Source organism: Henckelia pumila, chromosome 2, assembly GCF_033568475.1.
Source record: "Henckelia pumila isolate YLH828 chromosome 2, ASM3356847v2, whole genome shotgun sequence".
In the NCBI taxonomy this organism is placed as follows: Eukaryota; Viridiplantae; Streptophyta; class Magnoliopsida; order Lamiales; family Gesneriaceae; genus Henckelia; species Henckelia pumila.
The window spans coordinates 138,684,219-138,756,307 of record NC_133121.1 but is presented as its reverse complement, the minus strand read 5'-3'; the positions used below and the strand labels follow the sequence as shown (position 1 = coordinate 138,756,307).

Sequence of the window (72,089 nt, the reverse complement as noted above, 5' to 3'; positions counted from 1 at the left end):
AAAATTTTAACTAAGCTAACAGATACTCTTATATTTTAATAGAATTTTCGGACCATACCTTCATCTGTCGTTAGGTCGCTAATGTCCATAGTCTAGTTTCTAATCATACTATGATATTATTCCATAAGGAGCTCACTATTATCTTTGGGCCATCGATATGTAGACTGATTTATAGAGAAAAACATGTGAATTGTGATTTAAGAATTCAGTCTTGGACCCCTATATATAGGCCGAGTTCGGAAGCTCCGAACCCAAGTTCGGACATTCCGAACTCTCCATGTGTGACATGTTTTCGATCGTCGGAGTTCGGACATTTTGATCACATTTCGGAGGTTCCGAAGTCCCCATGCAATGGATGAGTCACCTATGCATGGACAGCTCATTGACAGCTGGCTTCGGAAGCTCCGATCGGACTTCGTACCTTCCGATCATCCATGTGGAATGCGTCCGATCGTGCAGTCATCGGCTTATTTGTCTTGGTATAGATCGAACGTTCTAATCATGGTTCGGACCTTCCAAAGTGACCCTATGGTTCCGAAGTCTAACTATACTTCCGAACACGTTCGAATCTTTCAAACTCAGTCCGGAACTTCCGAGCTGTCCTACTTCTGAACTTGTCAATGGTTCAGTTCGGTGCTTCCGAACTGTAATTTGGATCTTTCGAACTTTCATGTAGTTCCGAAGCATATAGTTTATACTTTAATCTCATTTAAGCCTTTGATTTTTTAATTAATAACTTTTAATCATGTTTAGCATTTGATTAACTTCAATCAAGATACGAGTTACTACAGATATGATGTAATATTATTTAATATATATGTATATATTTTGTGATGTGCGAAAATGGCATTAACATTCATGCCAGAAAAAAGAAAATAAAAAGGTAAAATTTTCAAAATTGAATATATATCAATGTTTTTTTTCTATTTCAAAAAGAGTTGATCTCGAAGGGGATCCTATTTTACATGAGTCAAAGACCTATTGGCTCATGCGGAGGTTAAATCGAGGGATGTGCAATAGCGGCAGGGACCTGAAAGAGGGAGAAACATGGCCAACTCCCAGAGCATAACCTCACAATATTTCAGCAGAAAATATGCTACACACGGGGATCAAACCCACAACGCTAGAAAATCTCTTCTCACATCACTACATGATAGAGTTACATATTGGAATATACATTACAATTAAAATTATCAAATTATTCTAAATATATTTTTGAAAGATTTTTTTCAAATTAAATTCAAGAGTTTTATCATAATTTCAAAAAAAATGTGTTAATCCAATATATAAAGTATTGTGTACATGTAACATTTTTTAATTAAATACAAATGTGGATGCGTTTAGGAAATTGTAAAAGTTGTATACAAGTACATAAAGTACACCTTTTTATTTTTATTTTTATTTTAATTTTTTTGCAATGTAGTACATGAAGTACATAGGGAGTGGAGTGTTGAAATTTCCATGTTTACTTGTAAAACCAATTTTTTTATTTTTTTTATCAACTAATTTTTGAAGAACGTCTCGAAAAAAAAAAGATGTTTTTTGAGTAAAAAAAAATTCAAAAGTATATATACATATAGATAGATAGATAGATAGATACAAACGCGTAGAGAGACAGAGGCCACCCATAGGGTAGTGTCCTGTGGGTGGCGTGACGGATTTTGATTGGTTAAAATTAGTGAAACCCATTGATTTTGACCAATCATGGGGTTACACGTTGCTCGCAGGATAGTACTCTGTGGGCGGCATGAACAAAACCGTGTGGGAGAAGGATAGGGTCATTATATATATGGTAAGAAAAATATGGGCTCGGACTTAAGATGAACATGTTAGGTAATTTGACATGCGAAAGTGTAATTATTACGTCGCCCGCTATTAGAAAATAATTGATTAAACCATCGATATTGACATTTTCAGCCGGCAGACAACAGATCGATACCGGCCGCTATATTGGCGGCGTTAGCATCCACTTGCGGCGGTTGTCGGCCACCACCAACGCCAAACACGCAACGGCTCAAATGTTATCCATGCATGATATTATTCGATCGTTAATTTGCTCCACCTAATTTTTATTGCCAATAATCAAGTATATCCGTGAAAATTATATTAGGATAATTACCCAGAATAAACTGAATTGTAAGATGTATAATTATTTATCCAGTGGGAAGTTGAAAATAATTTTTCGTGAGTAGGTGAAATTATCCAATATTAATGCAACAAAAACTTATGTGAGACGGTTTCAAAAGTCAATTTCGTGAAACGGATCTTCTATTTGAATTATACATAAAAAAATATTATTTTTATGTCACATCCGTGCTAAATATATATATATATATTCCTAAATTTTCTCAAACTTGACTAAAGTAATTAAAAACCATTAAAATAACACTGTACTGTAATAGAATGGTATTATATATATAAATAGAGTACGCTTAGAGTTATCCTAATTCCTAAACAATAAGGGTGCGTTTAGTTGGTATGATAGGATAACCGAGGGATATGATAAAGTGGTTGATAAAGAATGGATAGTTTTAAAAATATTGTATATTAAAATGTGTTTGGTAGAAATGATTATTAATGTGTATGGTGTTTGTTTTTTGTGATAAAGTGAAGTGATTGGGATATATTTTATTGTGATGCCTATAATGCCCTTATAGGCCCAAACCCAATAATTGATCCCCATCTGTTGTGAACACACGGCCATGAGAGCCCTTGATCTCGTCTTCTTCCTTTTTCGCACAATTGTGAACCAGGGAACAGTCTCAGGTATGTTTTTCTACTCGCATAATTTTCTTCTACCCTTCTGCAAATAAATGGACTGACGCACGATCTAGAGGATAAGTTCCAAAATTTTTAAACTTGGTTGAACGCAATTTAATTGGAGTCTCTGGTTGAAAAGCTTTGTAAAAAATATATGAATATGTGAATTACAAAGGGATTGCGTATTCACGTAATTAGAATGGAAATGTTTAATATTTCATTATGGTGTTATATATGTGTTACCTAAAATTGTGTTCTCTCCCAAATGATATAGTTTTGAAATTCGTTACACTTTCAGGTGACTTTTAATGACATATTGTTAGTTTGTTTTGATTTAGACGAAAAAAGAAGAGGATTACAGAGATCAAGCTGGATTGAAGTTGAGTAACACTCATATTAATTGTGAAGCTTAAAATTTCATAAAACCGAAGCACATCCATACCAGTAAGCTTCCTGCATTAAATCTCTTATTTTGAATCTCAATTGTCCATGTTACTAAAACTAAATTTGTTGATCTTTATGCTATATCAATTTAATTGTCTTGGTATTGATCTGTTTGCAACCATAATCCATATCTTTCAAACAGATCCAAGATATTTGTGGTCCCAGAGTTGAAGATTATCACCTATTCCGATCTCGAATGGTGAAGTCGTATACTTTTATTCCGAATTGTTTAAATAAGCAATTTTCAAATGTATGTTGAAGCCTAAATAAGTTGACTAAAATTGTTTTTACTTTTCAGGGAAAAACATATGTTGTATTCAAAGGCCGTAACCCCGGCCTTTACAATACTTGGGAAGAAGCAGAAAATGAAGTAATAGGCTTTAGCTGTGCATTGCACAGCTCTTACCCTACACGAGACGCAGCATTGACAGCCTACAAAAAGCACTTGGAGAAAACTCAACGTAAATTCACTGGAAGTTCCATGGGAAGTGATGGATCGAGCACATCGGCGGAGTCAAGTACTAGGCAACACTCTGATTCCAGAAAGATGCGTGAACTCATAGATGTTCAGTTACAGATAGCACATGAGCAGCGCCAACATGCTCTAAAGGTTGCAGAGATGTACGAGGACCTTGAGAAAAAGTTAAGATCGATTCGCTTGAGTGATGATGCAAAGTAAAAATTGTTTTGTACCTAGTAATGGATGATTACAATAGTTATGGGTCTTGTTATGAGTTTGTAAACAATGGTTTTAATTGTATGTTAATATTTTCCATATTTGTCTCTATAAGACTTGTGTTATCATTTCTAAAATATTTTCGTAGCATAAAATCATTATGCATATGTTAAAGTGTTGTCCACTTATTTAATATATATTACATAATCTATAGATTTATTTTTACGTGTTGACAAGATTGTGCACATATTTGTGGTCGGTTCTAACTATACTTATTACAACAATTGATGGTGGTGAGATATAAATGACAGAACTGGTGCATGCTGCAAATCTTGATGAAGTGATGCACAACCCCCAAATTGATTATTTGCCTTCTAATGTCACGCCTCATATATGGCATTATTATACCTGAATTAAATCTGGTGGTTGAGAGGCCATTAAGTCCTCTTCTTCACCTGCCCATGCATATATATATTTATATATATTCCTCTGTGTGTGTTTCGATCCCATGTCTTGAACAAATCTCCTAGTTCTACAGAAGTTCACACGTTGTTGCACACTTTTTTTAAGACAGAGTCCAAAGATGTCTGATGGAATCAGCTCCTCTTCCTCTAATTCTGTACCAGTTGAAGACTTGAAGAAGGATGTGCCAGTTGAGATATTTATTTTGTCAAGTGATTCATCCGATGCTGAAGATTTTGCAGATGATGAAAACTTTGCAGCTGATGAGAACGTCGAACTGGTTCTGATTTCTTCAGATGACGAAGCCGAAGATATGAACGATATGCAAGATGCTAGTGATGGAAAAGACGACTCAAAGAATACCAGTTCTCAAGCAGCAAAGATCGAACTTGAGAGTGCAACATCAGAAGAGCACTCTTTTGACAGCCAAGAGTATGCTTCAAGCCCTGAACCCACTGTCATAATCATTGAAGATACCAGCTCTGAATCTATGCATCCCGACAGCTCCGCCTCATCGTCGTCACTTTGATGAGGTGCATGGTTTAATATGTAGCCGTATATATCTACGTTTTGTATGTAAGCAGTGGAATGAATATGAAGTTGTTGTGTAATTGTGTTGCTGGAAAAAACAGTATGTATTTTGGCTCCCTTCCATGAATTGGTGCACTGGTTTTTTGGGAAAGTCTAAAGATGTTTTAGGGAATGGTGCACTTATTTCTTGGCTTGGTTTGAAGCTACTGATTATGTAATGATCTACTGTGAACTTTCCAAAGTTTCAAGTTGTGGTTAATGCATGATGTGTTTATATTTTGTTGCATTTAAACCTGTACGGTTTTTTGAACTTCAAAGATGAAATTTGAAGTGATATTTGGATCAAATTAAAAGAATGCAGCATCTATTTAACTATCATGTAGTAATAGTCAGTTTATGTTTAAGTTCATGATATGAGCCATAATATATATATGAATTTGGTAACATAATATATTGTCTCGACATAGAATTGGATACAAGTGCAGCTTCAAAAAAAAAGGTTGGCCAAAAACATGTAATTTGGAAACAAGACTTGACTTCATCAAATATGAAGAGGATGGCCAGAAACATGGAATTGGAGACAAGATTTGACTCCATACAAAGAATGGTTTCTAGTGTTTCTTAACCTGCAAGCCGAATAGTGATAAACTAATTACACACCAACAAGATTGTAACAAAATAACTATGATCCAAGTGGAGATTCCATACATTGTTGCATAAAAACAAGAACATGTAGAAATTCGTAGCTACAATTAGGTACATATAAAACTTCATCACATAATTCCAGTAGCTACACTAACAATCCAGTAATTACATCCAAACAATTACACACATAATATAAGTTCATTTACAACCAACATCGTGGGACCATTGGGTGTACATGCCATCAAAAACAGCTTGGATGATAATACTAGGCAACAAAATCCCGGTTCAGGTGGTACACTAACAAAACTAGTAATTACTTCCAAACAATTCAACACATAATATGGGTTCATTAACAACCAACATGTACATCCGTTGGATGTTTATGCCATCAAAAATAGCTTGGAGGATGATACTAGCCAAAAAATTATGGTACAATAACCACTACTGATCAAGCAACAACTTGGTCACAAATGATATTCTTCCTTCATCAGAAAGTCGTTGGAAGAGTGCTAAGTCATTGTGATTGTTGAATAACAACTTTGCAGCCATAACTTTCTGGAAAGATGTGAATTCACTTATCCTTTCCAATGCCTCAAAAACCTTGTCTTGAATAACTGAAATCTTCTCAGCAGCGAGTTCCTTCACCAATTCGCCTAACGTATCCTTCGTGATATGAGCCAAGTTGTTAATTGCTTCCACTACTGAGTCATCAACATCGGCTGGCTGCTTTCGTTTCTTCAACTTTGAAGTGGCACATTCTGTTGGTTTTGATGCAGGAGATTCAGTTTCAGAAACTGAATCGTCAAAACCAGTTGGAATGGTTGAAGTTGGAATGGAAAGATCGACCACATCAGTCTTTTCCAATTGCAAAACCTCCTGCAACACACGATGATAGCCAGCTGAGTGATCACCAGCTGCTCGTTCGTACCCAAAGATGTCACACCAGTCATCATAAAGCGTCCACTGCTTGTGCCTTAGTGTCTTCAATGTCGGATCTGCCTGTTGCAATTGTTGTATATGTTAGTTTATATTTCACATAGGCCGACTAACAGGTGTTTAGAGAATACCTTAACGATTGACTCCCAGGTTTTGTCAGTAGCATCAATTGTGTGATTCGTGTCATTCCAACCTACTCCACTTCGACTTAAGATAGTCACCAATGAACTGTAGGTTTTCTTCCATACATGGATTTTCGAGTTGATATGTGGACTACCACGTAATGTACAACCAGGAAGCGCCTTTTGCATTGATTGTTCGAGTAGAGATAAGTAACCTGCTCTGAACCCATTCTCACTTCTCCAACCCTTTGTGACTAGCTCCTTTAGAGATTGAATCAAACATTCTTCTTCACGTGGACTCCAGCTTCGTCTTGTCTTTTCTGCTTTCTTCGGCAATCCGATCCCACTTGCTGAGCTCACCCTACTGTCCATGTTGACCTGCTTTTAAATTTGTCAAAAGAGACATGAATGTGTTAAGCAAGTCAAATGAGTTTAGACACTAGTGACCGACGTCAAATAATTATGGGAAAACCTTAAAAAATTGGCAAATAACGGAATTAATTCTAGTCATGTCATATGACATGAAAACTAAAAGAAGGTTTCATTCACAAAAACAAGGTAATAAAATTACAAACGTCACACAAAGTAACTTTAACAATCAGATATACAAGGAAATCTTAATTATTAGTGTTCCACATTGATAGTGCGAGTTGCTCTCTCCAATCGTCCCACAGCTCAGAAGATTGCACTGTACTTATAAAACCGGGTTGGGATTCGTCGGTCACACTCACAAGTTCTTCATCAAGTTCTTCTATTGGGTCATCTGGCATTTGCGAACGGATAAAATTATGCAATAAAATACATGCAAGAATGATCTGGTTTTGCACTGCCAAAGGGTAGAAAGAAGGACTGCGTAGTATGGCCCATCTTTTCTTCAACAAACCAAAAGCTCTTTCGATTACATTCCTAGCCTGGGAGTGTCTCCAATTAAATAACTCCTTATAATTTTCTGGTCCACAGCCACGGTGCCCCCAAGCGTCCCTGTGATACCTTACTCGTCTATAAGGAGTTAAAAATCCCTCCACGTTTGCATATCCATTATCGCAAAGGTAGTAACAACCTAGATCATTATTAAGAAACAACTTATAAGTATTTTTATTACCTTCGTTGTCACCAAAATTTTCAGTTGCTAAAATTGTTCCAAATATAGAATGGATAAAGAAACAAGCTATATTACCTACTGGAACCTTTAACGAATCAACCTCTCGCGTCAATGCATTTCGAAGAACTCGAGCATCTGCCGCGGAGCCCTCCCACCCAGTCAAAGCATAAATGAAGTTCATATTGTAATCGCATACTCCAAGGACGTTGACCGCTAATATTCCTTTTCTAGTCCTATATTTCGCTTTCTCTCGTGTAGGGACATGAACGGGAATATGTGTTCCATCCAAGGCGCCAAGACACCCCTACAATGGAAGAAGTAATACAAGTAATACCAAAATGCAGTAGACATAAATATGCATGAACAAGGTTTATGTTAAAAAAAATTAAACTAAAATGAAGTACTACCTTGAACCATTTCCAGTTATCGTTTGCGCAGTTTTCATCAACCGCACTTGGCTTCATAAGAAGAATTAAATGTAACTTCAGAACGGCGCGAAGCACTTCATGGAAATAAGCACTGATGGTTTGACCACTACGTCTATAATCATGTCCAGCAACACGGTTTTTTTTATGATGTGCCAAAATGGACAAGAACATCGATATTTTCTCCTCAATTGTCACATATCTCGAATCAGCTACTCCACCTATGTTACTTACAAGGTAACAAAGTCTTCCAAATGCGTTGCGATTCATTCTTAAATTTAGTACACATTGAACATCGCCAACATCAATAATCCTCCGCAGATGACTTATTTGACCAGGGATCCTATTAACCATAGTGTAAGACAGAGATTCTTGACGAGTGCCACGACGTCTTTTACGGGACATTCTCGATCGTTGGCGTATTAGAAGGCATACCAACAACATATTCCGACAAAGGAGTAGGTGTACGACGAGAAATAGTAGAATTTTCTTACGCATACTCTCCATCATGGGACAAATCTCAATAACCCAAACATAATTCAAGTGAATACATTGCTTCGTTCTAATGAAATACTAAACTAAAGAACAGGAAAGTAGTTTAACAAAATTAACACACATAGATAAACACCAAAGGCAGTATATTGACAAGAATCATGCCACAAATCTCAATAACTTTCTTACTTAACAAAATTAAATTGTAATCAACCGAAAAACTTGTAAATCTCGAGATCCAAAATGACGAAGAAATAACCAAAATCACACAAATTAAAACTAGTATTCATACGCATCATATATTTGTAATGGTGGGAGTGGAAGGCTTTGACAGATGGTCAGCTGTAGAAGAAAGTGAAGATGATTAACTACATGAAATCTCGACATATATATATCTAAGAACTTTGTTGCTTAACAAAATCGAAAATTGCAAGCTATTTCAGAACTTGGATATCTCGTCATCGAAAACGAGTACAGAGCTCACAATCGAAGCAAGAATGAAGATGATTAACTACATGAAACGCCAAAAAACTAATTACAATCTAATGGGGAATTGAACACAGCCAATAATCAAAACCGTCAATCTATTTTCATTGATTTAAGAAAGTTGAAGCTTTGTATAAAACATAAAATCCTCTTTAATTTTTTTTTACCTTCGAAGCGATTCCAAAATGGAAGAGAACTAGCGGCAGAGAGAAAGAAAGCGTAGGGCAAAGGGTACTAAGGTAAAAAAAATCCTTAGTCCAAGACACTGTGCAACATGAGCTTAACAATACCACAGAAAAAGCATGGACAGTAATACTTCATTTTCCGCGCGCTACAGTGGTTTATTACCGGGCCCTCAACATAAGCGTTATTGGTTAAAAATGCTATCAAACGTGTGACAGAAGCGTTATCCTCAACTAATCTACACTACCAAACACTGCCTAATAGATCATGAAAAGTGAAAACAGAACTAACTAGTCTAGATCGCTCAAACTTCAATACATTATTTAAAAGGGTTGATCCCGAAGGAACATAATCCCACATGAGTCAGAGACTCATTGGCTCATACGAATGTTAAATCGACGGATATGCACGAGTAGGCATTCAATACATTATTAGGATAATACTATGTGAAATAGAGTTTTACATAGAGGGTTACACGTCATATAAATTAGAAAAAAAATATCAAAATTATTTTAAAAATCAAGGATTACAAGGAGTTGGTCTCGGCTGCCTCCGTCTTGCTCAACAAAACTCTCAACGATAATGCCCCAATGGGGTGTTCAAGTTGGTGGAGCAGGTGAACTATTGGCCAGAGGTCAGAAGTTCGATTCCCCCTGCCAACACTTTCTTGGGCTAGCCTGTCACACAGGGTTTGCCCAGTGTGATTTACCTGACTAGCGTAGTTTGGAGGCTATTGCGTTAGTCCGGTGGTTTACCCAGAGCGCACCTAAGGGTAGCGGCTGCGGGTTCCCACGTCACAAAAAAAAAAAAACTCTCAACGATAATATTATTATTTTTTATTTTATTATTTATTATGCAGTTTTAGAGATGTCAAAATTGAACCCGACCCGAGTTGACCAGAAAATTATTGAATTAAGGTTGAGATTTTGGGGTTCGGGTATGACCCGAAATATTTGTTTTTTTATTTTTTAACAAAATAATTAAATACACATAATAATAATCAATTTATTTTGATTTAAATACATAATATAAAATCTCACTTATATAGTTCTATATAATTTAAATTTAAAAGTTTAATTGTACGAAATTTAAAATATACTTACTACACAAAATAAAAATTATTTTTAAAAATCAATGTCTGACAAAATAATTATTACATGTTGAAAATATATGATTAAATATGCAATATATTTTTTTCAAACATACAATATATAAAAATATAGTAAATATTTCTTAATTCTATAAATAAGTACAAAAACTTTTAAAAATTTCTCAAACCAAACCCGAATAAATCAATAGTGACCGATCCAAACTCGATTAACCCGATCAACCCAAAACTACATGATGTAATTTTTTATTTTTTTTTTTTAAACAAAATATTAATTATTACACATAATAATAATAATAATAATAATAATAATAATAATAATAATAAATATTTTAATCTATATACTTAATAATAAAATCTCGTTTATATATGATTAAAATTTGAAAGTTTAATTTGAAAATTTTTAAAATATATTTACTATAAAAAAATAAACAATTATTATTTTTGTTGAACTCAGTAAAAAAATATATATTTTCATAATTCTTTTTCAAATTTATAAAATAATGATTTTTGTTGAAATCGATAAAATTAATTCTACAAGTAATAAAATAAAAAAAATTAGTGAAAGTTTTTTGAGCAATACAAAGAATTGTAGATTGAAAAGAAAAAAATTTTAAAAGAATATTGTGATACTTTTCTAAATTAATATGACGTGTAACCCTCTATATAAGACTCTATATACACATAGCATTATCCTACATATTATAGCATATAGATATCTAAGAATCGGTATATAGTAAAGATTCATATTTTACAATTAAATTTTCCAAATTAATTTTTTTTAAAAAAATTGTGAGTACACTTCTCAAATAAATAGGTCTAGATAATATAATTTTGTTACTGAATTAAAGTTCAGGAACTCTAATCATACTAACGACTTTCATTTTAAGTAATTAAAATATCTAAGCATGTTTAAAGTATAAAAAATGATTAAGAAGTTTTTATTTCAGAAAAATAAATAGAGAATCAGGAGGATCCAATGACCCGAGTATATACAAGCATGACAAGTTCGGAGGATTTGAACTTTTCAGAAGGAGGAATTGAGTTCGAAAGCAAAGGGTACACTTCGTAAGATCCAAAAGTGAGACCGGAACGTTTGAAGAGTTGGTTCATGCCCACCAATTAGGTGTCAAATGAGTTTGGACACGTGAAAATTCATGCAAGATCGGAACGTCTGAAGAAGGGATCAGACCTTCTGAAGATGTTCGGACCTACCAAACTCGAGATCGGAACTTCCGAATAGAGGTGTTCATAGACGTGGCATGCATGTAGGTTCGGAGCTGCCGAACGTAGGATCAGAGCTTCCAATCGTTCTCTATAAATAGAGCTCGGATAGCTCATAGTTGGTATGTGTTTGAGTATGTGGGTTTTCAAATCAGTGTATATTTTAGGGTCCCTAGTCGTATATATTCTCAAGGGTTGGGCGATAACGAGGCTCTAAGGGACTTGTAGCGAAGTTGTGCTTATGTCAGGGCCTACAACATCAACGGCAGACGACAGACGCGAGTATAATTTTAGACTCTTAGTAGTTATTAAGAGTTGCTATATATTATAGTCTAGTTAAGGATTTTAGATAAGTTATAGTGATATGAATTCACTTGAATTCTAGGCTTGACCTGCAGATAATTGTACTGTTAAACCAGTGAATTGAGGTACGTAAGTACAGACTGAGATAGTTAGCCGAGTATATATGTTTAAATATTGCATTGTTGTTTGTCATATGATGCATGATATTACTGCTCATGATTTGTATGCGTCATTAACATACCATGTTGAGTTTGTTGTCCTTTTGAGATAGTCTGTTATTTTTAAGGTTGCTCATCCCTAGTGTTTTCTTTGTACGACCGGGTACTGTTAGACACCTACTAAACTAACAGGACAACGTGTGGGGTTTACATTGGACGGTGATAGTCCAAGATCGAGTTCAGTATGTATAACACCCACTGAATCTTCGAAGCATCATGCGCATAATGGAGACACCTACGTTCTAAGCATGATATTTCCAGATCTTGATCTAAGTGTACCCGAGCATTAGAATTTCGTGTTGCATGTATCATATAGACTTGTGTACTCATACTTTCATACTAGTCGTTGACGCTCACGTCTCTGCTTTTATATCCAATACTTCATTCGACGGGGAAGGTTTAATGGTTGACCAGGAACTGGATCAGTTTCAATCGGTGACAAGAATTTGGGAGCAAGGTTTGTCGGTAGTCTAGTATAAGTTGATTTATGGTATCTTCATTCATTCAATTGGGTTATATATGATTTGTCTTGGGTTTTCAATTATTTACCTGTTGTATTTTGTCGAATTAGCATTTGGTTTAAGTTTTCGTGTTTACTCTGATTTTTCTGTTTAAATTTAATTTCATGCTTAAGTTTATAATTAATATGTGATTCGAAACGGGTCACTACACTAATTTGGAAATCAACTCATTTGAGAATTTAATGTCATTTATTTAAGAAATTATCATATAAAATCTAAGAAACTTTTCATGTAGTCATTTTTCAAAATTGTAGACTTTGGAGCAAATTTTGAATGTCAAAATTAGCATATTTTCTTCATGCTGGAGACGAAAAAAATACCGCAATTTAATATATATGTATATATATCATCAAATTTTCATATATATATTACCATTATAAAGCGAGAGAATCATATAAAAACTATTTTGATAATTTTAAGTGATTTTCCATTTTTACCCTTTAAAATGCAAGAGAAAAACTAACTTCCATTTATATGTTAAAACCACCAAAAACTTCCTATGTTTTTCTGAAAAAAATCTTACTTCCACAATAAAATCATAAAATTATGTTTGATAATCAAAATCATTTCCGTTAATAATAGATTATATTGTCAGAACCATTGCATGTCTAATCATTAATATATATATATATATATATATATAATATTAAATAAAGGCAAGTAAAATGTCCGGTGAGACGACAAAATCAGCATCATAATTAAGTTTCAATCAAATCGATTGTAAAAAAGCTGTCCAAAATAAGTATGCTTCACAAGATTTCACTATATAATAACAATATCACTCCGCATTAAGTCAACACACTCATATACTGTCGTTTCCACTTAACAAATTTACGTGACCAAATGTTGAAGTAATTTTTAAACGTTTTTTTCGTAAGTGATTTGGAATAATTACATGCAGAATTCGCTGGGGTGAGCTTTAGCCCAACAAGCCCACATACTAGTGTGCATGTATACATATATTAAATAATATTTTATTAAATACGAAGTCTCTTGAGAAAAATATAGTAAAGACTAAAATAATTTGATTGAATGTATAATGTATTATATACTACTTTCTAACATGTTGTTTGATACATTAAATTCTTAGTAACGAATTTTAAAAATAAAATTTATATTTTGCATCTAGTTTAGTCCACCGTAATTTAAAATATGACTACGCCCCTGTATATACTAGTATTTGAACTTACAATGTGTAACATAAAACTTATTTCTATTTCAAATATAATTAGTTATCTATTCCCCTTTATAATAGGTCTGGAAGTTTTAAATTAAAGATTATTTTAATAAATTAAAATTAGTTTGGTGTTACACAGTCATACCAATTCTAGCTTAAAAAAATAGTATAGTATATAATAATCATATACAAAAATTCTTATAAGACGATTTTTTCAGCCAATTTTATGATATGATTGAAAGAGTGGGTGCCCGGTTAGCCAACTTGTGACTAAGATTTTATGACTCTATGTAAAACAATCTTTTGTTTAATATAATTTACACTTTTATAATGGCATTGACTTTATCTTTCTTCATATTGTTATATTATGATATACTATTGTTGTTTTGATAAAGACCTTGAATATACTATAGTGTATGTAAGATGTGGTAGCACATGGGGATGGCTATCATGAAACACATCTTATAGTCACTGTATATTCTAAACTGTTCATAGTCAATTGAGCCGTCCGCAAATAAGGAAAAGGATCGCTCGAGATTGAGACTAGCATTTGTGATGCCGAGTACCACGTTTCATTGGTATGGAACATAGAGATGTTCAAAGCATGCAAATGGATATTCATATGATGAATGATCGAACTACCCTATTCGGACTTTCCAAGTGGTTATCACTTATCGAGTGGATAAAGTCCGCGGTTTTGGTTGTACACCATTAGCCCTTATTACTTGAAACATCATTGAGACTCTATATGCTAGTACTGTACTTTGACTCGTTTACCGACTCTATTGGGGTCATCAGGTATCGGGATTGGGTACAGTTACGACACATATAGGAGTCGATGTTTTGTTGTCAAGGATTCACCACATACTTGCGAGTGTGGATATCCTATGCAATCTGAGGAGATATTAGTGTGACGAATCTCTGGCCAGAGTACATGATGTGTTTTAGGTTAATGGGTTTTCCTAGTAACACATGCGATGTCACTAATAGATCTCCAAGATGTTATGCATAGTTATCGAATCTCGAACAACTCTCGATATACCAATGGTTGTTTTTCGATCGGGATATATGGATGAAAGGACCGTACTGTATGCTAACCAAAATTTACTGGTTCTTGCAGGCACTATCATTAATACCTAGGGAATCATGGGGCGATGTTGCTAGGCGCTCTTACCATGATTCGATGGGTAAGTCGGAAATTGTTTGTAACACCCGGTATTTTAAATACGTAAATCCGCATGCATAATTAGGATATTTAATTATTTAAATTTGTGATTTATGGGTTAAATAATTATGTGAATTATTTGTGCATGATTTAATTTATTTTTAAGCATTTAACCCATAATTAGTGATTTTTATGATTTTTAGTATTTTAAAATTATTTCATCGCGTAGACGGGACCGTGGACGGACAAGATGACAACTTTCTAGCCAATTAATTTCATGAGCCTTTTTAGAGCCCAAAAATATTATTTTGAGTTTTATTGCCTCAGAATTTTTAGTATTTAATTTTATATAATTTTAGGAGTCCATTTTTATCCAAATTTAGCCATTTTAATGACTTTTATTTATTTTTAAAATTCCCTAAATTTGTAATTTCGGGATTTTTATATTTTTTTAACTTAAATTATCAGATTTTAACTTTTAATGGGAGTTTTTAAATTTTACATTTTATATTTAAAACTTTTAATTATCCTAAAACCTATATTAATTAAAATAAAACCCCAAAACCTAATCGACCCAAACCCTTAGCCGATCACTCACCTCCATCAGCCGCCACCCCCACTATTCATCATCTCCTTCGACCGAGACACCTCCAAGAACACCATAGCCACGTTTTTGAAGGTCCAAAGCAAGTCGTCGTCGTCCCGTCGTCCCGAAATCGTCATCTACTTTTATTTCTCTTCAACCGACGGTGAAAGGCATGATTATTCTTATTTTTTTTCGTACTATATCAGTGTTTATATGTGTGTGTGTGCGTGAGCATCATAATTTTTAAGAATTTTTCAGAAAAGAATCGAACTTGGATGGATGTATGCGCTTTGTTCATGCATTTGGGTATCATGCTCACGTTTTGGTTGCCATGGGCGTGTTCAGCTGCTGGCCAGGGGTTCTAGGCTAGGTGAGGGTGGCTTGGACTCGGGTGGCTCGAGTGGTCCGAGCCAAACGAGCCCAGGATAGGGCTGGTGCGAGATCGGCCTTGTAGTGCGCAGGATTAGGGTTCGATGGAAGGATGGGCTGGGTTCTGTGCGTGGGAAGCATGGGGTCAGGGCTAGGGTCAGGTTTGGACCGCCCAGACGTGGGCTACGTCTGGGCGGTGGCGCTCCGGCCAGGGGCGGCCGGAGCAGGCCGGCAGCAGCCACGAAGTGGCTGCTGCTCACGGCCGCAGCCGAGTAGAGGATAGGGCGTCGGGTTCTAGGGTTTTCTGTTGGGTCCGGGTCGGGTCAGTAGGGTAGTGGGTCGGGTTAAGTTGGTCCGGGTCCGGGTTGGTGGGCCGGGCTCGAGTCTTTTTATTTTTAAAGTATTTTATGAATTAATTGGTTTTTTGGGCCAATTAATTAGAAATAAAATTATTTGGACTCCCAAATAATTTTATTTGGGCTTTTAAAATTTTAATTAAGTTAGTCCATTAATTTTATGGGCTTTTGAGCCCATGAAATTTATTGGGTCAGTCTTTGGGCTTTTGGGCCCATTGGGCCAGTTTAAGTGGTTATTGGGCCTAGAATGTTTTATGGGCTTTAAATTATTTTAATTGGGCTTCGAAAAATTTTATTGAGCTTAAGTATGTTATTGGGCCAGATTTAAGTAATTGGGTTTGAGTGTTAGGGCCAGCAGTCCAGTACAATCCATGAGAAATTTGCATGTGTCCTGATTATATATTTAATTATTTTTATGCATTGAAGTTATTTTAATATTTATATGTTAGTAAGAAATTAAATTAAATATATATGAAGGACACACATTTTTATTTAAGTACATGCATTCATGAAATAATTTTATGCATAATTAAATGTTTAAGGTTGAGCAATAATAAAATATTTTATGTTGGAAGTTGAAGTAGTGTGACAATTTAAGGGGGATTCCTCCCCATATGTGAACTATTGAAGGGCAGTTTACTGCCAATTTAAGAGGTAATTCGTCACCACCACGTACGTTGGTTTTCACGCTGATCAGTATTTAATGTATGATTTAAGGTTATACTACGGATACAACCATGCGATGTTAGAAATTTAACTGCTCAAAAATGTTTATGTATTATGTTATTTAAGTTAATTTAAGTTATGTTTATGCCATGATATTTTTAAGCATGTTTATTCATGTATATGTTATGTATTAATAATTAATTATTTTAAATTATTTTAAACCCTTGTTATGTTAGCATGTTGGGCCTCTAGGCTCACTACACTGGTATGGTGCAGGTGAGTTCGTAGAGGAGGATGTAGCTCCTACCGGCGGCGAGGACATATGAGCGGACATGCAGTGACCCCGTGACCGTGATAGATGTCTGAGTCACATTGCATGTTTTAATTATGTCAGCATGTTACACTTTTTAATTATTTTTCAGTGGTTGTGGTTTTGAATATTTTCAGTGCATGCAAATTTTACATCATTTTCCTTATGCAGTATTTTAGTTAAATGTTTGACTCAGATATTTAATTTATTTGAAGAATGCAATTTTTATTTTAGTTATTTATTTATTTATTTATTTATTTATTTTAAATCTTTTATTCTGTGCATGTATGTATGGGCATATATGTGCATATTTTATTTAGTGAGTTTTAAAAAAAAAAAAATTACCGCATATTTATTTATTTAAATATTATAGAGTTAGGGTCGTTTCAGTTGGTATCAGAGCACGGTCCTTGGAGGGGTCATTACTGCTATGCGAGCTCAGAAATCCATGCTATCGGTCTGTAAGTTTTAAGTGTTTATAGCATGATTTAATTTTTAGAATTTAAGTTAGCATTAATTTTAAACAACTTAGTTATGCATGGCGATTTACGTAAAGAAATATGTGGTGGTGCAGAATTCCTCCTAGACCGATGAACAGACGTGGGGGATCTCCACCTACACCTCCACCTCCACCTCCGCAGAACCATCTAGCAGCATTGGAGCAGGCCAATGCGAATATGATGGCAGGGATTACTGCTCTGTTAGAGCAGCAGGCTACTCGTCCTAGGTTGTCCCATGATGAGGACGTTGCTGAGAGGTTCCAGAAGAAGGGACCCAAGGATTTTGTTGGTACCACCGATCCTTTGGTGGCTGAGGGATGAATTCGATCTCTGGAGTCCATCTTTGCTTATATGGGGATCACAGACACCGACAGGGTGAACTGTGCGACGTACATGCTGAGGGGTGACGCAGCGCTTTGGTGGGAGGGTGCTGCCAGGGGAGTTCACCTTCCTACATTGACATGGACAGAGTTTAGGCGTATCTTCTACGCCAAGTACTTCACAGAGGATGTGCGCAGTCGCATGATCCAAGAGTTTATGAGTCTCCGTCAGGGGGACAAGACAGTGGTCGAGTACGTGAGTCAGTTTGAGAGGGGCTGTCGCTTTGTGCCTCTGATTTCAGATAGTCCACCAGAGAAGTTGAGGCAGTTTGTGGAGGGTTTGAGGGCGGATATCAAGCATGATGTTCGCATGGCAGACGTCCTTACTTATGAGTCTGCAGTCAGTAGAGCATTGCGTTCCGAGGAGGGTCGGAGAGAGATCCAGAGGGAGCAGCAGGGGAAGAGGCAGTTTCAGGCTGGGTATCAGCGACCATCTTCGCAGCCTCCTGCGAAGAAGCAGTTTACAGGGCCGGCTAAGGGCCCGAATCCACAGCAGAGGCCACAGCAGCAGAGGCCGCAGCAGCAGAGGGGCGGGGCCCCTAATGCCTTAGGTTATCCTACGTGCCCGAAGTGTCAGAAGATGCATTCGGGACCTTGTCTTTTGGGAGCAGGAGTTTGCTACCACTGTAGAGAGCCAGGGCATCAGATAGCTAACTACCCGAGGAAGAAGAATACCGCTGGTAGAGTGTTTGTGATGCAGGCCGAGGAGGTAGATCCAGACACCTCCTTGATCACCGGTATATCTTACCCCTATCATTTTAATAATTTTCCTTTGGTTAAAATTTTGTCTTTAATTTGGAATTGTTGTTATTTGGGTTATTTAACTGCATGTTAGAATAGGAAGCATGTTTTACTTGTGATTAGAATTAAGAATTAGTAGTGACTCGTTGGGAAAAATTTAGTAGTGGTATGAAACTGTTGGGGATTTTCTGCGTGCAGGGAGAATTCTAGTTGGAGGCAACTCCACGTTTGCGTTGCTAAATTCAGGGGCTACGCATTCGTTTATCTCCCTGGAGTTTATCAGGCGGGTAGGCATCACACCTGAGAGTATTGACAGTGGGTATGATGTTACTATGCCGTCAGGACAGATTATTTCTACCTCGAAGGTTATTCGAGGACTGGAGTTGGAGCTGCAGGGACACTCCATTCGAGCAGATGTGGTGGTTTTGCTATTGAGTGGATTCGATTTGATTTTGGGTATGGACTGGTTGACAGTCAATGGAGCTTCGATTGATTTTCATTGGAGGTCAGTGTCAGTGAGACCTACAGTAGGCGACCCGTTCACTTTTCATGCATCTTAGAGCAGTGATATTCCTCAGGTGATATCTCATATTCAGGCGAGGAAGTTGTTGAGACGGGGTTGCCAGGGGTTTCTAGCGAGTATCGTCACGACTTCAGAGCCATCTAGCAGATCATTATCAGAGATAGAGGTGGTTCGTGACTTTCCGGATGTCTTTCTGGAGGATGTTGCAGAAATTCCACCAGTGAGAGATGTGGAGTTCAGCATCGACTTAGTGCCAGACACCATGCCTATCTCTAAGGCACCGTACAGAATTTCTCCTACCGAGATGAAAGAGTTGAAGGAGCAGATTCAGGAGTTGTTAGAGAAAGGCTTTGTCCGTCCTAGCTTTTCTCCGTGGGGAGCTCCGGTGTTGTTTGTGAAGAAGAAGGATGGCAGTATGAGACTGTGCATCGATTACCGAGAGCTCAACAGGGTCACAGTGAAGAACAAGTATCCACTGCCGAGGATAGAGGACTTATTTGACCAGTTGCAGGGAGCTTCAGTGTTCTCCAAGATCGACCTGCGATCTGGTTATCATCAGTTGCGTGTTAGAGATGCAGATTTGTCCAAGACTGCTTTCAGGACACGATATGGGCATTACGAGTTCTTAGTGATGCCATTTGGGATGACCAATGCTCCAGCGGTTTTCATGGATCTCATGAACCGAGTCTTTCAGTCGTATTTAGATCAGTTCATCATAGTCTTTATTGATGATATTTTGATCTATTCTAGGAGCATCGAGGAGCATAGACAGCATCTTCAGACAGCCTTGCAGACTTTGAGGGAGCATCGGTTGTATGCCAAGTTTAGCAAGTGCGAGTTTTGGCTTGAGCAGGTGGCATTTCTGGGCCACATTATTTCGAGAGATGGGATTGCAGTTGATCAGTCGAAGGTTGAGGCAGTGCAGAATTGGGGTATTCCGAAGAATGCTTCGGAGATTTGCAGTTTCTTGGGTATGGCAGGATATTATAGGAAGTTCATCAATGGTTTTTTCTCTATTGCAGTACCCTTGAATTCCTTGACCAAGAAGAATGCGAAGTTTATCTGGAGTTCTGACTGTCAGAGGAGCTTCGATCAGCTGAAGGAAGCACTCACTACTGCACCAGTGTTAGCGATGACAGTACCACACGAGGAGTTAGTGGTGTACACCGACGCGTCTAAACTAGGTTTAGGCGCAGTGCTTATGCAGTGTGGTAAGGTTATTGCGTATGCGTCGAGGCAGCTGAAGGTGCATGAGCATAATTATCCGACGCATGACTTGGAGTTAGCAGAAGTGATTTTTTCTTTGAAAATCTGGAGGCACTATCTGTATGGAGAGAAGTGCAAGATTTTCACAGACCACAAGAGTCTCAAGTACTTCTTCACACAGAAGGAGTTGAACATGAGACAGCGCAGATGGTTGGAGTTGGTGAAGGACTATGACTGTGACATTAGCTACCATCCGGGTAAAGCTAATGTAGTGGCCGATGCTTTGAGTCGGAAGTCGTCAGTGGTATCATGTTTGACCGTACAATTACCACTACAGAGCGAGATTCAGAGATTTGACTTGGAGTGTTATTTGAGTGGTCGTGCACCGAGCTTGTCAGTGTTGACGGTGCAGCCAGTTCTGCGAGATCGGATTAGGGATGGACAGTCTACTGATGAGGAGTTGCAGCGATGGAGACAGAGAGATGAGGCCAGGGGTAACCTCTTGTATACAGTGGTGGATGGTATCGTTCAGTACCGTGGTAGGATGTGGGTACCGAACGTCGATCAGTTGAGAGCTGGGATTTTAGCAGAGGCTCACACATCTCCGTACTCCATTCACCCCGGAAGTACGAAGATGTACAAAGATTTGCAGCTATTGTATTGGTGGCCCGGGATGAAGAGTGACATCAGGACAGTGGTGTCAGAGTGCTTGACTTGTCAGCAAGTCAAGGCAGAGCATCAGTGTCCAGCAGGACTTCTTAGACCTCTTCCTATTTCGGAATGGAAATGGAAGAATATTACGATGGACTTTGTGGTTGGCTTACCGAGGAGTGCCAGAAGTTGCACAGCGATTTGGGTGATTGTGGATAGACTCACCAAGTCAGCTCATTTCTTGCCGGTGAGGACTACTTATTCTTTGACACAGTATGCAGAGCTTTACATCAGAGAGATTGTTAGACTGCATGACATACCAGTGTCTATTGTGTCAGACAGAGATCCGAGATTCACATCTGCGTTTTGGAAGAGTCTGCACACAACTTTGGGGACTAGGCTTTTATTCAGCACAGCATTTCATCCCCAGACAGATGGTCAGTCTGAGAGGGTGATCCTGGTTCTCGAGGATCTTCTGAGAGCTTGTGTCATTGATTTTCGGGGCTCTTGGGAGACTAGATTGCCATTAGTGGAGTTTACCTATAACAACAGTTTTCAGTCGTCTATAGGTATGGCTCCTTATGCAGCATTGTATGGGAGGAGATGCAGATCTCCTGTGCATTGGGATGAGGTTGGTGAGCGGATTTTACTGGGTCCTGAGATTGTGCAGCAGACAGCTGACATTGTGACTCAGATTCGAGATCGGATGAGGACTGCTCAGAGTCGGCAGAAGAGTTATGCAGATGTCAGACGACGAGATTTGGAGTTCGCTGTAGGTGATCACGTATTCCTGAAGGTGTCACCTATGAAGGGAGTAGTGTGTTTTGGCCGGAGAGGCAAGCTTAATCCGAGGTATATAGGGCCATTCGAGATCTTGGAGAGAGTTGGCACATTGGCCTACCGTTTAGCTCTACCACCGGGGCTAGCGGCAGTGCACAACGTTTTCCCTGTATCCATGCTTCGGAGATATGTCTCCAACCCGTCGCATGTGTTGGATTTCGAGCCCTTGCAGTTGCCACCAGATCTAGTATATGAGGAGAGGCCAGTGCGGATCTTGGCAAGGGAGGAGCGGAGGCTTAGGACGCGGGTCATACCGATGGTCAGAGTCCAGTGGCTGAATCACTTGGAGGAGGAAGCTACTTGGGAGACCGAGGCAGACATGAGGACTCGCTACCCGGAGTTGTTCGGGTAAGTACTTTAAATTTCGAGGACGAAATTCAATTTAAGAGAGGGAGAATTGTAACACCCGGTATTTTAAATACGTAAATCCGCATGCATAATTAGGATATTTAATTATTTAAATTTGTGATTTATGGGTTAAATAATTATGTGAATTATTTGTGCATGATTTAATTTATTTTTAAGCATTTAACCCATAATTAGTGATTTTTATGATTTTTAGTATTTTAATTATTTTATCGCGTAGACGGGACCGTGGACGGACGAGATGACAACTTTCTAGCCAATTAATTTCATGAGCCTTTTTAGAGCCCAAAAATATTATTTTGAGTTTTATTGCCTCAAAATTTTTAGTATTTAATTTTATATAATTTTAGGAGTCCATTTTTATCCAAATTTAGCCATTTTAATGACTTTTATTTATTTTTAAAATTCCCTAAATTTGTAATTTCGGGATTTTTATATTTTTTAACTTAAATTATCAGATTTTAACTTTTAATGGGATTTTTTAAATTTTACATTTTATATTTAAAACTTTTAATTATCCCAAAACCTATATTAATTAAAATAAAACCCCAAAACCTAATCGACCCAAACCCTTAGCCGATCACTCACCTCCATCAGCCGCCACCCCCACTATTCATCATCTCCTTCGACCGAGACACCTCCAAGAACACCATAGCCACGTTTTTGAAGGTCCAAAGCAAGTCGTCGTCGTCCCGTCGTCCCGGAATCGTCATCTACTTTTATTTCTCTTCAACCGACGGTGAAAGGCATGATTATTCTTATTTTTTTTTGTACTATATCAGTGTTTATATGTGTGTGTGTGCGTGAGCATCATAATTTTTAAGAATTTTTCAAAAAAGAATCGAACTTGGATGGATGTATGCGCTTTGTTCATGCATTTGGGTATCATGCTCACGTTTTGGTTGCCATGGGCGTGTTCAGCTGCTGGCCAGGGGTCCTAGGCTAGGTGACGGTGGATTGGACTCGGGTGGCTCGAGTGGTCCGAGCCAAACGAGCCCAGGAAAGGGCTGGTGCGAGATCGGCCTTGTAGTGCGCAGGATTAGGGTTCGATGGAAGGATGGGCTGGGTTCTGTGCGTGGGCAGCATGGAGTCAGGGCTAGGGTCAGGTTTGGACCGCCCAGACATGGGCTACGTCTGGGCGGCGGCGCTCCAGCCAGGGGTGGCCGGAGCAGGCCGTGGCTGCTGCTCACGGCCGCAGCCGAGTAGAGGATAGGGCGTCGGGTTCTAGGGTTTTCTGTTGGTCCGGGTTGGGTCAGTAGGGTAGTGGGTCGGGTTAAGTTGGTTCGGGTCCGGGTTGGTGGGCCGGGCTCGAGTCTTTTTATTTTTAAAGTATTTTATGAATTAATTGGTTTTTTGGGCCAATTAATTAGAAATAAAATTATTTGGACTCCCAAATAATTTTATTTGGGCTTTTAAAATTTTAATTAAGTTAGTCCATTAATTTTATGGGCTTTTAAGCCCATGAAAGTTATTGGGCCAGTCTTTGGGCTTTTGGGCCCATTGGGCCAGTTTAAGTGGTTATTGGGCCTAGAATGTTTAATGGGCTTTAAATTATTTTAATTGGGCTTAGAATAATTTTATTGGGCTTAAGTATGTTATTGGGCCAGATTTAAGTAATTGGGCTTGAGTGTTAGGGCCAGCAGTCCAGTACAATCCATGAGAAATTTGCATGTGTCCTGATTATATATTTAATTATTTTTATGCATTGAAGTTATTTTAATATTTATATGTTAGTAAGAAATTAAATTAAATATATATGAAGGACACACATTTTTATTTAAGTACATGCATTCATGAAATAATTTTATGCATAATTAAATGTTTAAGGTTGAGCAATAATAAAATATTTTATGTTGGAAGTTGAAGTAGTGTGACAATTTAAGGGGGATTCGTCCCCATATGTGAACTATTGAAGGGCAGTTTACTGCCAATTTAAGAGGTGATTCGTCACCGCCACGTACGTTGATTTTCACGCTGATCAGTATTTAATGTATGATTTAAGGTTATACTACGGATACAACCATGCGATGTTAGAAATTTAACTGCTCAACAATGTTTATGTATTATGTTATTTAAGTTAATTTAAGTTATGTTTATGACATGATATTTTTACGCATGCTCATTCATGTATATGGTATGGTGCAGGTAAGTTCGTAGAGGAGGATGTAACTCTTACCGGCGGCGAGGACATATGAGCAGACATGCAGTGACCCCGTGACCGTGATAGATGTCTGAGTCACATTGCATGTTTTAATTATGTCAGCATGTTACACTTTTTAATTACTTTTCAGTGGTTGTGGTTTTGAATATTTTCAGTGCATGCAAATTTTACATCATTTTTCTTATGCAGTATTTTTAGTTAAATGTTTGACTCAGATATTTAATTTATTTGAAGAATGCAATTTTTATTTTAGTTATTTATTTATTTATTTATTTTAAATCTTTTATTCTATGCATGTATGTATGGGCATATATGTGCATATTTTATTTAGTGAGTTTAAAAAAAAAATTCCGCATATTTATTTATTTAAATATTATAGAGTTAGGGTCGTTTCATTGTTGTTCCGAGTCACAAGGAGTTGTGAGCCCACGGCTAGCTGTATTCCTGAACCATTGAGGGTTACACAAGTAATGGATTACTAAAACCCCGTAGAGATAGTTAAATTTAAAGAGTTAAATTTAATGAAAGAGAAGTTGGACTTCTTAACTAAAGGGAGTGAGATTTCCTAAAATGACATAGGGATGAGCATTTTTGGAAATCACTGAATTCGGATTCAGAAAAATTATCTTGACTCTAAAAGATGCAGAAATGGTTTATGTGCACATTGGTGAAATCAGTTTATCAATCGGAGTCACGATGAATTTTATATTAATTTCTATAACAACAGGCTTGGCTTGTTGAGCTTAAGTTATGGATTGTGGGCTTTACGGAGTTAGAGTCCTCATACAATTATAACTAGAAATTATCTATAAATATACTGCAGTGTTCGAAAATTCCATAAGATTTTCAGTCTTGCAATTTTTGAATTTCAGCCTATATTATTCAAGGGGATTTTCGAAATCCTCTGTCCCTTTTGGAGAAAATTCGGGTTGTGATTTTTGTGAAAAATTACAATCTGAATTAACAGATCATATGTAACGACCCACTGTATCAAGACGGTCTTTCAGCGTGCTTTTGTCCTCACTCACACGCACCCTGAGAAACTTCCCAGGGGGTCACCCATCCTATAATTTCCCCAAGTCAAGCACGCTTAACTTTGGAGTTCTTATGTGATGAGCTCCCGAAAAGAAGATGCACCTTCTTGATATGAGCAGTACATATAAAATCTTTTTAAGCCCTCCTCAACTATGTAGTCTCATACCTACACAGTCTCAGAATCCCCTCTCATTCCGGCATGGGATCGGTTCATTCATGTCTCCCTCCGCCTAGAAGCCTTTCAGGAGCCGCTCATTGTCCGTGCAACCTCTTGGCACCGGCGATCACTCCCCGCCTTTTCAGCCCCGGGCGTCACATCATATCTGTTTATTCTCTACGCAAAATTCTGATTGATTTCTAGTGCAGTCAATCAGAGGATTTTTTTTTCTATTCGTGGACCTGATTGAAGAAACGTTAATTCATCAGTTCCTGGGATATACAACAAGAGCAGATTAAATTCTGTTGGTTTCCATAATCTCTCTTCGAGATTTCAAGGTAAAATATTCAATAGTGATTATTTGTTTTACTTACACAAATTTAATCGTAAAATTTTGATACCCAGATATGGAATCGTTCCATATTAATAAAATAAATTTTTAAACTTCCGCTGCACCGGGTATCAATTCTAATTGATCTGAACACAGTTTTCCAACAGTGGTATCAGAGCCAGGTTGCTCAGATCAAACGATTAAATTAATCGATTGTACAAAATTTTTAAGCCTCGATTTTTGAAACAAAACGAAAATTTAAAATTGAAATTTTAATGGGCAAATCGGGCAGCGCACGGCAGCGAGTCCATCGCTGCCCAAAGAGCGCATGGCACTGCCCAGGGTAGCGATCGTTGCTGCCCAGCCCGGGCCCCTTTTTGCAATTTTGTGAATGGAATTTGCAATATTTACAAGAATGAATGTTTGATTGGAAATGGACAACTTGAAAACGATCTATATAGCTTAAAATTAAAAGACGTTCCAATTAATTATGTTGATAAACCGGTAACAACGATTAAAAGGAAGGACGATAGTCAAAACCCGGCAAACCTTTGGCGTGCTAGGCTAGGTCATATTTCCTCAAGGAGGATGAACAAGCTAGTGGGAGAGGGCATGTTTGATGTGTCTGATATTAACTCTCTACCTACTTATGAGTCCTGCCTAAAAGGAAAAATGACTAAATCTCCTTTCAAAGGGAAACCTGAGCGTAGTCAAAATCTGTTGGATTTGATCCATACAGATGTTTGCGGTCCATTTAGGATTGGTACTAAATGTGGCAACACCTACTTCATTACCTTTACTGATGATCATTCTAGGTATGGGTATTTATATTTAATGAAATATAAGTCTGAAGCATTTGAAAAGTTCAAAGAATTCAAGGCTGAAGTAGAAAACAAACTAGGTAAAAGTATTAAGTCACTTCGATCGGATCGAGGTGGAGAATACTTAAGTACTGAGTTTTTGGACTATCTAAAAGAGAATGGGATTCTCTCTCAGTGGACTCCTCCTATGACACCTCAGCTTAATGGTGTTCGGAGCGTCGCAATCGAACTTTGTTGGACATGGTTTGATCCATGATGAGCTCCCACCTTCGTTTTGGGGCTACGCGCTTGAAACGGCGGTATTGTTGTTAAACAACGTCCACACTAAAGCAGTAAATAAAACACCATACGAGTTATGGAATGGCAAAGCTCCTAAGTATTCGTACTTGAGGATTTGGGGATGTCCTGCTTACGTGAAGCAGACAGTGGGAGATAAGTTGGATAGTCGATCCACTTTATGTTATTTTGTAGGGTATCCGAAGAATTCAATCGGATATTATTTCTATCATCCTGCTGAAACAAAAGTGTTTGTTTCAAGGAATGCAACCTTCTTGGAGAAGGAGTTCTTATTGGATAAGAAAGGCAAGATGATGGAACTCGAAGAAATTCGAGAAGAACCCGAGATACAAAATAGTGATCCTACACCTCAAGAATCATCACAAGACACGCCTATTACTAGGAGATCCGAGAGGACTTTTAGGCCTCCTATTAGATATGGTCTTCTTCTTGAAGGGGATCAAAGTGAACCCGACATTGGATGTGATCCAAGAAACATCAAGGAAGCAATTTCTGATGCGGATTCGAATTTATGGCTTGAAGCTATGCAATCGGAAATAGACTCGATGCATTCTAACTAAGTTTGGTCTTTAGTAGATCCTCCCGATGGAATTGTTTCAATTGGGTGCAAATGGATCTACAAGAGAAAGCTTGGGCCTGATGGAAAGGTATTGACCTACAAGGCACGATTGGTGGCAAAAGGTTATATTCAAAGACAAGGAGTTGACTATGATGAAACTTTTTCACCAGTCGCAATGTTCAAGTCCATAAGAATCCTTATTTCCATAGCAGCATGTATGACTATGAGATATGACAAATGGATGTAAAGACTGCATTTCTTAATGGAAACATTAAGGAAGAGATCTATATGATGCAGCCTGAGAGATTGGGAAGCGAGCATAAGGTATGCAAGCTTCAGAAATTAATCTATGGTCTCAAACAAGCATCAAGAAGTTGGAACCAGAAATTTGATGAAACGATAAAGGATTTTGGTTTTATAAAGAACCCGGAGGAACCATGCGTGTACAAGAAAGTAGTTAAGAATGCGATAACATTCTTAGTACTTTATGTTGATGACATCCTACTCATGGGGAATGATGTAGGGATGTTGCAGTCAACAAAGATATGGTTATCAGGTAGATTCTCGATGAAGGATTTAGGTGAGGCATCCTATATTCTAGGAATTCAGATTTATAGAGATAGATCTAAAAGAATGATAGGACTCACTCAATCAACCTACATCGACACCATATTGAAAAGGTTTTCTATAGATGAGTCTAAGATAGGACATCTACCTATGTGTCATGGAGTTTCTCTATCCAAGTCTATGTGTCCCAAGACTGACGAAGAGATAGAGAAGATGACACATGTGCCATATGCATCAGCCATAGGTAGTATCATGTATGGGATGATATCTACCAGACCGGATGTGGCCTATGCTCTGAGCGTCACGAGCAGATACCAAGCCAATCCCGGTCAAATGCATTGGAAAGCCGTGAAGGATATTCTTAAGTACTTGCGAAAGACTAAGAATTTGTTCATGATTTATGGAGGGAGAGAATTGAAGTTGGAAGGCTATACCAACTCTAGCTTCCAATGTGACGTGGATGACTCGAAATCAACCTCTGGATTTGTATTCGTGCTCAATGGCGGTGCTGTCTCTTAGAAGAGTTCCAAGCAGGACACCACAGCGGATTCCACCACTGAGGCAGAATACATTGCAGCATCAGCTGCTGCTAAAGAGGCGGTTTGGATAAGGAAATTCATCCAAGAGTTGGGTGTAATTCCTGAAGCTGTTGGTCCAATCCCGGTGTACTGTGACAACACGGGTGCCGTTGCTCAGGCAAAGGAACCAAGGTCTCATCAGAAGTCCAAACACGTACTGAGGAAATACCATATCATCCGGGAGATCGTGGAAAGAGGAGACATCAGTGTCGAGAGAGTGGCCTCTACAGACAATATCACTGATCCGCTTACTAAGCCCTTGCCAGGACCATTGTTTGACAAACATCGCGAAGCAATGGGATTACGTAGTATGACTAGTTGGCTTTAGGGCAAGTGGGAGATTGAAAGAGTGGACGCCCGGTTAGCCAACTTGTGGCTAAGGGCTTTTATGACTCTATGTAAAACAATCTTTTGTTTAATATAATTTATACTTTTATAATGGCATTGACTTTATCTTTCTTCATATTGTTATATTATGATATACTATTGTTGTTTTGATAAAGACCTTGAATATACTATAGTGTATGTAAGATGTGGTAGCACATGGGGATGGCTATCATGAAACACATCTTATAGTCACTGTATATTCTAAACTGTTCCTAGTCAATTGAGCCGTCCGCAAATAAGGATAAGTATCGCTCGAGATTGAGACTAGCATTTGTGATGCCGAGTACCACGTTTCATTGGTATGGAACATAGAGATGTTCAAAGCATGCAAATGGATATTCATATGATGAATGATCGAACTACCCTATTCGGACTTTCCAAGTGGTTATCACTTATCGAGTGGATAAAGTCCGCGGTTTTGGTTGTACACCATTAGTCCTTATTACTTGAAACATCATTGAGACTCTATATGCTAGTACTGTACTTTGACTCGTTTATCGACTCTATTGGGGTCATCAGGTGTCGGGATTGGGTACAATTACGACACATATAGGAGTCGATGCTTTGTTGTCAAGGATTCACCACATACTTGCGAGTGTGGATATCCTATGCAATCTGAGGAGATATTAGTGTGACGAATCTCTGGCCAGAGTACATGATGTGTTTTAGGTTAATGGGTTTTCCTAGTAACACATGCGATGTCACTAATAGATCTCCAAGATGTTATGCATAGTTATCGAATCTCGAACAACTCTCGATATACCAATAGTTGTTGATTCGATCGGGATATATGGATGAAGGGACCGTACTGTATGCTAACCAAAATCTACTGGTTCTTGCAGGCACTATCAGTAATACCTAGGGAATCATGGGGTGATGTTGCTAGGCGCTCTTACCATGATTCGATGGGTAAGTCGGAAATTGTTGTTCCGAGTCATAAGGAGTTGTGAGCCCACGACTAGCTGTATTCCTGAACCATTGAGGGTTACACAAGTAATGGATTACTAAAACCCCGTAGAGATAGTTAAATTTAAAGAGTTAAATTTAATGAAAGAGAAGTTGGACTTCTTAACTAAAGGGAGTGAGATTTCCTAAAATGACATAGGGATGGGCATTTTTGGAAATCACTGAATTCGGATTCAGAAAAATTATCTTGACTCTAAAAGATGCAGAAATGGTTTCTGTGCACATTGATGAAATCAGTTTATCAATCGGAGTCACGATGAATTTTATATTAATTTATATAATAACAGGCTTGGCTTGTTGGGCTTAAGTTATGGATTGTGGGCTTTAAGGAGTTAGATTCCTGATACAATTATAACTAGAAATTATCTATAAATATACTGCAGTGTTGAAAATTCCATAAGATTTTCAGTCTTGCAATTTTCGAATTTCAGCCTATATTATTCAAGGGGATTTTCGAAATCCTCTGTCCCTTTTGGAGAAAATTCGAGTTGTGATTTTTGTGAAAAATTACAATCTGAATTAACAGATCATATCTGTTTATTCTCTACGCAAACTTCTGATTGATTTCTAGTGCAGTCAATCAGAGGGTTTTGTTTTCTATTCGTGGACCTAATTGAAGAAACGTTCATTCATCAGTTCCTGGGATATACAACAAGAGCAGATTAAATTCTGTTGGTGTCCATAATCTCGCTTCGAGATTTCAAGCTAAAATATTTAATAGTGATTATTTGTTTTACTTACACAAATTTAATCGTAAAGTTTTGATACCCAAATATGGAATCGTTCCATATTAATAAAATAACTTTTTAAAATTTCGCTGCACCGGGTATCAATTCTAATTGATCTGAACACAGTTTTCCAACAATGATTATCTTATTTGACCCGACCACATGATTAGTAATACTTTCTTTGTAAAAATTGGAAGATCGACTCGTCTTACATGATACCTACTCAATATTATATTATAGATATATGCATATATACATACATTTTACAATTTTATTAAGGGAGAAGATTTTGTGCAACGATCTCACAGATATGTATATCTATAACAATGATCGACCCGATCCAAACTTACAATCAAAATAATTACTTTTTTGTCAAATCAGCATATATTATAAAATATATTTTTGACTGAAAAAAGTAATATTTTTCACTCAAATCAGCATATATTTACAATATTTATTCATAATAAAAATAAAAATATATATATTGTTTCGGTAAAAAAAATAATTAATGATAATAAGTTGAACATAAAAGTAATATTTATTCGAGCTATTATAGAGCCTAAATAAACTTAATAAATATAAATTATAAGTTTAGATATTCATTAAAAATAGATTTTATATTGGAAAAAAAATAAAATATTCTTATTAAAATTTTTAGTTTTATTCTAATTAATATATTTTTATATATTTACTTTTTATTTGTGAAAAATATATAAATCAAATGTCAACTATTATGTGTTCATCTAAGAACTGACTCACAAGCCTAACAACAAACTGTTTACGAACTAACGAGCCGCATTAAAGGAGCATTAACTTAATCGAACTTGGAATATTTTACATTCCCTAAATGAAACAAACACCTGAACAAGGCATTGCATCTAACATTAATTTTATGCATGACATATATTGTTTTAAGAAATTGTTTTATTTAAAAGAAGTGTGACCAATTATGTGTTGGCAACATCAAGAGACATTGTTTGAAACACTCCGAAAAATACTCCTCTACCATCCACTTATGTTCAAACGTGAAGCGTTTTGTGTATGCTAATGCTATTCATCATATGATGCGTTTTGTGTACTTTAATCGTTTGACATTGCTATCCATCATGAGTCGACAAGCGAATGAAATTACACATAATTTAATTCGAAAGGCTCTTTTTTCTGTCTGAAATTGAGTGGATTGATGGTATTTATTCACATTGATTTTTTGTTCTTGTAACAAATGACTGGACATTTTCGTGTGAATAATTATTTATCAGACCTTTAAAAAAAAAAAAAAGACTCGCAACTTATACGCGTAATAGGATTGAAATGGAGATGTTTAATATGTGATCTAATCAACTTAATTGCCCTTATTTAATTATAAGATAAGATGACCTTTTTGTCGACCCATAACCCTAAGATGTAGCATTTAATTTGGATATTTTGTGATCAGCGTATCATAAGATGTATTACATTTACGAAAATTATTACTATATATGAACTTATCGTCTTTTTAAATCTCAACTCCATCGAACACAGGAGCAATTTGTTGGAAATCAGAACTTGCTTGAAAAGTTTATGTGAATTTAGAATTGGAAAATTTAAATTCTTACTTGCCTAAAAAATATTGAAATTAAAATTGGATTTGGATTTGAAATTGAATTTAAAATACATGAAATTGAAATTTCATTTTGATGTTTGGCAAAATGGTTAAAATATATTTTAAAATTTGATAGTATAAATTTTATATAAATGATATTTTGTAAAAAAAATTTGAAAAAAACTTAAAATTTATAACTAACATATTTATTATTAAAAATAATTTAATTTGAAATCCCATGAAATCTGACCAGTTTTATAAGGATTTCACTTAGTTAAATGAAATCCCATGAAATCCTATCAAATACCAATCACGTTTTAAAATCTCGTTTTGCCAAACACTAAACGGTATTTTCAATTCCAAATTCCACCAAATTCCATGTAAATCCGTTATTCCAAACACAGCGTTAATCAATCATCTTTACTGTATTTAGGGAAAGAAGCAACAATGTAAATCCGGGAAAAACGAAATTTCATTCTTTCATCATCTAGTATACCCTGTACATGTAAATGCATAAACAAGGAGTTTCAAAATCACATCGGAATCAGCGAAAAAATGAGCACAAATATAACATAAAATTTGCCATAAAGCAACCCTAACAGAACAGAAATTTAATACAGTGCTAAATAATTTTACAAATAATAATAGATTCTATTACCTTGAGAAAGAAGAGGTCCATCCGGTGATTTTGCGTTACTGGTAAGAAAATTGCAGAAATTACAATTTGTTGATGTCATTAAAAAATAGGATGTTTACTGCAGGCTTTTACATGAATATTACATGACCATGTGTCTTGAATTTTATAAAATGAAAGAAAGTAAGCATCATGTTCTGGGGCAGCGAGGGAGGATCAAAATGGAGATTAGAACAATAAAGAGATACAATAAGAAAAATCCGGAGCGCTAAATTTGTACCTTTCTTTGGTCAAAGGTTCATCTTGTGGTTTCATTGCTGGGAATAGCAAAACTTGCTGCTCATAGTGATGAGTGAACAAATTATTAAGGTAGGAGAGTGTAAGGAGATGAGTAAGAAGCTAAAGAAGAAAAAGTCGAAAAACAAATTATTGTTCTTGGAATCGTAGTGATAACAAACACTAACCTTAATGTTCTGTGAGTCGGTCAGCAACATTGTGAGTCGGTCAATACCCAACCCCCAACCACCAGTGGGAGGTAACCCATATTCAAGAGCAGTACAAAACGTTTCATCTAAGGCCATTGCTTCATCATCACCCGATTGGCGGTCCTAGTTTAAGATAGAAGTTCCTTCAGAATCCTACAATATCGAAATTTACATAAACTCTAGGTTTCATAAATATTCATACCTTCAGCTGATCAGCAAAACGCTGGCGTTGTACGACAGGATCATTCAACTCAGTGTATGCATTGCAAAGCTATCAAATTGAAAACCGAGAGATAGAAATACAGGCAAGTCAGAAATGCAAACCCTAAAGGAAATAAATAGCAATAAAGAAACGGATTAACGAGATATCTGATGACACCACTTACTTCATGCTTGTTGATGAACAACTCAAATCTCTCAGTTAGGCCTGGTCTTGACCTATGCCATTTTGCCAATGGACTCATGATCTCGGGATGATTGATAATAAAAGTGGGATTTGTACATGTCTCCTCAAGAAAATGACCCACAAGCTGTATTTTCGTAAAAGTTTTAAGGCAGTTAATGAGAGAAAAAGATGTGAGTTAGGCAGTGATGGACATAATAGAAGAGTAGACCGATGGATCTTCACAAGCAACCAAAAAGCCCAATGTTATTTTCCGCGTATTTGATCAAATACTCAGTGACTAATGTCATTCAAATTTATTCGAACAAAGTAATATGAAAATGATAACAATGCCACACTTAAATTCACAGGTTATGATCACAGGAGAAGGAACTGACGGGCCCTAGAGAAAGTAAGTCCATATGAAAACTTTCAAGTCTACACCAGCATGGGCCCTCGATAATATTTTCAGCTCCACAAGCCCATTGTGCAATAACGCAGTCAAAAATGTGAGGTAATAGCCATGTTTTCTCATGTAAATTCAAAGAAAATAAAAGAAAAGAGAATATCTTACTTTGTCCAACAACCTAGTAGTTGTTTGAGTAGGGGGACATTTGATTTCAAATTTTAAGCACGCATCCGCCAAATATTTATTGGTTTCTTCACTGGAGAGGTCCTTGGGTATGCTAAGATTTGCCACCTTCTCTAATTCATCTATCATATCAATTCTCCTGTAAAGGAAAAAAAGAAAAATTGCGAGTTAAATATTATTGATATTGAAATGCATGGGATGTAAATGAACAAGCTAATCAAGAAACCTGAAAGGAGGAGTGAAGTTGATTTCAATGGGATCCACATTCAATCCATTGGCATGATATTTAATTTTATAGCCACCGGTAATTTCCTTGATCATTCCTGCCCCACATAATTTGTTCATCAAACTCCAAGACAGAAGCAACTTCTTCGAGCCAACAATAACCTATATTTGGTACTCACCGCTGAGCATTTCTTCTGTAAGCTCTCCATTAAGTCATTGTAATCCGCAAACGCCATGTAAAACTCACAAGTAGTAAATTCAGGATTGTGAGTCAAGTCGATCCCCTCATTCCTGAATTGTTTGCCGATTTCGTAAACACGGTCTAAGCCACCGACAACTAACTCCTTGAGATATATAGTTCAGGTGCAATACGCATAAAAAGTTTCATGTTGAGATCATTGTGATGGGTCACAAATGGTCTGGCAGCAGCCCCTCCAGCAATCATGTTCATCATGGGCGTTTCAACCTTAAAGAAAACAAACATGAAGAAATTTGAGTTAAAGCATATAACCAAGCTACTGACAGAACATCATTTTAAACTACGCATACCTCCAAAAAATCTCGTATATCAAGAAAACTTCTGATGTAAGAAATAACTTTTGACCTGGTCTTGAATATTTCCCGAACCTCCATGTTAACCATCAAATCCAAGTAACGCTGCCTATACCGTGTTTCCTGGTATGAAATGTTCCACTACTCGTAAACAGGTTTCACATAGATGGACACAGTATGAATACATTTAAATTAAGCGCAGATATAACTGAACGGATGAATTAAAAAAATCATACAGGCCACAAGGGGTTGTGCACTGTAAAGATAAGTTGTTAAAGCAAATTAAAAACAAACCTGGGATCAGGTGTCCACGTTGAACAATAAAGAAAAGCCCAAGTATTAGTGTTATAATGCTTAGTTTTGAAACGTTCTTTTTTCATTGACCTTACTACGCGGACTGGAAAACAAAACAATGATTCTTAGCCTCAATATCACAAAAGATATCAAGCTGATAAAGTGTTTGGGTTATAAATTCAGTAAATAGATATGTAAATCTCAAATCACAAACTCGAAGTTTTCATTTTTATGCGGAACGCTCTGCAATTCAGAACTTGAGAGAAGATAATTAAAAGTTATCAAAAACATTGTTACTAAAATTGAATCCATGGAGTAAGTCCTCTGAAGTGATGACAAGAAAAATACTTCATGGTCAAACCCAGATATTTCTTGCTTGCTATGCAGTTAAAGAAAAACAAGTAATGTTTATATTGTAGAACTATCTAGTAGTTCATCACGCATATGTAATATACTAACTTGTCTAGGGTGCATTAATTGTTTCCCAAAGACCTAGTTTCTGGATTCAAGTCCCAAAGGGTGCAGTGTATGTGTGGGTAAACATAAAAAATAAATAAATAAATAAAAAACAACCAAGCACATAAATGCCCGTTCAGTACCTGGTCCTTCAATGCATAAGCCTCGAGATTCCTACCACTTCCTGGGACCCAAACATCAGTTACCTGTCCAGAGTAATTCAATGCCCATGAATTCATACATATTAATTCATTAAATTGGTCAGCAACTTAAAACAACAATTGGTCAGCAACTGGGAAAAAAAGTGTCACCTTAGCATTGTCAGAACCCAGACCAATTTTTGGCCGTGGCATCATATGTAGACAATGAGAAAGAACCACAAATGTTTTTGGGAAAATACTCAATTCTCCCCTTTTGCTTTTACCTACAAATTAAAGAATTACATGAAGAATCGGGAAATGTGGCATCCAAGAGTAGGATAATTAATCACTTCACAAGGAACCATGAAATCATACAATTAAATATCAAACGATCTTCCTTAAATTACAAACACATCATATCGAATGAAACAAACATTTGCCAACAAATCATTATTCGATACAAGCATCACATACCATACAAACCAACACAAACCCTTAGTTCAATACCTAAAAGTTTAATTAAACTATGTGCTGTTTCTCACGGAGCAAACAACAGATCTAAAACATGCAACAGCTATCGAAATGCCTTCAATTGCACACCTGAAGTAAAATTCCACAAAAGTGAACTTTTTTATCTTGGGCAAGTGCATTCTTATAAAACTTAAATCTAGATTTCAAATAACATATGTTTATCGATTTTCTTGAAGGTGATTGTTTTATTTTAAAAAACACATAAAGGTATACACTGTTTTAGAGTCTTAACGTTTTTGTACTCATATTATCAGAGATGTATGCAAATTTGCAAGTAATGTTTGAAGAGTGTTTTGCATTACGTAGATCCCTTCATCACAGTCATGAGAATGACACAAACCTGGAAACCCAATGATACCAACGATATCGCCTCGCTTGACAGAAGAATGAAATCTAGAAAACTCCTCCTCATCTAATTCGGAATACCTACACGAATTATTATGATGATGGTGAGAGACCGTATGCCACAAATTAAAAAATAAGGATATTCCAGCAAAGAAAACACAATATGTGTTGATATATCCTCCAACATCATTGGCACAGAAACAGCTTACTTTCGTCGCTTTTTCTTCTTTCTTTGTAAAACAGAAAATTGGAAATCAGAATCAGGAAACAACATAATAGAAATAAGAAACTAATTTGCAAAATTGCCATTCAGTTAAATGGACTATGTACAGGGCTTTCTAAGAAAGGAAAAATAATTCCCCATATACAACTATTTATACAAGTAATCACCGATGAGGAATTGGCTGAAAGAATATGCAAAATTCGGTATGCTTCTTCAATGATTATCTAGCATTCAGAACCACAATTGAGATTGTTCCTGGTTACATGAGACATCTTGTAATATAGATTGCATTCACTAGCTCCACCATATTATGTAGATTGAAAAGAGAGTTTTGAAACAATAAAACATGGTCAAAGCATCCAAGGATTAGCAATAGATAATGTGGGAAAATGAAGATAACAGGGCACAGAGGATGGGCTGCAGTATAGGGCAGAGAGTTTGGGCTTCAATAAAAGGGGTCCATATTCACAACAGTGATGCTGTTAGCAAAGAATAATATATGCAACTACCTTGCATCAGTCATAACTTGAACTTTAGCACCACCACCATGCAAATCATAAAAAAATAGCTTTGATGATGATGAACGTTTGTTCATTAACCGCCCTTCAAAAGAAAACATCAATAACATTAATCAAAAGTAGTGCACTATTATCACAAGCAGAACAAATCATATATACAGTCTTTGGTACCAGCTATTATTTCTTCGACATTCTCTAGATGATCTCCGCTATTTAAACTTCCATATTTCTTTACATATTCAGGGATAGTTAATGTAGCTTCAAATTTGTGAGGATACGGATTGCTTCCAGATTTCTTCTGAGCAGCAAGAAATCTCAGTCTATTTTCATAATATTGCTGCATGAAGAGTTAAGACATTTCATTCAGTAAAAGATTCTAGATTGCCTTGATAAATGAACAAAATAAGTCCCACCCGATCCATATTGCTTATTAGGAAGAGAAGAAAGAAAAATAAGGGAGAAAATAGACCTACCGATGGATCCATGCCCTCATCCTCTGCAGCAGGTCTCCTTGCCGGCTGCCTTGGCCTGGAAGCCTGGATTTAATGCCAGAGTCATAAAAATGACCAGATAAATATATAAAAATATTTCCCCGAAGCCAACAGATTAAATTATGGGGTTCAGAATCAAACAAAAAATAAATCATTTTCCTTCGACTATGAAACAGTCACTGAATAACAGGAGGAAAATATAAAATAGCCTATCAAATTGATGCAAAAGTTTTATAAGACCCACTTATCAAGTAAATCTAATCCAAATATCCAAATACAAAGAAAACTGTGAATGCCTTATAGCTTTACAATAGATTCATCACCAAATGCAAGCATCTAGCTTCTCTCCATCAACAGAACATTATCGCAGTGTGCAGGTTCACACGCACGGGTGCATTAATTCAGCCATATGTTCCGTACTAATTAAACTTGGGTAAAACGCATATTTAAAAGCATTCATAAATCAGAAGAAAACAGATATATTCCTTTTAACAAAATTCTCCACAGAATAAAACGACATAAACAGACACTAAAATCCTAGTACAAACTATTTACAGTCCTTCGAAAGCTTGGGTAACCTTCTAAACAGGAATAAAAGCCAAAAACAAGCCGATATGAGAAAATAAGGAGCTCAAGGAAATTGACGTTCAAACAGAAAGAAAGCAACCAAAATAATCACACACAAAGAAAACATATGATTGTGCGATAAAATCGAAAGTACCATGTCGAAGTTCGGTAATAAGAATGGGGAAAATTGCTATGCCGCAGGCCAATTAAAGATAAAACCCTAGTTCCAGGGGGGGAGACTAAAACCTTGGGGGCTAATAACGTTTTCTATACGATGCATACATATATATTTCTAAGGACTGGGCTTAGTTACTGTTGTTTCCGAATTGGGCTTTAAGCCTTTAAGTCACATTTGGAAGGCATTTCGTAGAAAAAACAAAAAAATGAGCCCGAATTGATGGCGGGTTCGGAATACCAAAACCCAACCCATGGGTTGTGGGTTAGTTGGGTCAACCCGCTATAAAAATTAAAAAAAATTAAAAAGTTTTAGAAAAATATGAAAAAAAATTAAAAAAATCATACATAAATTATTATAAATGATATACATATTTAAAAACTCATTAACAATAAATTATTCATTATAAATAATATAATATTTTTAAAATAATCAATTAAACATAAATTATCATCTCTACTATTTTATAATAATAGTTGAATGCATTAGAAAAATTATTTTTGGTGTGGCATGGACGTACCAAAATTTTTTTCCCATTTTGCCTTTCTATTAAGTAAAAACAATTGAGAAAAGTCTCTTAAGTAAATTTATACTAAGTAAATTTATACAAAACTTCTCAACTTAAAAAAACTCAACTATCATAAAAAAAATCATAATTATTTTATAAAATTGGATTTTCGATCCACAAGTTTTATGTATATATATATTATGTTACACACGCAACGCACGTGCTACGATAACTAGTAAATTATAACAAATCATTCAGAGCTTATAATCATTTATAAAATATTTTAAAAAATATAAATTCTTTAACAATTGTCAATAATACATAAAATATTTAAAATATTAATTATAATGTAAATTTGTTAAATGTAAAAAAAATTGTGGGCCGAACAGTGGGCCAGCCCGCCCCGCCTTGGCCCGCGGCCCAAACGGGTTAACCCGTTTTGGTCAGCATCCTGACGGGCCGGCAAAAACATAACTCAACCCGCCATTTTTTAATGACGGGGCGGGTTGGTCCGACATGCCAAACCCAAATCGACAGGTCTACGCGTAGTAGAAGTGAGTATCATAATCAACATTATTATTTGAAAATATTATAATTTTGCTCCAACATATTTGATTTTGTATATTTTGATTATCTCTATTTTCAAATTTCAATTTTTTATAATTATAATTTATATAATTTTGATTATTTTTTCACGTGGTGCTCACACATGCAAGATCACATTATAAATTTCATTAAATTCGTATGTGATGTGTAAAGATGTAAATGAGCCGAGTCGAGCCGAACAGTATCAGGCTCAAGCTCGGTCCGAGCTTTTATCATAAGGCTGAGATTCGGCTCGTTTAGTATATCTAATGGCTCGGCTCGTTAATAGCTCGTTTATTATATTAAACGAGCTTGGCTCGAGTTCGGCTCGTTAAAAAGCTTGATTTCATGCTCGATAAGTGAGTTCGTTAACATGCTCGTTTTCGGGCTTGTTACCAAGCTCGTTTTCGGGCTCGTCAAGCATACAACGGATCTCGAGTTTGAATTGTTTTCTAATATAATTTCTCGATAAAGTAGATTATAAATACTTGATTTACAACCTTACCATAATGTAAAGCTTCAAACTCCAACCCAGCCCAATATGGGGGAAAAATTTCGCCAGCTTCATTCATCAAAAGTTTCAATTTTTACTAATTTACAATATCATCACTAATTTATCATAGATCAAATTTTAGATGCAAATTTCAGCCTCAAACCTTCAATTGCTTCCAAGCTATACAAGTTCAAGGTTGCACCCTTATATATTGTATAATATACAATTATATTCATCATTCCAAAAATTTTATCACACGATCAAATAAATCAATAAATTCAAAATAAAATATGCGGTTCTCTTTATACATTTTAAATGAAATCTAAAGTTGCTAAATAAAAATGTTAAACCAAAGTTTCGAGCGCTTATCCTTTAAAAAAATCAGCACTTTCTATAATTATTTCACGAGTATATAAACTTTTATTGTGTTGATTACTTATTATAATATATATTACTTTTAAATTGAAAAAAATTTACAGTTATTCAAAATATTTTTAAAAAACCAATATAGTTTTTTTAACGAGATTTGAATTACCTGTAACACGATCTGATAATATATGAAAAATTTTATTTAATGATCTACAACTTAATTAAAATGATGTGCATATACATATATTAAGTTAACAGGTTTTAACTCAACAAAATTAATTTAGCTAATTTCATAACTTCTTTTAACTAAAAGTTTTGAATAGCATTCATCGATAATATATAGTTATAATTCTTGTAAGATATTTTCAATAAAATTGTTATTTAATTTGTTATATTATGATTGAATTGTCATTCATTAGTAATATTTCACACATAAATTATAACACCCGGTATTTTAATACGTAAATTCGCATGCATAATTAGAAAAATTATTTATTTAAAATTTTAGATTTATGGGTTAAATTATTATGTGAATTATTTGTGCATGTTTTAAGATTTATTTTCAAGCATTTAACCCATAATTTGAGATTTTTATGATTTTTGGTATTTAAATTATTTATCGCGTAGACGGGACCGTGGACGGACGAGATAACAACTTTCTATCCAATGTATTTCATGAGCCTTTTAAGAGCCCAAAAATATTATTTTGAGTTTTATCTCCTTAAAATTATCAGTATTTAATTTTATATAATTTTAGGAGTCCATTTTTATCCAAATTTAGCCAAAATATTGACTTTTAATTACCTTTAAAATTCCCTAAAATTCATATTTCGGGATTTTAAATGAGTTATCAGATTCTTAACTTTTATTTGGAGTTTTAAGTTGTATATTTTATATTTAAAACCCTTATTAATATTTTAATTACCCTATATTCTAAATTAATCAAAAATCACCCAAAAACAAATAAACCCCAACCCTACGTTCAATCCTTCAGCCGCCACCCCCTCCCTTGTTCTTCATCTCCTTCATCGTTCCAGGCCAGAAAACTTCTTAGGAGATCGATTTTAAGCTTTCAAGGTGGTTGATCATCGTTCCGTCGTCTCGGAATCGTTATCTACGCCTACTTCTCTTCAATCTTGGTGCTAGGCATGTTTCCTTTCGATTTTTTTGATGCCATATCAGTGTTTATGAGTGTGTGTGTGTGTGTGATTATCAGAATTATTCAAGAAATTTTCAGAAAAATCGATTGGTTTTGTTGTTATGCGCCTTGTTCTTGGATGGGTTGAATCATGCTCACGTTTTTTTAGTCATGGGTGCGTCCAGCTGCTGGCCAGGGGTTCCTAGGCTGTGTGAGGGTGGTTTGGACTCGAGTGGCTCAAGTGGTTCGATCCAAACGAGCCCAGGAAAGGGTTGGTGCAAGATCGGCCTTGTGTGTGCGCAGGTTAGGGTTCGATGGAAGGGGGTTCGGCCTCTATGCGTGGGGCTGCATGGGGTCGGGGCCTTGGTCAGGTTAGGACCGCCCAGACGTGGGCTACGTCTGGGCGGCGGAGCTTCGGCCAGGGGCGGCCGAGAGGCATAGAGGAGGGGCGACGAGTTTAGGGTTTCAATGATGGGTCCGGGTCGGATTGGTGGTCCGGGTCAAGTCAGTGGGTATTGGGTTATGTTAGTTGGGTTCGGGTCCGGGTCAAGTTAGTTGGGCTCGGGTATTTTATTTTTAAGTTAATTAATAAGTCTAAGTGTTTAATTGAGTTAATTAGTTTAATTAAATTAATGGGCTATATTAAATTTTCTTAGTGGGCTTAAATAACTAATTTAGTTAGTCCACTAATTTTTATGGCTTTATATTAAATTTTCTTAGTGGGCTTAAATAATTAATTTAAGTTAGTCCACTAATTTTTATGGACTTTAGAGCCCATGGAAATTATTGGGCCAATCTTTGGGCTTTTGGGCCCATTGGGCCAGAATAGAGTGTTATTGGGCCAGAAAATTTTTATTGGGCTTAGAAATGTGTTAATGGGCTTAAGTATGTTAATGGGCCAGTCTCAGTGTTAATGGGCCAGAATTTAAGAAATTGGGCTTGAGTGTTAGGGCCAGCAGTTCAGTACAACCCATGAGAAATTGCATGTGTCCTGAATATATATTTAATTATTTTTATGCATGGAAGTTATTTTTAATATTTATATGTTAGTATGAAATTAAATTAAATATATATGAAGGACACACATTTTATTTAAGTACATGCATTCATGAAATAATGTTTATGCATGATTTAATGTTTAAGGTTGAACAAAAGAAAATAATTTTTATGTTGAAAGTCGAAGTAGTGTGACAATTTAAGGGGAACTCGTCCCCATATGTGAACTATTGAAGGGCAGTTTACTGCCAATTTAAGAGGTGATTCGTCACCGCCACGTACGTTGGTTTACCACGCTGATCAGTATTTAATGTATGTATGGTTACACTATGGATACGACCTTTCGATGTTAGAAAATACTTTGCTCAACAGTGTTTATGTATTATTATGATATTCAAGTTTAATTTAAGTCTATGTTATGTTCATGATATTTTTAAGCATGCTCATTCATGTATATGTTATGTATTAGTATTAAAGTGATTTAAATTATTTTAAACCCTTGTTATGTTAGCATGTTGGGCCTCTAGGCTCACTACACTGATATGGTGCAGGTGAGTACGTAGAGGAGGATGTAGTACCCACCGGCGACGAGGACCTATGAGCGGACATGCAGTGACCCCATGACCGTTGTCTGAGTCTATATGCATGTTTCGAATATTTTATCATGTTATACATTTTTATTTATTTTCAGTAATTGACACTATTGTATGTTTTTATTTAAATATTTTCAGTGCATGTAAATTTTAATTTATTTTGCTTTTGTCAGTATTTTATTAAATGCATGACTCGGATATTTAATTTATGAAATATTAAAGTTTCGAATTGTTGCATTATTTTATTCAAGTTATTTATTTTTAAAAACTTCTTATTTTGTGCATATATGTATGGGCATGTATGTACATATTTTTACTTAGTAAGTATAAAAAAAAAAAAAATTCCGCATATTTATTTACATTTAGAGAGTTAGGGTCGTTTCAATTGGTATCAAAGCCAAGTTCTTAGAGGGGTCATTACTGCTATGCGAGCTCAGAAATCCACACTACCGGTCTGTAAGTTTTAAGTGTTTATAGCATGATTTACTTTTAAGAATTTAAGTTAGCATTAATGTTAAAGAACTTAGCTATGCATGGCGATTTACGTAGAGATATATGTGGTGGTGCAGAATGCCTCCCAGACCTGTGAACAGACGTGAGGGATCTCCACCTCCACCCCAGGATCCACTTGCAGCATTGGAGCAGGCCAATGCTAATATGATGGCAGGGATTACTGCTCTGTTGGAGCAGCAGGCTGCACGTCCTAGACTGTCCCACGAGGAGGACATAGCTGAGATGTTCCAGAAGAAGGGACTGAAGGAGTTCACTGGTACCACCGATCCATTGATTGCTGAGGGGTAGATTTGCTCTTTGGAGTCCATCTTTGCATACATGGGGATTACTGACGCCGACAGGGTGAACTGTGCGACTTATATGATGAAGGGAGATGCAGCTCTTTAGTGGGAGGGTGCTGCCAGGGGAGTACATCTTCCTATATTTACTTGGACGGAGTTTAGGCGTATCTTCTACGCCAAGTATTTCACGGAGGATGTGCGCAGTCGCATGATTCGGGAGTTTATGAGTCTCCGGCAGGGGGACAGGTCAGTGATTGAGTATGTGAGACAGTTCGAGAGGGGCTATCATTTTGTGCCTCTGATTTCAGACAGTCCACGGGAGAAGATGAGGCAGTTTGTGGAGGGACTGAAGGCGGATATCAAGCATGACGTACGTATGATGGACGTCGCTACATATGAGGCGGCAGTTAGTAGAGCACTGAGGTCAGAGGAGGGTAGGAGAGAGATACAGCGAGAGCAGCAGGGGAAGAGACAGATTCACTCTGGATTTCAGCGACCATATTCGCAGCCTCCTGCGAAGAAGCAGTATACTGGGCCGTCTAAGGGCCCGAACCAGCAGCAGAGGCCACAGCAGCCGAGGGGCGGGGCCCCTAATACTGGAGGTTTTCCTACTTGCCCGAAGTGTCAGAAGATGCATTCGAGACCTTGTCTTCTGGGAGCAGGAGTTTGTTTCCACTGTAGAGAGCCAGTGCACCAGATAGCTAATTGCCCGAGGAAGAAGAACACCACTGGTAGAGTGTTCGTTATGCAGGCAGAGGAGGCAGACCCATACACTTCCTTGATCACCGGTATATCTTACCCCTAGTATTTTATAATTTCTTCCTTTGGTTAAGAATTTCGATTTTTCTTTGTGAAATAATTTGTATTTGGGATTTTTTTATCTGCATGTTAGAATAAGAAGCATGTTTTACTTGTGATTAGAATTAAGGGTTATTAGTGACTCATCTTTGGGGGAAAGTTTAGTAGTGGTATGAAATTGTTGGGATTCTTCTGCGTGCAGGGAGAATTCTAGTTGGAGGCAACTCCACGTTGCGTTGCTAGATTCAGGGGCTACGCATTCGTTTATCTCCCTGGAGTTTATCAGACGGATAGGCATCACACCTGAGATTATTGACAGTGGTTATGATGTCACTATGCCATCAGGACAGATTATTTCTACCTCTAGTGTCATTCGAGAACTGGAGATGGAGCTTCAGGGGCACTCCATTCGCGCAGATGTGGTGGTTTTGCCGTTGAGTGGATTTGATTTGATATTGGGTATGGACTGGTTGACAGTCAATGGAGCTTCGATTGACTTTTGTCGGAGATCAGTGTCAGTGAAACCATCAAAAGGCGACCCGTTTACCTTCCATGCATCTCAGAGCAGTGATATTCCTCAGGTGATATCTCTTATTCAGGCGAGGAAGCTGTTGAAACGGGGTTGCCAAGGTTTTCTAGCAAGTATTGTCACGGCCTCAGGACCATCTAGCAGATCATTATCAGAGATAGAGGTGGTCCGTGACTTTTCGGACGTCTTTCCGGAAGATGTTGCAGGAATTCCACCAGTGAGAGATGTGGAGTTCAGCATCGACTTAGTGCCAGACACCGCGCCTATCTCTAAGGTACCATACAGACTTGCTCCTACCGAGATGAAAGAGTTGAAGGAGCAGATACAGGAGTTATTAGAGAAAGGCTTTGTTCGTCCTAGCTTTTCTCCATGGGGAGCTCCAGTATTATTTGTGAAGAAGAAGTATGGCAGCATGAGATTGTGCATCGATTATCGAGAGCTCAACAGGGTCACAGTGAAGAATAAGTACCCACTGCCGAGAATAGAGGACATATTTGATCAGTTATAGTGAGCTTCGATGTTCTCCAAGATCGACCTGCGATCTGGTTATCATCAGCTGCGAGTTAGAGATGCAGATGTGTCCAAGACTGCTTTCCGAACACGTTATGGGCATTACGAGTTCTTAGTGATGCCATTTGGGATGACCAATGCTCCAGCGGTTTTCATGGATCTCATGAACCGGGTTTTTCAGCCGTATCTTGATCAGTTCATCATAGTCTTCATTTATGATATCTTGATATACTCTAGGAGCGTTGAGGAGCATAGGCAGCATCTATAGACAGTCTTGTAGACTTTGATGGAGCATCGTTTGTATGCCAAGTTCAGCAAGTGCGAGTTTTGGCTCAAGCAGGTGGCATTTCTTGGCCACATTATTTCGAGAGATGGGATTGCAGTGGATCAGTCGAAGGTTGAGACAGTGCACAAATGGGGTATTCCGAGGAATGCTTCGGAGATTCGCAGTTTCTTGAGTTTGGCAGGATATTATAGGAAGTGCATCAAGGGTTTTTCCTCTATTGCAGTACCCTTGACTTCCTTAACCAAGAAGAACGCGAAGTTTATTTGGAGTTCAGACTGTCAGAGGAGCTTCGATCAGCTGAAGGAAGCACTCACTACTGCACCGATTTTAGCGATGACAGTACCACACGAGGAGTTAGTGGTGTACACCGACGCGTCTAAGCTAGGTTTAGGCGCAGTACTTATGCAGTGTGTTAAGGTTATTGCTTATGCGTCGAGGCAGTTGAAGATTCATGAGCAGAACTACCCGACACATGGCTTGAAGTTAGCAGCAGTGGTCTTCGATTTGAAAATCTGGAGGCACTATCTGTATGGCGAGAAGTGCGAGATTTTCACTGATCACAAGAGCCTCAAGTACTTCTTCACTCAGAAGGAGTTGAACATGAGGCAACGGAGATGGTTGGAGTTGGTGAGAGGATTTTACTTGGTCCTGAGATCGTGCAGCAGACAGCTGACATTGTGACTCAGATTCGGGATCGAATGAGGACTGCTCAGAGTCGTCAGAAGAGTAACGCAGATACTCGACGACGAGATTTGGAGTTCGCAGTAGGTGATCACGTGTTTCTGAGAGTGTCACCTATGAAGGGAGTGGTACGATTTGGCCGGAGAGGGAAGCTTAATCCGAGGTATATAGGGCCATTCGAGATCTTGGAGAGAGTTGGCACGTTGGCCTACCGTTTAGCTCTATCACCAGGACTAGCGGCAGTGCACAACATTTTCCATGTATCCATGCTTCGGAGATATGTCTCTAACCCGTCGCATGTGTTGGATTTCGAGGCCTTGCAGTTGCCACCTGATCTAGTTTATGAGGAGAGGCCAGCGCAGATCTTGGCTAGGGAGGAGCAGAGACTTAGGACGCGAGTCATACCGATGGTTAGAGTCCAGTGACTGAATCACTCGGAGGAGGAAGCTACTTGGGAGACCGAGGCAGATATGAGGACTCGCTACCCGGAGTTGTTCGGGTAAGTACTTTAATTTCGAGGACGAAATCCAATTTAAGGGGGGGAGAATTGTAACACCCGGTATTTTAATACGTAAATTCGCATGCATAATTAGGAAATTTATTTATTTAAAATTTTAGATTTATGGGTTAAATTATTATGTGAATTATTTGTGCATGTTTTAAGATTTATTTTCAAGCATTTAACCCATAATTTGAGATTTTTATGATTTTTGGTATTTAAATTATTTTATCGCGTAGACGGGATCGTGGACGGACGAGATGACAACTTTCTATCCAATGTATTTCATGAGCCTTTTAAGAGCCCAAAAATATTATTTTGAGTTTTATCTCCTCAAAATTATCAGTATTTAATTTTATATAATTTTAGGAGTCCATTTTTATCCAAATTTAGTCAAAATATTGGCTTTTAATTACCTTTAAAATTCCCTAAAATTCATATTTCGGGATTTTAAATGAGTTATCAGATTCTTAACTTTTATTTGGAGTTTTAAGTTGTATATTTTATATTTAAAACCCTTATTAATATTTTAATTACCCTATATTCTAAATTAATCAAAAATCACCCAAAAAAAAAATAAACCCCAACCCTACGTTCAATCCTTCAGCCGCCACCCCCTCCCTTGTTCTTCATCTCCTTCATCGTGCCAGGCCAGAAAACTTCTTAGGAGATCGATTTTAAGCTTCCAAGGTGGTTGATCATCGTCCCGTCGTCCCGGAATCGTCATCTACACCTACTTCTCTTCAATCTTCGGTGCTAGGCATGTTTCCTTTCGATTTTTTTGATGCCATATCAGTTTTTATGAGTGTGTGTGTGTGATTATCAGAATTATTCAATAAATTTTCAGAAAAATCGATTGGTTTTGTTGTTATGCGCCTTGTTCTTTGATGGGTTGAATCATGCTCACGTTTTTTTAGCCATGGGTGCGTCCAGTTGCTGGCCAGGGGTTCCTAGGCTATGTGAGGGTGGTTTGGACTCGAGTGGCTCGAGTGGTTCGAGCCAAACGAGCCCAGGAAAGGGCTGGTGCAAGATCGGCCTTGTGTGTGCGCAGGTTAGGGTTCGATGGAAGGGGGTTCGGCCTCTATGCGTGGGGCTGCATGGGGTCGGGGCCTTGGTCAGGTTAGGATCGCCCAGATGTGGGCTACGTCGGGGCGGCGGAGCTCCGGCCAGGGGCAGCCGGAGCAGGCCGGCAGCAGCCATGGAGTGGCTGCTGCTCGCGGCCGAGAGGCATAGAGGAGGGGCGACGAGTTTAGGGTTTCAGTGATGGGTCCGGGTCGGGTTGGTGGTCCGGGTCAAGTCAGTGGGTCTTGGGTTATGTTAGTTGGGTCTGAGTCCGGGTCAAGTTAGTTGGGCTCGGGTATTTTATTTTTAAGTTAATTAATAAGTCTAAGTGTTTAATTGGGCTAATTAGTTTAATTAAATTAATGGGCTATATTAAATTTTCTTAATGGGCTTAAATAATTAATTTAAGTTAGTTCACTAATTTTTATGGGCTTTAGAGCCCATGGAAATTATAGGGCCAGTCTTTGGGCTTTTGGGCCCATTGGGCCAAAATAGAGTGTTATTGGGCCAGGAAATTTTTATTGGGCTTAGAAATGTGTTAATGGGCTTAAGTATGTTAATGGGCTAGTCTCGGTGTTAATGGGCCAAAATTTAAGAAATTGGGCTTGAGTGTTAGGGCCAGCAGTTCAGTACAACCCATGAGAAATTGCATGTGTCCTGAATATATATTTAATTATTTTTATGCATGGAAGTTATTTTTAATATTTATATGTTAGTATGAAATTAAATTAAATATATATGAAGGACACACATTTTATTTAAGTACATGCATTCATGAAATAATTTTTATGCATGATTTAATGTTTAAGGTTGATCAAAAGAAAATAATTTTTATGTTGGAAGTTGAAGTAGTGTGACAATTTAAGGGGGATTCGTCCCCATATGTGAACTATTGAAGGGCAGTTTACTGCCAATTTAAAAGGTGATTCGTCACCGCCACGTACGTTGGTTTACCACGCTGATCAGTATTTAATGTATGTATGGTTACACTATGGATACGACCTTTCGATGTTAGAAAATACTTTGCTCAACAATGTTTATGTATTATTATGATATTCAAGTTTAATTTAAGTCTATGTTATGTTCATGATATTTTTAAGCATGCTCATTCATATATATGTTATGTATTAGTATTAAAGTGATTTAAATTATTTTAAACCCTTGTTATGTTAGCATGTTGTGCCTCTAGTCTCACTACACTAATATGGTGCAGGTGAGTACGTAGAGAAGGATGTAGTACCCACCAACGGCGAGGACCTATGAGCGGACATGCAGTGATCCCGTGACCATTGTCTGAGTCTATATGCATGTTTCGAATATTTTTTCATGTTATACATTTTTATTTATTTTCAATAATTGACACTATTGTATGTTTTTATTTAAGTATTTTCAGTGCATGTAAACTTTAATTTATTTTGCTTTTGTCAGTATTTTATTAAATGCATGACTCAGATATTTAATTTATGAAATATTAAATTTCAAATTTTTGCATTATTTTATTCAAGTTATTTATTTTTAAAAACTACTTATTTTGTGCATATATGTATGGGCATGTATTTACATATTTTTACTTAGTAAGTATAAAAAAAAAAAAATTCCGCATATTTATTTACATTTAGAGAGTTAGGGTCGTTTCATAAATAATTTATTTATTATGTTTCTAAGAGTATTTTAATATAATTATTTTTAAGTTAAAATAAAAAATGCAAATTATGATTACGTCCTATGTGTTGTTAATTCATCTTTCTTTCAACACGGTATTGTGTTCCAATCATGTCACTTGTAATAGTATTAATATTTTTATTTGTTTACTCAACATATGAGCCGAGCTTGAGCTTGCTCACAAGCCATATGACATGCATATTCACAAATATATATAAGAAAAAAACTCAAACTAGATAAACGAATCAAATTCGGGCTTGCAACGATATAAATTAAATGAATATATTTGTAAGTCATCTGAACGACCTGGGCTCGAGCTTGCGAGCCATCTAAACGACCCGAGCTTAAGCTGACAGTCCACCTAAACGATCTGAGCCCGAGCTCTAGTTTTTGAGCCTATTAACGAACATGTTCGCGAGCTCACGGGCCGAACATCCTTAAGCTCAATCTCGGCTTGTGAAAATTGTCGAGCTCGAAATCAAGCTGAGGCTTAGCTCGTTAAGCTCAACAAATCAGCTCAAAAGAGCTTTTTATCGAATCGAGATCTGAATAGCTCGCGAATAGTTCGGTTCATTTACATCTGTAGTGATATGTATAATTTATGATTCAACATGATCAGGTTTCTTGTGAGATGAGTCAATCATATCCATACTTATAGTGAAAATTAATAATTTTGACATACAAAATATTTTTTTATAAATAGGATCGTGTTTCACAAAATTGAAATGTGAGATGATGTTACCCGAGCTTTTGTATTTAACCGTGTTGCTACTTATCATTTGACATTTTCTAATGAGATTTCGAGTTGTTTTCCTACCTTATCATTTAATAATATATTATATTATATAAAGGTTAGTCTAGTATAATTATATCTTTAGAGGACAAAAAAAAATATCTTATTTTATAATTACTTCTATCAAGTACTATCCCACTATATATACGTGAACACTGTATATATCTACGAACCATTCAGAAATCCAAATGTAGTATTACTCATATATTTATTGCTCTTCCTTATTGATAGGTATAGTCATATTTTAATAAAATAATATATATAAATAAAGTTTGTAGCTCAATTTTTAAGATTCGCATTTTAAAAGGACCAATTTCTAATTTTTAAACCCTAAAAGGGTTAATTTGCATTTTAGACCCTAGAGGGGTAAATTTGCAATTAAGCACATTTTTTGCCTATAAATATCCGTGGATTTCTTCATTTTAAGGTAATTGGAATTCTCATTCTTAAGCTCTCAACTTTTGTTACAGGTCACTGACTTGAGCGTCGGAGGGTTATCGCTGGGTGACCACCCGACGTCTCTAACGTTTGTTCGTGAAACAAGTGACAGCCCAGAGGATATCAAGCTTTGGATCTCAACTTCATCAGGTGACCCGAGAAACAGGAGACCACGCGACTTCCTATCCTCTGTTTTCGAAGATCACCCGAATTCTACTCATTTGGGTATTCAATTTTGTAACCCGCATCAGATTGGCGCCGTCTGTGGGAAAGACACCTATTCACTGAAGATGCAAACACGCTCACATACCACCCGTAACAATGAAGATAATCAAGAGGTTCGGCCTCTTGTCCCACCTCCACAACATGAGATCCGTATCACTCCTGATGCATTGAAGACCATGATGGAGGAAGCTTCCTCGCGTGCCGCAGCTGAAGCTATAGCCCATTATCTGGCGGCACAATAACCAAATCAGGGAAACAATCAAAAAGTATAGATGACGAGCTACCTCCACCTCGAGACCAGGAAGTAAGGGAAACAATGTTAAACGAAGGTGAGTCATATAGCCGAGGGTTCATGCACACAGGGTTTCGTACTGAAGAGAAAGGAGAGAGTGCTTTGACAATCCTACCAACCCGACGCAGCCCGTTCATTCCTGTCGTTTTAGCTGAAGTACTCCCAACAGGAGTAAAGATAGCAAATTTGCCAGAATACAACGGAACAGGAGACCCTCAAGATCACATGGACAAATTTTATGCAAAGGATGATCTGTACGACCTCAGCGATGCCGCCTATTGCAAGATATTTCGGACAACTTTGGCAGATCATGCTCTGACCTGGTACAATAAACTCTCGGCAGGCAGCATCGCAAGCTTGGAGCAATTCACTCAGCATTTTCTCCATCAATTCTCTATTAACCGAAAATACCCTAAGACTGCATCTTACTTATTTTCTTTAGTCCAAAAAGAGGGCGAGAGCTTAAGGGAATTTGTACAACGCTTCACTCAAGCTGTTCACGAGATCCCAAATGTAAACCATGATCTACAGGAATTATGCAACAAAACCTACAACACCGGAAGTTCAAGGAGTCCATAGCAGGAAAACCCCCAAGTACCCTAGAAGAATTACTAGGGAGAGCCAAAAAATATATACGCATTGAGGAAACTATTGTTCCGAGTTACTTGGGGAAGAGAAGAAGAGAGGAGGAGAAACCAAGAGAAAACCGAAGAGAAGAGAAATGAGGATTCCAAGGCCTTCGTCTTCAACAAGTGCCCTTAAATGCGCGTCTCACTGATATACTAATCGTCGCGGAAAAACAAGGTTTGCTGCAACCCCCGTGACCAATGAAAGACAACCCAACGAGGCAAAAATCTGACAAGTATTGTCATTTTCACAAAGATAGAGGGCATTCAACAGAAGATTGTTTTAGCTTAAGGGCGGAGATCGAGAAGTTGATCAAGCGTGGTTACTTAAAAGATTTTTTTAGTAAATCTAACTACAAGCCGTGAGAGGGCAAGCCCCATGATGACCATCGAAATAGGGAACCTCCGAAGAATCAAGAGCAACCAGGGAAGCGGAGCGTCGATTCCCAGGACAACATGCCAACTGGAGGACTTATCACTATAATAACTGGAGGGCCGGCCTGTGGAGATTCAAACAGAGCCAGAAAGACATTTCTACGTAATGCTCCAAGACCAAATCACTCTCTCCCTCAGGTTCAAACCCAAGACATTTGCGAAGTGTCAAAAGTCTCTAGAGAAATGACATTCACTGAATCAGACAGGGAATTCACATTAGTATAGCACAATGATGCGTTAGTTATTTCCGCTACAATCTCCAACTTTTGGGTGAAAAATATATTAATTGATTCAGGCAGCTCGACAGATATCTGTTGGAAAACTGGCGAGTTCCCAGACCAATTACGATTGATACCCGGTGCAGCGGAAGTTTAAAATTTTTTCTCATGGAACGATTCCATGGTGTGGGTATCAACCATACAACGATTGAATTACGTGTGTGTAAAATTTAAATAACAAATAAATAAATTTTACCTCAAATCTCGCAACGAGATTAATGGACACCAACAGAACAATTCTGCTCTTGTTGTCTCTCCCTGGAACCGATGAACGCCTTCAATCAGGTCCACGAACAGAGGTTTAATCCCTCTGATAGATTGCACTAGAAAATCTATCAGAAGTTTTCTGCGAAGAGAATACACGAATCTGATTCGTTATTCCTGACTGCGATTCAAAATCACAGACCGAAATTTCTCGGGCAGAGCTGGGAGGGGGTTCAGCCGAAATCCTTCTTGAGAGACTAGGGTTTTCGAAAATTTGCTCTCAAAAATTATGACCTGTTGTGTGTAATTTCTGTACTGAAATAACTTATTTATAATGCAGGCCACTAACACCTTAGGGCCCATTAATCATAAGCTGGGGCCCGACAAGCAAAGCCCGCTCGTTCAGAAATTAATATAAAATTTATCGTGACTCCGATTGATGAAACGATTTCACCAATGTGCACAGAAACCATTTCTGCACGTTTTAAAGTCAAAATAAATTTTCCTGAATCCGAATTCAGTGGTTTCCAAAAATGTCCATCCCTATGTCATTTTAGGAAATCCTACTCCCTTACTCTTATTTAAGAAGTCCAACTCCTTAGTTCATTAAATTTAACTCTTTAAATTTAACTATCTCAACGGGGATTAAAACTCCATTACACTGTGTGACCCTCAATGGTTCAGGGATACAGCTAGCCGTGGGCTCACAACTCCTTGTGACTCGGAACAACACTTTCCGACTTGCCCAACGAATCATGGTAAAGCGCCTAGCAACATCGCCCCATGATTCCCTAGGTATCACTGATAGTGCCTACAAGAACCAGTAGATTTTGGTTAGCGTACAGTACGGTCCCTTCATCCATATATCCCGATCGAATCAACAACCATTGGTATATCGAGAGTCGCTCAAGATTCGATAACTATGCAATACATCTTGAAGATCAAATTAGTGACATCGCATGTGATACTAAGAAACCATTTCTTAAATCACATCAATTACTCTGGCCAGAGATTTATCACACTAATATCTCCTCAGATCGCATAGGATATCCACACTCGCAAGTATGTGGTGAATCCTCGACAACAATGCATCGACTCCTATATGTGTCGTAACTGTACCCAATCTCGACACCTGATGACCCCCTCAGAGTCGGTAAACGAGTCAAAGCACAGTACTAGCATATAGAGTCTCCATGATGTTTCGAGTCGTAAGGACTAATGGTGTACAACCAAAACCGCGGACTTTATCCACTCGATAAGTGATAACCACTTGGAAAGTCCGGATAGGGTAGTTCGACTATTCATCCTATGAATATCCATTTGCATGCTTCGAACATCTCCATGTTCCCTACCAATGAAACGTGGTACTCCGCATCGCAAATGCTAGTCTCAAACTCGAGCGATCCTTATCCTTATTATCGGACGGCTCAATCGACTAGGAACGGTTTTAGAATATACAGTGACTATAAGATGTATTTCATGATAGACATCTCCATGTTCTACCACATCTTACATACACTATAGTATATTCAAGGTCTTTATCAAAACAACAATAGTATATCACAATATAACAATATGAAGTAATATAAAGTCATTGCCATAAAAGTGTAAATAATATTAAACAAAAGATTGTTTATACAAAGAGTCAACAAAGCCCATAGCCACACAGTTGGCTCACTGGGCACCCACTCTTACAATATCATTTTCCATAATGCATTTGCTAAGATGGGAATAGACAATGCACAGCTAACACCCATTAACACTCCTTTAGTAGGATTCTCTGGAGAAGTAGTGGAAGCACTGGGGGAGATTACCCTTCCTGTTTCTCTAGGATCTTATCCAATGAGAGTTACAAAAATGGTGAAGTTCCTGAGAGTGAACGCTTCCTCCGCATACAACGTCATATTGGGACGCCCGAGTCTAAACATGTTCCAAGTAGTGGGATCAACTTATCACATGAAATTAAAGTTCCCCACGTCTGAGGGAGTAGGTAAGGCCGTTGGTGATAGCAGGCTAGCTCGCGAATGTCATGTTAATATTTTGCGAGATTCAGCCAAATGCAAAAGGAAAACAACGATGGATGAGATTTCATTGAAGAAAAAAAAGCAGCTGAGTGCAGTTGGATCCACACATGATGAAGTGCATACCATCGAAGAAGAGATTGAAATCAATAAAAATTTTGAGGCCACGGAAGCGCTTAAGCGGATAGAGATAACTCCAGGAAATTCCGAAAAAACTCTTAAAATTGGCACAGAAATGACCCCTGAGTTAGAGGAGAAACTAACAGTTTTCCTTCGAAAGTATGCGGATGTATTTGCTTGGCAAGGTGAATTCTTGCCAGGAATACCAAGTGAATACGCCCTCCATCACCTTAATGTGGACCCAAGGATGAAACCAGTAAAGCAAAAGAAACGATCTTTTGGAGCAGAAAAGAACAAACATATTTTAGCCGAGGTTGAGAAGCTTGTAAAGAACAATTATATCAGGCCAATTTTGTACCCCGAATGGTTGGAAAATGTGGTTCTCGTTCCTAAACAAGGAGGAAAATGGCGTTTGTGTATAGAATTCACCGACTTGAACAAGGCTTGCCCCAAGGATCTATTCCCCTTACCGCGGATCGATTTACTGGTTGATTCCACTGCCGGGTGTGAATTGCTCAGTTTCTTGGACGCTTATCAAGGTTACAACCAGATAGCTTTGGCACCCAAAGACCAAGAGAAAGCTAGCTTCATTACTGATCAAGGTATCTACTGTTACGAAGTGATGCCATTCGGGTTGAAGAATGCAGGAGCCACATATCAAAGGCTAGTAAACAAAATGTTCGAAAAATTAATAGGGCGAAGTATGGAAGTTTATATCGATGACATGCTGGTAAAAAGTGTCTTGGCTGTCAAACATATAGACGATCTCGGTGAAAGTTTTGAGATATTGAGGAAGTATCGAATGAGACTAAACCCTAAAAAATGCGCTTTTGGAGTTCGAGGGGGAAAATTTTTAGGGTACATGGTGTCCCAACGAGAAATAGAGGCGAACCCTGAAAAAATCAAGGCAGTGCTGAGCATGACTCCCCCCAAAAGCATTAAAGGGCTTCAAGAATTAGCAGGGAGAATTGTCGCTTTAAACCGATTTATTTCAAGGTCGGCAGACAAAGGCCTATCGTTTTTCAAAGTTCTCAGACAAGGAAAAGGATTTAGGTGGACCGAGGAGTGCCAGCATGCCTTCAATGACTTAAAGAAGTACTTAATGGCATCACCATTACTTGTAAAACCAGACGAGAGGGATACCCTGCTCCTCTACTTGGCCGTATCCTCAGAAGCAGTCAGTGCAGTCCTAACGGTGGAAAGGGAACAAGAGCATAAACATGTCTACTATGTAAGCAAAGTTCTCCAGGGCGCAGAGCTATGCCACACTAACATCGAAAAGTTAGCATTAGCAATCATAGTGGCATGCAGGAAATTGCGCCCATACTTTTTGTCTCATCAAATAACAGCACTAACAAATCACCCATTGAAGAAAATACTGTCCAGTCCAGAGGCATCAGGCAGGATGACCAAGTAGGCCATTGAATTAAGTGAATTTGGGATTGAATACCAGCCGCGTCCTTCCATTAAAGCACAAATTTTAGCGGACTTCATAGTTGAAATGGAAACCAATGACACCGAAACTTAAGCCCCCACTTGGAGGATCTATGTAGATGGTTCGTCCACTTTTGTAGGGAGTGGGGCAGGTGTGCTAGTACAAAACCCTCAAGGAGACAAATTTCAGTACGCCATCAGGTTTCGATTTTCATCATCAAATAATGAGGTAGAATACGAAGCACTCATTATAGTAATTAAATTAGCATTGGCAGCTGGAGCTAGAAAACTGGTCGCGTACAGTGATTCGCAGCTCGTAGTCAATCAAGTCCAAGGAACTTATGAAGCCAAAGAAAACAATATGAAGAAGTACTTATCCAGGGTAAGGGACCTTCTCATGCGACTGGAGAACTTCGAAATGAAGCAAATACCGCGAGCTGAGAACGAGGTAGCGGATCAGTTGGCTAAATTAGGAAGCTCATCAATAGGAATCGATAGCAGAAAAATCACACTCATCACATGTGACAAAGAGGAGGTAGAAGCAGAGAGCCTGGATGTCCTCTGTGCCAATCATGATGAGCCAAGTTGGAATGATGAAATCATCAAATATTTTTTAGATGGAGAACTACCACCTCAGCAAGACCAAGCAAGGAAGCTTATGGTTAGAGCTGCACGATTCACTCTAATCGATGGAGAACTGTACAAAAGAGGATACTCTCAACCATACCTGAAATGTCTTGCTCCCGCCCAAGCTAATTACGTACTCCGAGAAATTCACGAAGGAATTTGTGGAAATCACTTAGGCGAAAAAGCATTGGCAGGCAAATCAAGGTTACTTCTGGCCTACCATGAATAAAGATGCACTAGAGTTGGTAAGACGATGTAAACCATGTCAGGAGCACGCCAATATTCATCACCAACCGGCAACATGGCTCCAACCAATGGAAAACCCGTTACCTTTCGCACAGTGGGGAATGGACCTGGTAGGACCTTTTCCTATGGCAACAGGACAAAGGAAATTCCTCATCGTGGCAGTAGACTATTTCACAAAATGGGTTGAGGCGAAACCTCTTGCAAAGATTTTTGAGAAAGAAGTGATTAATTTCCTTTGGAAGAATATCATCTGCAGGTTCGGGATTCCTCGAGCGCTAGTATCCGACAATGGAACACAATTCTCCGGATCCAAATTGAGAGAGTGGTGCCAAGGCCTATCAATCAAGCAATTCTTTACCTCAGTAGGTCACCCGCAGGCCAATGGTCAAACTGAAGTAACCAATCGAACTATATTACAGCATATCAAGACTCGCCTCGGAGAAGCCAAGGGCAAGTGGGTTGACGAACTACCCAACTTATTATGGGCATACAGGACTACTCCTCGAAGCTCTACAGGGGAATCTCTATTCAACCTTACCTATGGATCCGAAGCAATTGCTCCCGCAGAAATTGGAGAAGAATCACCCAGAATAAAATATTACGAAGCAGAAGACAATCGGAAAACTATGCGAGCATCTTTGGATCTCATTGAGGAGTTGAGAGAGGGGGCCTCGATACGAGTGGCAAGGCAAAAGGCAAGAATGACAAAAGTGTATGACAATCGAGTAAAGCCACGAACTTTTCAAGTTGGAGATCTGGTGCTAAGAAGAGCAGATGTCTCACACCCAGTAGGAAAGTTTGATCCTAAATGGGAAGGACCGTATAAAGTTATCGATATTGCTCGTGAAGGAGCGTATCGACTCCAACATTCGAGTGGGAAGATGTTACCCCGGACATGGAACATTGTAAACTTGAAGAAATATTTTTAATAGACTCTTGCAGTTTTACAAAGTTGTAATAAGCTTCATTATCAATAAAAGTATGATTAAACACATCATGGACGCATTCTTTCCTCTTCCAACAAATGATTTGCAACACGCACATATTTATACGCTTAAAAAAAATATAGCGTCAAAAGTAATTAGACCATGTTTGTCAAAAGCAAAAGTCACCTAAAGCATAAGAGGCCTGGCCAGTCCAGCTAAGGTACTTTGACAACGTAAGAGGTCACAACAAAAGGACCATTAGTCCAGAGAAACCCACCACCCATGAGGTAGGTGATTGACTTCCTCAAATACACAAAACCCTGGGAATTTGATAACTTCCCAAGTAATGAAGCAAATAAAAGCAAACACAAATATATATAACTCGACTCTGATTTACGGAAGGCAAGTACAAATTACAAAATTCGTTCACCTTTGCAAGAGCAAAACATACACTAGTACAACATTAGCCTGGTACTGGACCATCAACAGCTGGCACACCGAGCACATCTTTATCAATGTCCTCAACCCCAGGACCAATCAGTTGTACTACATCCTCATGAACAAGATTCTTTTGGACGATGTGCCGACATTCCAATATCAACTCATCGTGAATTCCATAGGCACACTGATAAATTTCATCCTCAAAAGCTGAAGACATGCGGTAGGAGTCTACTGCCCTTTCTGCTAAGCTCCTCTTTAGTTCTAAACCCGCAGAAGAAGCCAAATACCCAAGACCAGTTTGAACCTCGACATAATGTTTTTCATTTAAAGTTCTAAGCTCAGAACGCAGATCTTCACCCTCTTTCGTTTTAACGACAAGTTTTTCTGCCAGCTTAGTGTTATCCCCTTCCAGGCGACGAACCTCCTCATTTGCCTTTGCATCAGATGCCTCCAACCGAGTAACATCCTCTTTCAACCTGGCTAACTCTTTATGCAATTTGGCCTCGTCAGATCGAGCTTTCTCCTCTCGAGCTTCAAGAGCCCTTACGGCAGACAAAATCTAAAACCAATAAGATAAGAGCGTAAGAACCTTATTACAACATCAAGGAAAACAAATAAATTCTCAAAATATATACCTGGCATGAGCTCAAGGCAATGGACTGATGCAAGACTGCGGAGGGTCGAGGGACCAGGTGACCCATATCATGATCACCAACAATCCTGGCCCCCCGCTTCAAGCCAATTTCAAAATCGCCCGAGTCGCAAAAAGACTCTGCACCATCTCGATTCACTCCATCCAGCAGTAAGAGGTGAACACTTGATTTCCTCGCCAAAAATGAGGATCCCTCACGAGATTTCTTCAATGAATCAGAATGAAGAAATTCATTCCCTTTTTGACTATCAACAGCTGGTCTCTTTCCAAAGTTTCGTATGTACTCTACACCTCCACTACCATCTTCTTGTCTTTCCCGCAAAGAAGAGGTATTATGATTTTGGTGACCTCGCGGTCCAGCATCTCGGTTCTCCGCAAAACGTGACGATGAACCCCCTGTACATGCCAGAAGTGGTATGGCCGCATTATCACCTCCATATCCTCTATTTTTCGGACCAATGGGAAGAGGGCGACCAGAGGTTTTCTCTCGAGAGCGTAGTTTTTTCAAGTCCACCCGATCACCTGTCAAAAGGATACATCCATGCGTATAAAATAAAATAAACAAAGAGCAGTTACACAATACGCATAACAATAAAGATCACGTGCACAGAAGCTTTTAAATAATACCAACAGTAATTAAGCAACGCGAGTCAAAATTTTCATTAAAAAGTCCCAACGAACGACATTGAGACTGAAGCTCCAAGAAAGAACCTCTGTTTTTTATTAAAGTGACTCCAGAGCTCCAACTAACAGGTACACCCCATTTGCAATCTTTTGCATAGAAAAAATCTGATTTCCAGTCTCCCCGATAAGATCGAAGTTTGCGTAAGAATCTACACTTCGATCGGGGTTGGAAGTAGATGTCCGCATCTACGTTAGTGGGGCGGGCCGAAAACAGAGCATGAAATAAGTCCACGCTTGGCTCTAGGTCAAACACGCGCACCCGATGACAGAATCCAAAAAAATATAGCAGAGCGTTGGGAGTCAGCTGACTAATGCTAACACCTAAACTTTTTATTAGCTCCACCAAGAGAGGACATGGGGGTATTGAAAATCCATTGTTCAAATGTTCAACGTAAAGTGTAAAATAACCAACAGGTGGAAAGTCACAAAAGTTTCCAGGACGTGGGACTATGGTGCCGCACGATCCAGGTATTTTTTTGAAGCTACACACATAAGAAACCATTTCATGGGACAAAGGATGGGACACCGTATTGCCAAGAATTCCATCATTACTCTGTCAGCTAAAGCACTCACGAGCGACCTCGCGTTCAGCTTCATTAGGGTTTACACTCCGTAATGGTGCCCGTGCAAGCGCAACATCAGGTAACAAAGAGTTACTCAATGGTAGTCCCACTGCTTGAACTGAGACTATAACCCGGAGACTCTGTCTCGGCATAAAAAGATGAGTTAGCTAGTGTTTCGTAAGAGTCAGATGACGCATCTTTAGAGCTATGCTGGGATCTAGACTGGCTCTCTTGTAAGGACATTAATAAAGAATATTCTTTTCCTCTTCCACAACCTGCAAAATTTGATGTTGAGTTCAAACAATTTTCTAATTTTTCAAAATTAGCAGATTCTTGTAAAATATTCCTGTTCGACAGGAAAAATCAGCATCAAATATTGAATCACGTTTAGTAGTACACAAACATATATATATACATATATACACACCACTGGGCCAACGCCAATCATCCACCGCGGCTCCACCACCCACAACCCATGTCCGCCTCGCCTGAATCAAGAGCAACACGACGCAGTAACTATTGTGGCCGCAACCCGCAAGCTTCTTCTCACCACCACCGAAGTAACCACGCCGCAGCACCCTTCACCGAGCAACATTCGCCATCTTCAGATTGCCATCACCGCCGAAGAGCCACCGTCGGGCAGCACTCCTGAACCATCTCTACGTCGACGCGCCATCATCTTCCATGAGCAACAGCTCGAACTTGTTTAGCATCCAAGTTCCTTAGCCTTCACCCCGCCAGCCGCTGAAGCTGCTTCCATTTTCTTTGCAGCACCACCGTCGACGCCCCTTGCACAGCCAGCCATCGCAGCAGCCTCGCCAAGCTCCCGTGCGTAGCCTACCTGACGCCGCATTGCCTGCTGCAGCTACCTCGGCTTCCATGAGCACATCCCCCATCAGCCAACAGCTCCTCCATATGATCCACCGTCGCGACCAGCTTCTCCTCCATAAGCACAGAATAGCTCACCATCACCCAACAGAAACCATTACGCAGCCACCTTTCCGCAGTAGCTCCACCCATAGCTGGCACCGCCACCGAGCTCCAACTCCCTCACAACCCAGCAGCAACCGTAGCCACCATCGAACAGCCATCCACCCCAACGTATGACGCGACTTCACATCCACCAATCGCATTAAGCTTCTCCTTAAATCTCACTCCAAACCATCACATGCAAAGTGAAAGCCGAAGGATGCAAAATAAAATAAAAGTTAAAAACATGATTACCTATCATTTAGGTTTTGGAAACTTGATCGTCAGATGGTATTATTGAAAGTTGAATTAACGGAAAAATGCAAGGGAAAGAAGTTTAACTAAAAAAAAAAACGAAGGAAGAAAGAAACACTACCTGCCATCCTCGTGTTAACCCTGTACTATGGGATATGAGATGCATGCATAATTGGTTAATATAATAGATTGACATCAGAATACAATAAAGGACCTTGTCAGAGACATTGAATATGGGTGGATGGTTGTCGTGTACTATGAGATATGAGATGCATGCATAATTGGTTAATATAATAGATTGACATCAGAATACAATAAGGGCCTTGTAGGCCAGAGACATTGAATATGGGTGGGTGGGTGGTTGTCGTTTGGTGCCGACCTCTATAAATAATAATCAATAAGCAAATTATCATATATATAAAATAATATTCTCCAGAATAATTCATATTTTAATAAAATTATATATATAAATAAACATCGAGAATTAATACACTTATTGGATATTTGGTTTTGGTACTCTCGATCATCTTCAATGAAATTGCATTTAATTGAGAGTAGGCGACCTATGATAGGTATAGTCATATTTTAATAAAATAATATATATAAATAAAGTTTGTAGCTCAATTTTTAAGATTCGCATTTTAAAAGGACCAATTTCTAATTTTTAAACCCTAAAAGGGTTAATTTGCATTTTTAGACCCTAGAGGGGTAAATTTGCAATTAAGCACATTTTTTGCTTATAAATATCCGTGGATTTCTTCATTTTAAGGTAATTGGAATTCTCATTCTTAAGCTCTCAACTTTTGTTATCGTGAACAGGTCACTGATTTGAGCGTCGGAGGGTTATCGTTGGGTGACCACCCGTCGTCTCTAACGTTTGTTCGTGAAATAGGTGACAGCCCAGAGGAGTCAAGCTTTGGATCTCAACTTCATCAGATGACCCGAGAAACAAGAGACCACACGACTTCCTATCCTCTATTTTCGAAGATCACCCGAATTCTACTGATTTGGGTATTCAATTTTGTAACCCGCATCACTTATAATTATTATAATTATTATATCTAATTACTTCCATTGATAACATTATATAAATATATTCGTGCATATAATTGGTTGAATTATTATGTAAGAAGGGGTAATCGATTAGATTGATTATTCAAGATATATTGAATATCACATTAGATCAACATATCCAACCATTAGTATGGTGCACAAAACGATACTTTCCACATCACGTACGGGATCCAAAACTATGTCCATGTTGGTATTAATTGGTTTATTTATTTTGAAGTGAAGTAAACGCAAGGGTGATATATTGTATCGTATCGAAAAATGCATATCGCATATCGTATCGAAAATTATGATATAAAAAAATGTTATATCGATATCGTACCGAAAATTTCGGTATACCGATTTTCGATATACCGTAAATTTCGGTATCTATAATTAGCATACGAATTATATCAAAATTTTACAGTGTACCGAGATTTCGATATGATATCAGCATATATCATTTTATACCAAAAAAACTTTATATTTTTTTTAAATTTATAAATTTATTGTTTAAAAATATAATATATTTTTAAAATTTTTATATAATATTTCGATATATCGATATATACGAAAAATTTCAAATTTCATACATATTTACCGTACTATATCAAAAATTCAATATATTTTTGATACAATAAATTCTCGACTTTTATGTCCGTAGTAGCCCCACGCCTCCATGCATTTTTTCCACACGCTCCTTTTTCTGTAATTCACGTGCCTAAATTCCCTTCTCTGAAACACGTGGTTTTTACCTTTTAAATTTTATTATTATTATTTCAAAAACCACGGCTTTTTTCTATGCGTTTTGACATAACGTCAACCTGGTAATTAAATTGACAAGCATGGGACGAAGAAAACTCCATATTTTGTTCGCGTAAAAAATACTCGGTTGCCTACATATATGTTTACACACACACACACACACACACATATATATATATATATATATATATATTTATATCTTTTATTACTTATAAAGTGTAGGCACCTTAAAAAAACTACCGTGATGTCTTGGTTTGTTTTTTATTTTACCAAAAATGCCCTATGCCCTGAAGGCAGCATTCTCTCTGTTTCTCTCGCAAAATAAGCGTGATATTTTTCTCTCAAGGGCTTTACCTATCTACTACAGTTTTCCCACGTTCTTCACATTTCTCCAGTGGGTTATCGGCTTCAATTAGAAAATTGAAGAAACTATTCATTCCAACCATTTGTACCAAATTTTTTGTTGTCATTCATTTCTACCACATTGCAGTCGAAAGAACAGAATAAAAAAATTCAAATACAAGAGGTATGTTTAAATTTTCAATTTTCATATTTTCTGTTTTTTGTTATATTTTTAGTTTTTGTTCAACTCATTGTCAGGTTTCCTTTGTGAATTTTCACAAGAAGAATCACGAAGATTAGTATGATGGGAAAAAAGGTATCACTATGCTCTTGGCTATGATTTTGTGATTTGATGTCTATTTAAGGATAGTTTAGCATTATCAATTGCGAATTTATAATGGACATGGTGTTATTTCGAACACAAGTTCAAGGATGACATGAACCTTTATTTTCCAATTTTCCATATTCCAAACTTTAGTAGGTATCTTCCCCATCATATTCATAGTGCTATGGAAAATAGATATATTATGCCTATAATATGTTTGATAAAATGCCTAAAGATAATTATGCATTATTTCTTTTTCATTTTACATTATGGCTTTTTCCTGAGAATACCACAGTTGTAGGATTGATGATGATTTTCATAGAATAATGGACTGCAGTTACCTATATTCACAGATCTTCACGCTAAATTTGAAAGAAAATGGCAAAAATGCTTTAAGTTGTATGTGTTTTTCACCGTATTTATATGTTTTTCAATGCGTTGAACTCAAAATTCATTTATATAACTCCCCTTCTGAAATTTTTTTTCTATGCAATCACGAGTTACTTTGGTTGGATAAAATATTGTGTTGATTACATAAATTGTTTTGGAATGCTAATTGCTTCATTGAATGTGTTGGTAATGGGATAAGAGCGTAAATGTTCAATTTGGTGCTTAATAGCTCTATGGTGTTTTTTTATTTTGGTTGTGTCAAAGGGCTCATGTTGTATATGCTAATTTATTTTGTCCAGTGATTATAATAGTCTATAATGTATGATTTCATTCTTATGGTATTATAGTTGTGATGTAAAAAAACTTATTTTGGTATATAAATTGAGTATCTTCAAATAATGAAAACTTAATTCACATTGTATTATACTTAATGATATTTTTATATTACTAATAGTCATCTATCTGTATTAAATTTTTTTTTATATATTCTTTTGATTTATTAATAAACTCATAATATGAGGATATAACGGATTTGTGGTGGTTACTTTTATTGGTTTGTGTTTGTAGAACACTAAAAAATGGAGACCTCTAAGTACTTCTTTTTCATGCAGGTCAATTCTTTTTCTTTGTATTTTGTGTTTTCTTTTAATTCTTTTTTTTATTGTTTTGATTTCTTTTATACATTACATTTACGTTGGTTCTTTGCTGCATCTATTTGTAAGTTTGTTCTAACATTCGAACACATACACTCACCCTCCTATAAGCATGTTATGGTTGGTTAAGGAAGGATTGAAGAGAGAAATTTTTAGGAAAGTGAACTAAGAGACATGGAAAATCATCCATTGCTATCACCGTATTGTTACAAGTGAGTTTTTTTGTTTGTGTTCGTCACCATGGTTTCCCACAAAAAATATTAACGTTATATGAGACATGTATTTAGTTTTGTCCCGTTACAAAGATCTGTTGGATTTTTTGCTAGCTAAATCATGTTTTTCCCCCTAATTTATGTTTCTAATTATGGTGATGTCTTGGTTCTAGATCTATATATTGGTTTTGTTATGTTGGTTGCTGACTTTGCTTGCACATTTAAAGTAAGTTGTGACTTTTTCATGGTGGTCGGTGGAATGGATGTGGATGTGCTATACATCGATGTTGTCCCGCGGTGGAATGGATAAAGAGAGATAGAGAGGACAATAGGCCATGGTTGTGACTATATCATTGGCTCAAGAAAACATATTTCAAAACACTGAGTTTGAAGTTTAAGTATGTATGGTTTGTTGTTTATTGGAAGACAATGCACAAGGTTAAATAGTTTTATAAGTTCATTGAACGTGCCGCATTTGGATGAGATTTTTCGATACATTGGACAATTCTCAACCTTTGATATGTGGATTTATCCGTGCTCATGGTGATCCCGTAATGCTCCTAAAACACTTTGGAAGAAACAGAGTTTGGAATTCGACAAGCCTGATGTAACTACGCATATACTGGGCTTATATTTTAAGCCGTTAAATTCATTGTTTTGATCACGATTAGACTATGCATTACTTAGTTATTTAATAATGGATTGTGATTTATGAGTATTGTTAGATGAACTTCGTGTTTTTGCCAACATGAATTTTTTTTGGGTGCATTCTTTAAAAGTGTTCAATTTTTTTATGTTCTTTTTATCTCCCAATGGTTTGTTTGTGTGCAATTATAGGCCTATTCTTTATATGCTAGAGAAATTCAGCATACTATCGACTGCTTATACCATTGAGTTGCAAAATTGTATCTATTTTGAAAAATGTTATTTACTTTATATAAAAGTTGTATTATGGTCAAATGGTTATTTGATTGAATTGACTTGGTTTTTGACTGAATCTGTTAATCATCAAAATTCATATTACGTTGTGGTTATTATTTTACACACGCATCGCGTGTGCATCGTTGTTAGTATATATAAATTATAAGTTGCATGCAAAAATAATAATTAAGCTTGAATCTCATCGTCTTAATTCTTCACTCGAACGTTTTACAGCAGCCGGTGGCATGAAAAACAAGAAGATCCCGGGAAGAAAAGCACACGACGAAACCGGCCGTCGTGGTTGCAGAGGCATGCGGCGGAGGAATGAGAGTAATGCAGATTCAACGTCTGAAGTGGGCCGATGTAGCAAGAAACCAAGGACATTGACAAGAAGATCAGGGGGTCCTTTTCCCCGCCCCGAGACGGTGGCCTTGATCTCCCGTAGAGAGAACGCGCCACCGCCAATGAACTTCCCCGATCACACGCAGCCATGTCTCCCTCAAGCCAAGTTGACCGCTAAGAGTTCTGTTGATTCTGTTGATTTTCCAAGTATGAAGGCCGGGATAGTGAAGGATTCAATATCCATGGATTTCTTGATCGGATTCGTAGACGAAGAGGAGATGTTTAACATGCCGGGCTTGGTGAATGGCATGGCGGAGGGAATGCTTCTCACTCCGCCGGCTATGAAGAGAGGATTCAATTGGAGCCATGATATTCATGACCATCACCTAGTTGATGATGCCAATTTTTATATTAATTTGTGGGATGAATAAATTATACATATATGCATATATAAGGTATCTTTTTTTCTTTTGATCATTCTCATTAATCTCTCCTTTATTTTTTTTCGTACAAATTGTATCGAATATCAAAATTACATCATATAGTGAAATTTTGCCCGCACAATCGATGTGACTTGAGCATAGACTCAAGACGTGATTGTCTCGAGCTAAGAAAGTACCTAAATCTACCTAAATAAATTAAAAAATCTATTTGAAATCAGCGAAAATCGAACCTGGTTTTGACCACTAGGCCAAGACCTCATTGGCGTATATATAAGGTATCTTGAAATCATACTCAATTCTATAGAAAGGAAATCTTCTATAATTTCGAACGTGGGTGATTGATTTCTCCCTTTTTGTGTTATATCTTTCTCTAAAAAAATCCAATTTTTTTTTTATCATAATGATTAAATGGTTATATTGAAATGCATAAAACTTGTGAAGTTTGTTTGATTTGTTCAAATTTTTTATATGTTAAGTTGTTTTCAAATAATTGATTTAATTTCTTCCAAAATCAATAAATTCACAAATTTTTGTAGCATTAGTTTTAGCCACAGTCTAATTGACTTATATTTCACGTGCTCAACGTATGAAAATAATTTGTTAGCCCCCGATCGTTTTGCATGCGTTTGTTTTAGGCGCATTTCTATCTTATATTAATATTTTTTATGATGTAAAAATTCATAATCGTTATTTTTTGTGTGAATATTAGATAAACCTAGTTAAGTAAATATATAACGTCTTTGATTTGATCATTGTTCTTGTGGCCCTTATACACTGAATTAAATACAACTATGCAGGGGCGGATGTAAAATTGCATGTCCTCATATAGAAATAGGGAGTTTTGTTTTCATAATCATTGGTCTAGCAATCAGTTGTAGACGTTTAATCAATGATTCAGCTAATCCATTTTGCGTATGAACATGAGCTACATGATGTTCAACAGTGATTTCCATTGACATACAATAATCATTGAAAGTCTGGGATATTAATTCTCCAGCATTATCAAGTCTTATTTTCTTGATTGTATAATCGGGAAATTGATTTCGCAATTTTATTATTTGAGTCATCAATCTTGCAAATGCCACATTTCGAGTTGACAATAAGCATACATGTGACCATCTGCTAGAGGCATCGATCAATACCATAAAGTATCGAAATGGTCCACATGGTGGATGAATTGGCCCACAAATATCACCCTGAATACGTTCAAGAAATATTGGTGATTCAGTTTGGATTTTAGCTGGCGATGGTCTTATAATAAGTTTTCCAAGAGAACATGCTTTACATTGAAACTTATTATTCTGAAAGATTTTTTGGTCTTTCAATGGATGACCATGCGTATTTTCAATAATTCTTTGCATCATTATTGAACCAGGATGTCCCAATCGATCATGCCAATTTGTTAATATTGAAGAATTATTAACCACCATATTTGATTCGATTGGCCTTATATGTGTATAATGCAATCCAGTAGGGAGCATTGATAATTTTTCAACCACATATTTATTTCCTGATTTATATGTGGTAAGACACATATATTTCTGATTTCCATCAGTTATCGTCTCAGTATCATACCCATGAGAGTATATGTCATTAAAACTCAACAAATTTCTTTTCGATTGTGGTGAATATAAAGCATCATTTATCAGAAATTTTGTACCATTAGGTAACAAAAAATGTGCTTTTCCACAACCTTCAATCAAGTCTACAGGACCTGATATGGTATTCACCATTGTTTTTGTTGGTTTTATTTCCAAGAAATATCTTTCATCTCGCAGAATAGTGTGTGTTGTACCATTATCTGGTATGCAAATTTCCATGATATTATTTCCATGTTTGCTCATAGCATTTTCCATATCAAACTTCACAAAAAATATAATAAAGAAAAATCAAGGATAATATATATATGCAAAATATATCATGTTTCATAAGAATGCATGAAAAATATAGCATGTTACATTCTAGTCCCACCAATATATTAATCAATGTTCTCGAAATCATTTGAAAAAATCGGCAGCATTGAAATAAGTTGAACCACTTAAATGGTTACTGATTTCAACAAAATTGGTCTTTTTTTCTTTCCCATAAATTTTTTTTTAGTGTTAATAATATGTTAGTTTAATGTTGGTCTCTTCGTGAGTTTTGAATTTTATTGGTATTGGGTAGTGAAATAATCTATGTACACTTTAGCCCAATAAATAAATACAATAGGACTTAAACTTTGGAAACAAGTTTACAAATTTGAGAATACATATTTATTAGCCTATGTGTTTCCTTTTTCCTTCCGTCGATTTGTTTTTTCTTTCACGTGATCTCATTTATGCTACAACCTTGAAATAAAAGGTATGATTTCTTTTATATTTCTTTATTCTCTTGAGTTTTAATCTATTTTTAAATTTGTGAGATATATATTTTTTTAAAAAAAATCTGTATCACTCTTAATATTTTATTAACTGATTTTTAAGTTTTATTTGTTTTTATTTCTATTATGTATTCGACCGAATTTTTAATTTTCTAAACATATAAATTGTTTTTCGATTTTTTTTACAGTGGTCGATTTCTTAGTTGGGCAAATTCAATATTTGCATTATTTATTATTTTTAATATATTATCGATTAAACATATGTATTGCTTTCTTGTTTTTGATTTTTAATATGAGTAATTAATTCTTTGCATTATTTATTGCTTTTATTATATTATTGATTATTGATTATTGATTATATCAAAGATTTATATATTATTATTTGAATTTGAGCCAATTTTTTTGTGGATGAAAAAACCACAAATATTGGAAACTATGACTGATTTATGTCAATGGATGGTGAAAACTAGAAAGTCGAAAATTTATTTGCTTGTGTTTAGAGTCATAACACTTATTCTCACGTTTTCAATTTCTACGGCTACCACAGAGCGATCTTTTTCTGCAATGAATAATAGTAAAAACTATATTTCGTAATAAAATGGATGATGAATTTTTTAATGATTGTTTGCTAGTATATATTGAGAAGCAAATTGCTAAACAGTTTAGTATATATTTAATTATAAATGATTTTCGTGATATGCAAGAGAGACGTTCTAAATTCTAATAAATTGAGTAACGATGTATTTTGGAATCTTTGATAATTGATGTGATGCGATATGATGCAAATATTGTTTAAATTTTATTGTTATATATAATAAATAGTTGATCATTTTTAAGTTTATTTATGACCCCCCTCAATGTCTAGTCCTGACTCCGCCCCCTGCAACTATGAATGCACTGAGAAGGAAATCGTAAATTAAAGTTTTGAAATTTCATTATCATAAATTCGTAACTTAAAATATACACAAATATATTCGTACACACACACACACATATATGTTTTTGGTCGGCTGATTTATATGTATACCAATATTCTATGTTAACAAATTAATTTATATATCCTAAAGATAACTAAGGACACATCATCACACGCTATAAAAAACGTGATGTTTGGTTTTCTTCTTTTCAAAAAATTCTCGTGCGAGATAGTCTCACAGGTCATGTATGTGAGACGAATTTATTATTTGTGTCACATATTAAAAAGTATTTTATACCAAAAGTATTACTTTTTATTGTAAATGTTGGTTGGGTTGACCCGTCTCATGAATAAAGATCTGTGAGACCGTGTCACAAGACTCA

General features: G+C 37.1%; 2 protein-coding genes and 1 pseudogene across 4 annotated transcripts; 2 read left to right on the top strand and 1 right to left on the bottom strand.

Moving 5' to 3' along the window:
* Nucleotides 1–33,041: 33,041 nt before the first annotated feature.
* Nucleotides 33,042–39,347, bottom strand: LOC140881740 (lysine--tRNA ligase-like; annotated as a pseudogene).
* Nucleotides 39,348–55,772: 16,425 nt separating this feature from the next.
* LOC140878520 (uncharacterized) lies at nucleotides 55,773–58,478 on the top strand. Its single transcript, XM_073282119.1, has 2 exons — nucleotides 55,773–57,588; nucleotides 57,763–58,478. The coding sequence occupies exons 1-2, from the start codon at nucleotides 55,773–55,775 to the stop codon at nucleotides 58,476–58,478; spliced, it is 2,532 nt and encodes an 843-aa protein (XP_073138220.1).
* Nucleotides 58,479–65,000: 6,522 nt separating this feature from the next.
* On the top strand, nucleotides 65,001–68,549 carry LOC140884323 (uncharacterized). 3 transcript variants are annotated; one of them, XR_012150631.1, is made up of 3 exons: nucleotides 65,001–65,326; nucleotides 65,401–65,458; nucleotides 66,425–67,464. XR_012150631.1 is itself a non-coding variant. In XM_073291043.1 (3 exons), exons 2-3 carry the CDS (start codon nucleotides 65,444–65,446, stop codon nucleotides 68,414–68,416), a joined length of 555 nt encoding a protein of 184 aa, XP_073147144.1. In that variant the 5' UTR covers nucleotides 65,001–65,326; nucleotides 65,401–65,443; the 3' UTR covers nucleotides 68,417–68,549. The 3 variants fall into 3 exon arrangements, 2 of the variants coding, with proteins under 2 accessions (XP_073147144.1, XP_073147145.1); XM_073291043.1 differs by lacking the exon at nucleotides 66,425–67,464 and adding an exon at nucleotides 67,876–68,549 and having other exon boundaries at nucleotides 65,401–65,457; XM_073291044.1 differs by lacking the exon at nucleotides 66,425–67,464 and adding an exon at nucleotides 67,876–68,549 and having other exon boundaries at nucleotides 65,001–65,457.
* Nucleotides 68,550–72,089: the final 3,540 nt, after the last annotated feature.

What these genes read in the sequence shown, in the direction of transcription:
- LOC140878520 (XM_073282119.1), top strand. Translation starts at nt 55,773, where the DNA reads ATGGGAATAGACAATGCACAGCTAACACCCATTAACACTCCTTTAGTA. An exon ending in GTCCAGTCCAGAGGCATCAG is followed by an intron (nt 57,589 to 57,762) that starts GCAGGATGACCA and finishes CCACTTTTGTAG; the next exon opens with GGAGTGGGGCAGGTGTGCTA.